Genomic DNA, 72,089 nt, shown 5'->3' on the forward strand with positions numbered 1-72,089 from the left:
CAAGGACCAATCACAATACCAGTAGATTGCCAGTATTACTGCTGCACAGGTTAAGACAACACTGTCCAAGGCCAAGAATACAGCATCTATGTGACCTGACAATATCTCTGGTTGTGTTTTACATGAACTACAGAGTGAACTGGCACCTCACCTGTGTGCCCTGTTCAGTCACAGCCTCACCTCAGGTTTTGTTCCTAGCAAATGGCACACTGCTACAGTCAATCCTCTCCACAAAGGAGGAGAGACTACAGACCCTGGGAACTATTGCCCCATTAGACTGATGAGTCTGATATGCAAAGCTATGGATGCATCATCATGGACATAATTAACAAGGATATAGGGAATCTCCAAACTCTGGATCCCACACAGTTTGGTTTTGTGAAGGTTAGATCATGCCTGCTCAACTTGTTCGACTTCTTTAAGTCAGTCACCAGAGCTGTGGATGAAGGCAAGGTGGTTCATACAGCCTACCTTGATCTGGCCAAATCTTTTGATACCATTCTCCACTCAGGAATCATAAAAAAACTCACTAAGCTAGGCATCAACCCTTATATCACTAGGTGGGTTTCAAACTGGCTCACAGACAGAACCCACAGTGTGAAAATAGCTGACTCCAAGTTAGACTGCTGACTAGTCATGAGAGCAATCCCACAGGGTTCGATCCTGGGTCCTCTCCTGTTTGGTATCTACTTCTCTGAAGTCCAGGCCAACACGAAGGGACTTTGGCTGACAAATTTTGCAGACGATTGCAAGTTGGGATCTATTATTAACTCCCCAAGTGATGTTGACATCCTACAGAATGGCCTCACTGAGAACAATGACTGGTGTCAGAACCATGGCCTTAAGCTCAATGCCAAAAAATGTGTCGTCATCCCCTTTGAGAAAAACCCGGTTCCCATGAATTACCACATTGATGGTAGTCCACTGAACACAGAAGGCATTTTAAGAGATCTGGAAACACAGGTTGATAGCAACCTCTCTTCTGATCACCACATTGCCACTGTGGTCAGAAAGTCCTTCTATGTGGCACATCTCATTACTAAGGGTTTTGCATCCAGAAAGAAAGAGATCATTGTCTCTCTCTACTCTTCTCTCATTAGGCCAGTCATTGAGTACAATGCCCCATGTGGCATGTACCTCTCTAGACACCTGCAACAACTGGAGAGGCTAATAAAATACCTCACAAAGAGGATCCTAGGCCTTAAACACTTGCCTTATATGGACAGACTCAAAAAAATCCAACTATTATCGGTTTCATATCGCCTACTTAGAGGCGATCTCTGCTTGACTTACAAAGCCATGTCTGACCCAGCTCTGTTAGAAATGCTACATCTAAAGAAATCTCAGTCCCTTTGCACCACATACTACAGAGACCTCAGCCTCATTACTACTATTAACAGAAGATGCTGGAGGGACAGGTTCATAACCCAGAGACTGCCCATGCTATGGAATAGACTTCCCATACATGTCAAGCAGAGCACCTCACTGACCCTCTTCAAGAGAAGTCTTGAGTGGATGGTAAACAGAAAATTCACCCCAGGGATAACTCCAGCAGCTCTATTCAACAGAGGTACTGGGAACTAAGGTTGGGTGGCACTATGCCAGGGTAATCCTATGGCTAGGCTTAGGTTTGTAAAGGCTCCAGGGCCATTAGCCTAGTACACACCTAATGAACCTATGATCCCCTCCCTCCACCATGTTTTATTTATGTACTGGTTTAGATTTAGGCCATTCGTTATAGTGCTGGTGGAGATATTGGACTTGAAGAGAGTCATAAGGTCCAGGACCATCAGGTCTGTAATGGAACAGTGATGGCACGGTAACTGAGATCTTTACTCAAAAGTCTGTAGGATACTGAACAGACAAATATAGTTTCCAGCCTCTCTTGGTAGCTCATGCACTTTAAGCATGTGGTTTGGTTAGAAACCACTGGGGTCTTTTAAATGTTTGATACATTTAATGAAATGCATCACACAGGGGGTACCGTCCTCAATAACTGGCCTGCTCAATGCTGAGTATAAGGAAAAAATTACCTCTTTAGATCATGGTATTCTTTTGGAAATTAGCTGGTCTAAATAAAAGCATTTCCTGACAACCTTTGTCATATTATGACCAAAACAGAGAGAAACATTCTACCCAAGTAACTAGGTCTCTACATTACCTCCCCAGGTATGCTTTAATCAACAGCCATGGCTATTTTGTATCCTCCTTAGAGATTTCCCTTTGTAACTGAAAGAATAGGAGAGAAGAAAAGTGAAATATCTCATCTTCAGCCCACTCATTTATTATGTTTCTTCATCATACTGTGGTAATCATCCATGCTGCAAATTCATAAAATCTGTCTTTTTTTTCATTTGTGTTTGTTATGTTCTAATAAGGTTACAATATCTATAAGGTAGTTCCCCATACTTATTATTAAGTGCAATTCTGACAGTTGTTCAAATCAGTTAGAGTTCCATTTCTGCATGTACACATTGCAGTTAAATTGTTTCTTTAGTCAAATATGTTTTGCCAGCAAGCCCTGATGAGCTTACTGAAAAGCAATGGTCACCACCTCACCAGAGCATAAAGGAGGCACTACACCTACTCCACATTAAGACAGTTTGAACTCTGGAAATAATATATTAGTCATATTGCACTGTATGGCATTACAGACAGCAGTACAAATGAACTGAAAGTTTGGACTTTTAACATTTTGCACATTATTCTAAACATGTTTGTCACCTCCATTTACATTACTTTCTATGGCCTGGTATTGCAAAGAGTAGTAGGCAAAATGGGACTATCCAAACTACCCATAGATATTCATACAGCGTGTGTGAGTGAGAATGGGCATTCTGTTACCCACTGGTATCTTTTCCAGAATGGGTTTCCATGCCTTTCACCTATTGGTTGCTAGGGTAGGCTCAGGTGCCCCATTCACCATGTAAATGATAAGGCAAGTCATTGGGAAATAGATTGATGGATATTCTTTGGAAGAGTATAGCTGGTCAGTTCCTCACAGTAGAGATTCTTCTGGACAGTCAACATGCCTTTTAATAGGACATTTCTGATGGGTACCTGAAAGAATGCAGTCTCAGCCTCAATTTGTGTTCCAGAAGGAAGTTACTTCTTTATCAGCTCTCCACATTTCACATTGCTGAGTGCATACAGTGACTCATAGTTGTACTATAGTTTCCAAATACCAATGAAAGCAAAGGAAGAAATTACAAAACAATAGTCATTGAACTCTTATGCTTAGTGAACAGTGGCAGAGAAGAAGTCCATTTTGTAGTCCTAAAGGAGCTGTCAAGGATAGGCTGTAAAAGAGGGACTGTAATGAGAAACAAGGCAGAGTAGTCCATGGCTGAATTCTGCTAAATTATAATATGATGAGGAAACTGTTTTATTTTTGTATTTATTTTTTCTTGGCCCCCCTCAGACCTCATCTGTACTGGCCCAGTCCCGCATGTCCATGCAAGCTTGCCCAGCAATCCTCTTAAAACAGCAGTATTGCTGAGGCCAGTTGTTGATTCTATGGACACCATGGGGTTCATCTCATCTGTGCTTCTATCCAAGTTTTTTTTTTGTGCCCCACCCACTCCCTTCCCCTACCTGTAGTATGTGTGTGGTACCTTTAAGAAGTATTTCTAAGGACTATACTTGCATATAAACACCATGCATGTGCTAATCTCAGTGCTATTTTGAGAGTGCAGCCAGAGAGTGAGCATCAATGAGAAATAGCCTGTTTGTAAGTCTTATTTTAGTTAAAGTTATTTACTTCATTTCCTGATGTGTTTGTATACAATAAAGCTGCTTTAACATAACCCACAGTAGTTTGTCTATTCCATTCTGACAAGACAAGTGAGATGAATGACATGGTGTCAGAAATGAGATACCAGAGATGGATTTTCAGAGATATGAGGTGCAGAAGCAATGATAAAGGCAGAGTAAGAGAAACAAGAGCATAAAAAGGCCTGAAATAAGTTAAAGGTAATGAAAACTTGCACAAATGCTTATTTTGTTAAGAGGTAAAATACAAGGGCACAAAACGGATTACTAAGCAAGTGAATAGCACAGAAATGTTTAATAAGCAAACAAAAAGCATAAAAAGTTTGTCATCTAATCGAAATGTTCAAAGTTAAGATGTTTGCTAAAAAGATTGCCAGAAAAGTACATAAGAGGTTCAGAGTTACCCTCGGAATTGCTAAACAGGCATGTTTAGAGCAAAATGAGTAAAAGAAAAGATATTGCATGGGCAAAATGAATATAATAAAGGCATATTAAGCATAAAGCAAGGAAACTGCATTTTTTTTTGCAAATTACAGTTTTGTGGCATAAACAGTTGTTTCTTATTAACTAAAGCGTTACATGGCATAACTAGAATTTTCTTAGCATTGCAAAGTGTGTAAAAGTGCTTACAGTGTGTCTTTATTACTATGTATTTATTCCAAAGAGTTTATTGTATGCAACTATTTCATGAGGTACAGTCAATATACAGGTCTATATTATAATCTCTAAGGTTTAAAACTTCGAATCACTAAAAATCGAATTTTAGTGATCAAAGTCTTAAACCATCGAAACCAAAAAAAAAAAAAAAAAAATACTAAATTAAAAAAAAAAACTAAATAGTGTGTAGGCAGGGGGGCATGCTCCCCTGCACCCCCACATCCCCCTACTTAAATATACCAACTCTGAGAAAGCACTACATTGAAGTAAACAGAAATCTCTCCCTACGGAGATTTTCCATTTAAACATTCGATGTAGTGCGCTTTCGGTATTCTCGTGTCGACAATATCGTATTTGATATTGTCAGTCTTCAAGATTTTAATATAGACCCCAATATACAGCCATTTCAAAAGAGTTTCTTGTGCTGAGTGTCTACTTACAAAGGGCCCGCCATTACAGTGTTTCTTGCACTGTAAAGAATTACTTAGCAAAATGCAGCCATTTTTGAAGTGTTTTCAGTGTGCTGTGTATTTATTTGCAATGTGCAGTTACTTCAAAATGTTCTCACTCTGAAATTGTTCTGCTGCCCAGTTTACTCACTATGTGTAGTTACTTTAAAATGTTTCTTAAATTGATGATAAATGACTTTACAGTACAATCATTTTGAGAGTATTACAGTGGCAGAGAAAGTTATTTCTCAAAAGTATTTCGCAGAATTCCATTACTCAAAAGTATTTCAAAGAGTTCAAGTACTCAAAAGGCTTATTGTGCTATTGGGCATAGTTACAAGTACTGGCATAAGGTTCTGGCACACACACATATATATATATATATATATATATATATATATATATATATATATATATATATATATATATATATATATATATATATATATATATATATATATATACGTGTGTGTGTGTGTGTTCATACAGTTACAAGTGGACTTGGATTGCATTGTGTTACTGGCATGGCAGACAGATTTCAAAAACCCTTACCACTTGTACTTGATCAGAATATTGCAGAGAACTGGAGAATATTTGAGCAAGTGTACAATAGTTTTATATAAGCAGGTTACTCAGAGAAAGATATATGCACAAAGGCATTCATTTTGCTAAACCTAGTCAGGTCAGAGGCAATTGATAAAGAGAGTTCATTTGTGTATGCACCAGCAGTCATACCTCTTAACCTGGAAATATCAAAAATCTGGACAAGGCCCATGAAAAATGGGTACAAATCTGTATGCTGATAAACATTAAATTTGCATACAGAATTATGTAGCCCCACTCACTCCAATAGAATTGTGGGATACCAACTTTCAAATGCAAACTGAAGAACAGAAAAACAAAATATGGCAACAGAGTCCCCCCACACCCATTCCACTGTCCCATTATCTGGTTATTTTGCCCCATTTATCATAAACACTAATGTGTGCATACTTCTTTGCTTCTACAATGATTGTTTGGATTTTATTTTTACATTTTATTGCACAATACACAAACACTAATAGACATCTGCTAAACAAAGCAATGCTGTCTCACAATGAAAATAGGGTTAGCATTAAAACTTATCTTCCCTTGAAACTCACATTCATTGAAACAGCAATGAAACCCACACTACATCCAAAGAAAATGCATCTGGCCAGTGATGGATAAAGATTACGTTTGGGCTGTTTTCAAATCATAGGCCCCTTGCACACAAAACAAGAAACATTGATACACCTTCCTGACTTTATTAAATTATATTCCTTGTATAATGCAGCATACTTGTTAGACTTAGAATGCATTTTAAATTTATTGTTTGAACATTTTTCCAGTAGGCAATGAAACAAAATGCATGAACCAATAATGACAAAACTGCCCAGTTCAGAACATTTCCATCATAAAAGTCTACTTCCACACACAATGTATATATATATATATATATATATATATATATATATATATAGAGAGAGAGAGAGAGAATTACAGTAGAGTAAGTCATAGGCAGCTTGCACAGCTTCTCGCACTTATTTTTAATTTCATTTTTTTGGGGGGGGGACAAAAGGCCAAAAAACAGTGACACATTTTAAATATTGCTTATATAATTTTGAAACGTTGCTTAAATAAAATGTCATGTTACCACCATGCATTTCACTGCCAAGTCTTGAACCCATGACTCTGTGAATTACAGTCAGAGCAACATACCACTATGCCAAATTAGCAGTTTCCTGAAAGATAGAAAGACTGAAACATAAGTGGCTATCATTTAGTGAATTCAGTTCTCACTTCTCACCATAGCTCTTAATGTCTTAGCATAAAAACCTGGACAAAGCCAATAATGGGGTAATACAGCCCCAAAATAGGAACACGTTTCAAATAATAATCTTATAAATTTAGAAAATTGCTAAAATAAAAGATTTTGTGTTACCATTTATTTTCTGATGAATATGAAGTCTGAAATTCAAATGCCTGCCATTATTTAGAGAATTCAATCCTTCAGTGATTTTCCACAAAAATCCTTAAAACCACAGATTTTTATGAGGAACAGAACAAAAATATGAGACATACATTCACAAGTGGTGGTGGCCAGGGATTTTAGGCTCCTTTTACCTGTACCCAAGGTACAGGGTTTGAGCCTGACTGAGTACCTCTCTAGCCACCTGGGGAATTTTCACACACACACACACACACACACACACACACACACACACACACACACACACACACACACACACACCACCCATTCAAGCTCTGCAGACTGCTGTACCCACAATCTCGCTTGCTAGTATCCACCATAAGCACCTCTGCAGAGTTCTCTTTCATCAGTCCCCACTCGCTATCCACCATAACATGCAAAAGCAGCCAGCATAAAATAATTTGAATTCCATTTCCAGCAGTCCTTCCCACTTGCAACAAAAAGTAGCCAGCATAAAATAAATGTCCTGCAGTCCTTCCCACTCACAACAAAAAGCAGCTAGCATAAAATAAATGTTTCCAGCTTCCTGCTTGCTAGTAATAGCCATAAATGTGCGCACATGAGTCCTTGAGCTCAATTCCGACAGGCTGACGAAGCTGATGTCATCACGCACATGATGATGTCAGCTCAAAAAGCAAAAAAAAAACTTATAGAAAGCTGGGAAAAATTCGGAAATGAAGGGGTGCCATACAAGAATTGTGGCACCCCATTATTTGGATCCCAAAACTTGGTGAAAACCTAGTAATTCGGTATGGTTGGGAGGTATTCCAGCAGTGTATGAATGTGAAGGTGAAAATCATCATATTGTTACTCAGGCTGAATCAAGGGAAGAGAAATGTGTTATCGCCAGACCAATGTTACATTAGAGAGGCATTTGTTTTACACAAGAGATCAAAGGCCAGGAGAGACAGTTGCAGCTTACATTACTGCCTTGAGAAACAAGGCTAAAACTTGCATGTTTGGAGATCTAAAAGATGAGATAATAAAGGACAGGCTTGTATGTGGTATCAGTAATGCTGCTGTGAGAAAGATTTTGCTTCAGGACAGAGACTTAACATTGAACAAAGCTATTGAGATTTGTCAAATCCATGAAGTTACAGAAAGGCACACCTGTATGCTTGCAACTGATAAAAACATTGTTTCAACAAGCTCCAGAGCAAATATGGACAGTATGCAATATGTGGCAAGCAGAAACAGGCCTAGACACATGACACCTGCTACCCCTGCAGGCTCCCCAAGGGAAACCCAAGGTTTTCTAGCAAGTTCGAAGACAAGTTCAGTTAAATGAACATTCTCAGTGCAGAGCAAGCACTGCTCAGTACAGCACAAGGGTGAATTAGCAAAACCAAAATCAAGCTTTATTAACTGTCGCAATAGTGGTGCCAACCATGAATCTAGAAGAGAAAAGTGTTTTTGGTCAGCAATGTCACAAGTGTAGAAAATAGAATAATTTTCAAAGGTTTTGCAAGTCAAGTACACCTCTCAGTTGTAAGAAAAGATCACTCAGAAAAGCAAATTGATTAAGTAGGGTTACAGTCAGCTTTCTACGTAGTTGGTCTATCAGTAATTGGGGAAAGATTAATGCAGTTGATTTATTGGCCAAGGGCGAAGTATTTTGTACTGTATGAATCCGTGGCAAACCCATTGAGCTCAAAGTGGATACTGGTTCAAAGTGTAATATGACGTCAGCAGAAACATTTGCTAAAGTAAGAGCTGGTGGACATCTTAATGTGGCTAGTTGTGTGAGACTTGTTGCATATGGAGGTGAAGAAATTCAGACCGAAGGCTCAGTGTTGCTTTCATGTTATTTGGCAAGGGACAGTTACAAGTTGTAGTTTTACATAGTTTGAAGACCTGTGAAGTCATTGTTAGGTCTCAGAGACAGTTTAATAATGGACTTGCTTTTGTTTACTAAAGAAGTTCATCATATAAGCACATGTCCTAGTTCCAGTTTCAGTGAAGCTATTTTCTCAGAATATGCTGATGTTTTCAATGACAACCTAGGCAAGATTCCAGTTGTATATTCTGTGAAATTAGACCCAAATGTCAGTCCAGCAGTCAGACCAGTAAGACAAATTCCAATAGCAATACAGAAGAAAGTTAAAGCCCAATTGGATAAAAATGGTGCAATAAGGTGTAATTTGTCCAGTTACAGAACCAACTGAATGGGTATCGTCTATGGTAGCAACTCACAAAAAATAGGCTCAGATGAAATCAGAATATGCATCAATTGAAGAGACTCGAATAAGGCATTGATAAGACCTCATCATCCCATGTGAACAGTGGAAGAAGCCACAGCTCTAATACCGAATGCCATTGTATTTTCCGTCTTGGATGCAAAGAGTTCATTTTAGCAAGTAATGCTTGAGTGTATATCTTCACTACTGACTACATTCAATACCCCATTTGGAAGATACAGATTTCTCAGGATGTCATTTGGAATAAATTCTGCAAGTGAAGTCTTCCAACATGCAATGGAACAGATCTTTCCAGGTTATCCCTGTGCCGTAATAGTAGATCATTTATTGGTTGGAGGCAGTGGTGAAGTAGAGCATGACAGAAACCTCAAGAAGGTTTTGGATAGAGCACATGAAGTCAATTTAAAGCTCAATCCTCTAAAGTACAAATTCAGACTACCAGAAGTCACATATGTAGGTCATTTGTTTACCAGTACTGGGTTACGACCAGATCCATCTAAGCAAGCAGCTATTCTTGATATGCCTTTTCCAGATAATGTTCAAGCTCTACAGCCTTTTTTGGTATGGTTAACTATTTTGGCAAGTTCAGACCAGATTTCAGTGAATTAACAGACCCTTTGAGAGAGCTAACATGCAAGAATGTTGTAAAGTCATGGCTACAACAGCACCAGAGAGCATTTGATGGTAAGCAGAAAATTGCCAAACCACCTACACTAAGATACTATGATGTCAATAGACCAGTTACTCATTCCTGTGATACCTCAAAGATTGGTCTAAGTGCAGTTCTTCAAGGACTCTTACTAAACTGAAATGCAATATGCTCAGATTGAGAAGGAATTTTTGGCAATTGTGTTTGCATATTCCAAGTTTCGAGATTATATTTATGGTCGAGATATTCAGATTGAAACTGATCATCAACCTCTAGTTACTATCTTAAAGAAGCCTATGCATTCTGCTCAAGCAAGATTGCAAAGAATGATGCTTAAATTACAAAAGAACAACTTCAAAATGTTCTTTACAAAAGGCACGCTTCTTTATCTGGCTGATACCTTATCCAGAGTGCCCAGAAATACAACAGAACAGCTTGATGTAGAAAATTTTGACTTCAGTGTCACGGAAGCACATCATTTTTTGACCACAAGACTTGATGAGCTGAGAGATCATACAAAGACTGATCCTGTGTTGCAAAAGCTCAACCACTACATCCAGGTATGTTGGCTGTCAAAACAATCTAGTGTACCACCTGAGGTGCAACCTTATTTTCCTTACAGAGATGAGTTGTGTTTGGAAGATGACATTATTTTCAAAGGTCCTAAAGTTGTTGTTCCTGCTTCTTTACAATGTGAATATATCCAGATTTTGCATCTTGGTCATCCAGGGTCTGAATCTACTAAAAGAAGGGCCAGAGGACTAGTATTTTGCCCTTCCCTAGCAAAATACATTGACAAAGTACTTTCTACTTGTTCAGTATGCAAAAGTACTAGACCGCATTTGCAAAACGAGCCACTTCAGCTGAGTCAGGTTCCTGAACTTCCTTGGTCAACCTGGCTCTTTACCTACATAACTCATGGATAATAAATGCCATGTGTTTACTTTCTCCTGCACGTTCCAAACACAGTATCCCTAGTTTATTGCTCCAAAATCTCCTCCTTCTCCTCTACCTCTCCCTCTTCTTCTTTCCTTTCTTAACTCTTTCTGTCGCACCACTTAATACTAATTCTCCATTCCCTCCTGTTTCTCTCCTTCTACCAAGTTACATACGTTTCATAACTTTGTACATGATGCTACTGTTATTTAATGATACTCTGTTTAAATGGTGTCTACTTGCTGATTACTTCCATGCCTCTGCTTACTCTGTTCTTTGTGTAAAATAGTTTTTTCTGGAGTTTTTCTCTCCAGGCCTCCAATAAAAAGGGGAAGCCTTCTGCCCAGTCAGACTATCCCAAAAATCAAATGCAGTAAATAAATAAAATAAAATAAAATAAAATAAAATGCCTTGGTGAGACACAGAAAAAAAACTCTGCAACTGTCCACATGGAGTGCACTTGACATGATGATGATGTTACTTGCTCATTAGTCATTGTGAAGGTACGCAATATTTCAGTATTTCTACTTCTATGTTTATATTAAACCTGCCAAAACCAAGTGACTTAAAATTATTTATTATATAGTGTTAACTTGATGGAAAGGCTATGCATCGATTGCTATTGATCTGCACAAAGAAGAGTTTTAAAAAAAACTCCATTTTCACCTTCTCAATAGTATGCACTCTTTACAAGATATTTAAGAGTTCTACTTTCACCTTGATTTTTCTAGTGAAGATTCAGTAATCTGAGGATTTGTTTAGCTTTCAGGAGTAATAAAGAACCACAGCACATCAACTAAGAATTATGCAGAAAAGAAAGAGACCAAGTCTCACAATCTACTCCAAGGGTATTTATTAGGGCTTTCATCACATAAATAGTGCCTTCTTCAGAGAAACACTACTAAAATAGAAACAAATGCACTTTACCCAACAGTCTTATATATACCACCCCTGACACAACACAATTAACCTCTTAAAGTTGTAGGCACAATTATGAACAAAAAGATACATACATTTCCCACCAATAAATACTAAAAATTATACAAAAAACATTAAAAAAACATTATTCTAATGTATAATAAAATCAGCCCTAAGTCTTAAAGTGGAGCTGATAGATATAAAATAATTTTATTCTGGATATACTATTGCTTGTGACCTAAGCTGCCATCTCAATTCTTTTACTTCTAAAAAGTCATTCAAAAATCCCCCTCTTTCACCTATTACAACCTGGTCTATAATCACAAACTTGAAAGAATGTCTACCATTTTCTATAATGTGTTTTGCCAAGGCGTTGTTGATGTTCTTTTTTGAAATATTATAATAGTGTTGGTATATACAGGTCCTAAGGGAATTGATAGTTTTTCCTATAGAGAACCCTGGACATTCTGTGCATAGGGCTAAACAAACAACCCCCTTACTATTACAGTTGTATTTCTTATCTAATACGTGTTTACCATAATTAGGAATGGTAACCTCATTGGTTTCTAACACATATTTACATTGTGCACAATATCCACACATATTCATTCTACCCTCAGTTCTTGTATAATTAAGTTTCTCTAACATATTTTTGATGTTAACATCTTTTTTGTAAGTAATCCAAGGGCATGTATCTACAATATTTGAGTATTCAGACTCAGTCATAAAACCCCCCAGTGCCTTTTTACAATTTCACCTATTTCTACAAACTGTTTATTATAAGTCAACACCGTATTCTTGCTAAAGTCAAAGGTATTACTATTCCACCTGTATATTATTGCCCATTATATTACTTGTTGTTCCCAACAGGGGCAAAAATGTCCACTAATCTGCTTCCTTATTACTTTTCCCGGTATACCACTAAGAAATGATTCTGGGTACCCCCTCCTCCCAAACATGTCCCTCAAGATGTTAGTCTGGACCAAAACTTCATCTAAGTCACTGACCATTCTTGCAATTCGAACACCTTGCCCTTTCACCACGGCCTTCTTTTGTTGAACTGGGTGCCAACTATTGAAGTGCAATAGAGGGTTAGAATAGGTTGGCTTTCTAAAAATAGTTGAATTAAAGCACCCCCTCATCCTGTCCTTCTTGATTGTAATATCTAAATAATTGACATAAGTTTCTCCGACATTACTAGTAAATTCCAAAAATAGAGTAGTACTATTCATATATATCAGGAACTTGTCCAATAACTTCCTGCTACCTTTCCAAAATATTATAATGTCATCCAAATAACAACCATAGAATGACCAGTACCGACAATAAGGGGAGTGCAATATATATTCATTCTCCCAATATGCAAGTACCATGTTTGCAAAAATAGGGGAACATGTGGCACCCATGACCACCCCTTTACATTGTTTGAAAAGTTGGTGTTCAAAAGTTATGAAATTATTTTCCAGTACTAACTCCATAAGTGTTCTAATAGTTAATATTATGTCATGGCTTAACTGTGTATATTGACATAAATAGGAGTAGAACCATTCAATGCCAATATCATATGGTACGACAGAGTACAAGTTTCTAATATTAATCGTAACAAATAGTAAATCTTCCTCATATAAATCATTGTTAATTCTCCCCAAAAAATCGCATGGATCCTTGAGCACTCAGATATGGTGTTTTAATACTTCTTTAAGATGTTGATCTATAAATGTTGCTAATAAATAGGTTTTTGAGGCTCTAGCATCCACTATGAGTCTTAAAGGGGGGTCCCCTAAGTTCTTATGTATCTTGGGGACTCCAAAAATAGTGGTGGTTCTAGGATATTTTACTACTAAGTAGTTGTATTCATCCATAGTAATTTGGTCATTAAGTACTGGCCCTTCCAGTGTTAAATCCACTTTTTGATAGGCAATATTTGTCTCATTTATTTCTGTATAGGTGTCTGTAAAAAGCATGGTAAATGTTTTATTATTATAATCATTAATATTCATAATAACAAGGCCTCCGCCTTTATCTGGCTTCATCACCCTTAATTTTTTATTATTACAAATACTAACTAACAACTTTTGCCCATCTTTAGTTAAATTAGACATGTTGCCACTTCTATGCTTTTTCTTTGATAACATTTTTCAGATGTCATGTTCACATAGTTTCTCAAAAATCTGTATAACCGGGTGTAGCATAGTGTTAAATGTATTTGTCTTTTTACATAGCTTACTATTTTCTACTTCCTCAGTGGAGTCTTTGAAATAAAAAACAAAATTAAATTTTCATGTAAACAATTTTAAGTTTATAAGTACCTCATCAATCAATGCATTTCTAGCAGGCACATAGGATAAGCCTTTTTCAAATAAATCTGCAAATGCATTTTCTAATTATAAATGTTGAAGTTCCCACCATTATTTGTAAGGACCACATATGTAGAGGTATCAACTTTTTCTACTGGTAGTGGTTGTTGGTATTGTAATTGTGGTTGCGATTCTTGCCTTGTCCCCTCTCCATCCCTCTCCCTCTGTATGTTGCTTGATAGGTGTACTGATTGTAGTAGGCTTCCCCTCTCTGGTTCCTCAGCCTCTCAGACCTCCTCAGAGGGGGATATTCTAAAGAGTCTTCCCCATCGTTCACCCTTTCCTGTATACTACTTTCATCAAAATATACTCGTGGTGCTTCCACTGTGTGGGCCCTTTGTTGTCTTGGGGGGGTGGAGAGTATGCTTTACCTGATTCATAGTCTTTTTTATCCCGGTTTAATTTTTTATTTTTCTTGTTTTTAAGTTCCATAATGCTGTAATCAATTTTACAAATAATGTTAAAGTAATCTTGTTTTTTCACTTCAAATAGCAAGTCAGACTGAATACTACAATCTAATCTATGAATGGATTCAAGTAAACCATGCATTTATCTACTATTGTCTTTTATCAAACACTCCAGTAATTCACACCCATGTCTATTAAACAGTTGTATCAGTTCACTATGTAAAGCAGAGTCTCTTACCAACCCTGTTGGATATCAACACATTCTCAGTCCTTTGGGAATCTGCTCAGTCCTGATAGATTCCTTCAGATAGCTATTTTCTAATTGTAATTTCTGATAACAGAATAACAAATTCTCTAGTTGTGAAAGTTGTTCATTAACAGTTCTCCCCTCATTAACCGATACTGCCAGCTCTCTCTGCCATTCAGTTTCTCCCTCAAGCCACGATTCAAACAAATTATTGCCATTGTAGGAAGTTCCACCTCCACAATTCATCTGATTGACCCACTGGCCTGAATTCGGAGTGTTCCATTGGGTACTGGTGGAAGCAAGCTGTCTCTGTGCTGGTGTAATACCACTGTAGATATTGTCCTGCTCCTGGTTGTTTAAAAAAGTGTTTTGACTATTGTAACACCATTATTTCTTGATTGTAGACACTGTTGGGTTAGTTGCTTGACTAGCAACATCAGGTTCCCTACCGAACATTCTAAATTCTCAACATTGCTAAAGTCTGTAAAGTGGGTGAATCATTCACCTCGGCTCCTTCCATACCCACAAAAACTGGTAATGAAGAACCACAGTTCACCAACTAAGAATTATGCACAAAAGAAAGAGACCAAGTCTCACGATCCACTCCAAGAGTATTTACTAGTGCTTTTGTTACATAAATAGAGACTGCTTCAGATAAACACTACAAAAACAGAAAGAAATGCACTTTACCCAACAGTCTTATATATACCACCCCTAACACAACACAATTAGCCTCTTAAAGTTGTAGGCACAATTATGTACAAAGAGATACATATATTTCCCATCAATAAATACTAAAAATGATACAAAAAACATTATTCTAATGTATAATAAAATCAGCTCTAAGCCTTAAAATGGAGCTGATAGATATAAAATCATTTAATCCTGGATATACTGTTGCTTGTGACCTATGCTGCCATCTCAATTCTTTTGCTTCTAAAAAGTAATTCAAAAATCCCCCTCTTTCACCTATTACAACCTGGTCTATAATCACAAACTTGAAAGAACGTGTACCATTTTCCATAATGTGTTTTGCCAAGGCATTGTTGATGTTCTTTTTTGAAATATCATAATAGTGTTGGATTCTGTTTTTGTAGTGTTTATCTGAAGAAGTCTCTATTTATGTGACAAAAGCACTAATAAATACCCTTGGAGTAGATTGTGAGACTTGGTCTCTTTCTTTTGTGCATAGCTTTCAGGAGTGTGACTTTCTTCAGCTGCTAAGTGTGAATGAATGTAATCCTTTCTTGTGACTAGATACTGCTGCAATCATTTTACGATCTAACAAGAATTTATTCACTTTGAGGAAAATTACTAAACAACAGTAATAGCCTTTCTTTCTTCAACCTTCATTAAAAATATTTTTGGAATGTCATCTGCTCCCACATACTTGGACAAGTGCCAGTTCATCGTGCATATTGCCTATAGTAATGCGTGTTGTCCTTCTTATCTAGGCATAATGTAAAAATGTTACTTGAACTCTCTTGAAACGACTTCTAGTATATGTTATATCTGGGAATGCTTATCTGTTTCTGGTTAGGATGTTACTGGCCTGCATTTTATTTATTTATTCATTCATTCATTAATTGACTTATTCATTCATTCATTCATCCACCAATTTATGTTATGTATGCATGTATTGTTTTACTTCGTTCAGCAGTTCTGCACTGTAACTGCCTGATTTTTACCTTTTGGACTGAGTTGCCACTTATTTGATAACAGGAAAAAGGTGAACACCAGGTCTGTAATAAAACACTGAACAAATCCAACAGATATATACAGACACTGGAAACGCTCAATGAAGTAGAATCTTAATATTCCACAATATTCACAAAGCTTTCAGGTATGGCTACCCTTCTTCAATGTGATCACTGAAGAAGGGTAGCCATACCCAAAACCTTTGTGAATATTGTGGACTATTAAATGTTTCTACTTCATTGAGTGTTTCCAGTGTCTGTATGCATCCGTTGGATTTGTTGCCACTTATTTGATCATGGTCATGAATTGTTGAATAATATAACTTCCCTGCAGCATTTCTAAAACCAAATAAGAGCTAATGGAATTAAACACATTTTTTTCTTGGGCTTACCAGGAGCTTTTGATTTATGAAGAGGCCTGCTCACAGTTACAATATGCATGTGGAAGTTTGCACAGGCAAGCCTCTTTAGCAGTTTATACTCAACTTACTACTCTGTAGTCCTAGCTAGATTACACTCCTTGCAGGAGTGTTTTACATTTGCAAAAATAAATCAGTTTGAATGAAAAAGGACAGAATATTTCAAACAATCTTATTTCAATTAAGTTTATTGACCCGGGTAGGGACCAATCCAAAGTGGACCCATTTCAGTCACAGCCAGAGAATTACAAAATATAACAGAAAGGAAGTACAATAACTTATAAAATCGAAACAAAAATAATAAAGTATAGGTTACAACTGTAAGTACTTCATAGCACAGAATATGACTTTTTCCCATATATACATAGTACAGTAAAGAATGATTCAAAATAAACATACTTATGTACAAAATGTCAAGGTAAGGTTAGCAGAAGGTCGTTAGCTATTACGGACGGAATGTTAGTGCTGGATGGTTACTTGAATTAAGTTAAGGTATGAGAGAGTGACAGAAGGACTGCTGGGTGGTCCTGTATTAGTTGAGGATGGGAAGGCTGGATAAAGTAATGGAGTCTCCAAAGCCATGATAGTAGTGAGTAAGTAAGGCAAATGCATATTAGTAGAATGAAGGGGATTTTGCTTAGCTTATGTTATTGGGTGATTAATGAACCATTTGCAGGTGGCTACCTATATCAGAAGCATAGCAAGGAGGGAGCAAAGAGTGCAACTGCCCAGGGTGCAAAGTGTTAGGAAGTGTGATTGGCAGAAGAACAATTGGTGTTCAGTGGAATCAATACCAATAAATGTAGTAAGCAGTTTGCTACAGTTTATAAAGAGAGAAAGAAGAGATTGTTTTTATGGTTCTCAGCTTACAAGTTGAGAGGGGTACTAGATCAGCTATCTACACATCTGCTCTGTATTAGGTGGTTGAGGAATTCTTTTTTGAATGTTGTATATGTGTCTGTCTTAAAAAGGTAAAGAGGTTGTGATATTAATAGTTCTGGTTAACTACATACTTTACTTTATTCCTCTCTTATCACTATTACTTGAATATGTCTAAACTTAGATGCATTTCTTAGGTACATGGAGTACAAATTGCCACATCTGAAATCTGCTGTAGTAAACACTGGGCAGATTATTATTTATTTTTAACTTTGGTACTGACCCCTAACCGGGAAAAGCCGAAAGACACAGACAGACTGATTAAGATGAGAGACAAAATATATAAGAAATGGAAGAGAGGTCGAACTACAACTTTGAAAACTGAAATAAACAAGCTGGATAAACAGATTAAAGGAAAGGGGAGTAAGACAAACCCAGAGTCATATAGACCCTTAACCTGCTTTCATGTTGTGTAAAAATAATGGAGACAGTAATATTAAATAAGTTATTGTCAGAACCGGATAGGTTGGGACCTGACACCATATAGCAGCATGCATATGTTGTAAACAGATCTATTACCACCTATAACATTATGTTCTATAACAATATCAAAACAGCTATGAATGAAAAATTGCATTGTGATGTAATTTATATAGATTGAAGTTCAGCATTTGACAGGGTCATATACAAAACACCGATCAATACATTAGTACAACTAGGTATTGATGTACTCTTGATAAGATGGATAGCTGCATGGCTTACAAATAAAACATGACAAGTATCATACAGCAACTGGACAGGTGAATTCCTTGATTACAATCAGGGTGTCCCACAGGGCTCTGTCCCAAGCCCTTACTTGTTTAGATTGTATCTTTCAGACCTTACTTTTTCATCTGAGATGTTCTACTGTCTATATGTAGATGACCTGAAATTGGGTAAACTGATTACATGTGTTACAGATAAGGCATGCCTGCAAAATTGTGTGTGTCTTTCGGCTTTTCCCGGTTAGGGGTCGCCACAGCGGAATTTCGGTCCGCTAATGATTGGCAGTAGAGTTTTACGTGCTGGCTTGCCAGGCCTAATGCACAACCTTCAATGAAGAAACGCCCGTTCATGCATGTCGCCACACAGAAGACGTTCTAACTGAGAATCGAACAGGCAATGTCTAACTGTGAGGCGACAACGCTACCGCAGCACTACCACCGCAGTTTAAAGCATGCCTGCAAAATAACTTGACTAAATTGACCATTTGGGCACAGGAGAATAATATGCTGATAAATACATCAAAAACTGTATGTGAGATTTGGGAGACATAAATCGAAATGTGAATATTTAATACAGCACGCAGTGACTGAAACTGTAGACTGATTTAAGGACCTGGGTATATGGGTAGATTCAGTTATGGGTTTTACTAATCATATCAACCAATTGGTTAATGATAGCTATAGAACTATAGGTTGTATAAAAAGATTTATTAAGTCTAGGAAATCAAAAATGAAGTAATTTTTATTAGTTACATTAGAACCACACTTGAGTATGGAATAACAATATGGAAACCTTATAAGAAAACAAGCATGAATAAACTGGAAAGAGTACAGTGGAAATATAACAAGGGCATTGATGGATGTGAAAATTTAAGTTATTATGAAAGACTAAAATATCTGAATTTGTACAATGTCTCTGACAGATATCTATGAGATCTTATTCAAGTATATAGGGCATTGAGAGACTACCAATGGGACTGCTTTCAAGTTTACACTAATACAAGTCTGTGAGAGATGTTTTGGATATATTTATAAGGAGAACACCCAAGAATATAGCAATGCATTCATAGAATAGTAATATACCCTGTGCCACTGCTAGTGTGACTGCTGTGAATTTTGTATTGGCACATAATATCTTCATTTAAATGAGATGGATAAGACACTGATATTAGAAATAGACAAACAGCAGTTTTGTCATTTTGGCTTTCCATTTATATTTTGTGTTTATTATTATTTTAATTTAAATTATATTTCAAATTTGTTGCACACCTTAATGACATTAAATGCAGGGGGTCATTTTAGAGACAATTAAATGTATCAAATAGTTCCTTGAATGCATCTGGTGACATCTCTTCATGAAACAAAGCTAAAGTAGAACAACCTAATATGCTGTATTATCGTATTACTTAAATGCAGAACGAGTAATAATCTTAATGCTATTACAAGGATAATGAAGAGGATGATGATGATTATGGTGGTGATGATGGTAATAATAATGATAATAATAACTACAGCAGGCAGCAAACCAAGAACTCAAAATTTAATTGCATTTTCCCCTCAGATTCCCAAATCACAGTGCAGTGAAAGCTGTTCTCCTGGGTATAGAAAAGCAATTCGGTCAGGACAGCCATTCTGCTGTTTTGACTGCATCCTGTGCTCAGAAGGAGAAATTGCAAATCACACTGGTAAGTGAAATATTTGCAGAAAATATATGCTATTGATAAAGTTATGCATTTGCTCTTTATCAGCTTAAGCAATTCTACACATCATGGTACTTGCTCATTTGTGGTAAATATACTGATATTTTACAGCCAATAAATGTATAGCCAATAAATATTGAAGAAAGCATTATTTCACTGTACTGGCTTCTTGTACGCAGAAAATATTTATCAAAGTGTTGTAGATTCATAGGTTACTAATAGGCAATAGACCAATTAAGCAATCTGAAGTCTAGTCAATGCAATCTCACTGGTACATCCTAGTCACTCTCCCTGCTCACAAGTGATAGGGGAGCTATGCACAGAGTTGTAGCAGGGTGGGGTGAAAGGGACATCTGTTTTGGGCACAAGGTGCAAAAGGGCACATTTTTTTTGTCCTCAAGTCTAAGTGGAGGTTTTTCTCTCTTTTGGGCCTTTTCTTTCTTTTTTCAGTCTTCAACCTCAAATTGAATGGCACCAAATCAAGAAACTGCACAGGGCACAGGATACCCTAACATTTCTGGCTAGGTCTGATGTAAATATATAGTTTTCTCATCCATTCATTTAGCATAGACTTGAAGAAAGTAAGGGATGCGTTCTGATTTACAGAAAGAGTAAGTTTATTACAGATGTGAAGAATTCTTTGGGGTGCATACTTGCCATGCCAACAAATCTTATTTACTTTGAAACACAGATTTAAATCCTATGATGTTGTATTATGTTATTACTAATATTGTGGATGTGTAATAGATTAAATAAGATTGGTCATAGACAGCTTTGTAGGCCAGTCATAGCAAAGGCAGGAAGAGAGATATAGAATAAGGTTTACTATCATATCACTGTAATGAACAACAATGAATTGTGGTAATGTCGAACCTAAATCACGAAATTTAAAATACTGAATGCAAAAAAACTCAAATTGTAGGGACTGCAAATGTCGAATTCTACATTTTCGAACAGTCACCACACTTCCGGTAACAGCAATACCGTCCATTGCACAGTAAAGAATGTTTTTGCTGCTGCGGCCCCCACCCCCCCCACTTATATATACAAACTCCGAGATCCCACTACAGTGAGGGAAAGGGTACATTTCCCGATCCCCAGTATAGTGTGATCTGCACCATAATGTCGAACCTTACAACAACGAATGCTGTATTGCATTTGCTATTGCAAGGTTCGACATTGTGGCATTCGTGTTTACTTAGTGCGAATCGGCACTTTCGCACAAATGTAAATCGCAAAAGTTGCAATTGAAAAAATTATGTACAACCATAGACTAACATATGTGTTGCACCTTTAAGAAGCATTTCTAAGACCTGAACATGCATATATAAATAGTGGCATGTGGTAGCTTCAGTGCCATTTTGAGAGTACAGCCAGAATGTGAACATCTATGCATGCGACAACTAGTTTGTATACAAGTTTATGACTGTATATAATAAAGTTGCTTGAACAGAACCCACAATGTTTGTCTACTTCATCATGACTAGACGAGCAAAAAAAGGCAAGGCTGTTACATATTCTGCCTAACACTGGGAGCTCATACTCAAGATATTCTTGGTGGAGAACCACTGGGGTTTTTCAAACTGAGTTTCATATTTATACAATTAAGTATTGAAGGATATATTGTATACTAGTATGAAATAAGGGATGATTAGGGGACTATGATGACCTCTTTTGACCAAGAAAAAATGCCTTTAGTAAGGAGTGGTGTGAGGTAGACGGTTTCATATTGATAGGAGATTAATGGTTCAAAGGTAAGTTTGTTATGCATCAGGGTGCCTAGATATCTAATAACACTATCTAATTTAAGGGGTAGGTGTGCAAGAGTTCTTATTAACCAAACGGTACAATTCCACATTTTGGCCTTCAACTTTAGACCACGATCCTTGTATGAGTTAAGCTTTTTTTGGGTATCTCATTGCTTCAGTGGAGTTAATAATGGCTCCAAACTTGCAGTCTTGTGAGAACTTTGTCAGTCAGAGGCTTTTAATATCAGGTTTCAGGTCTGACATCAGAAAAGTGGTCTCAGTACAGAACCCTGTGCTACTTTACATGTGACAAGTATTTTGGGGGATAGTGTGTCACTGACTTTAATAGACTTGTGTCTGTCTGTTTGTCATTTGGCAAGCTAGTGGGTTATATATGAGCTTATAATGAATTTGACCAATATTTTTGATTATACCGATGTGATATTGAGTCAAAAAAGTTAAATTAAGATAAGATGTATGCAGAGATATCCTCATCAAGTACTTCAGTGACTCTTTTAAATAAGCAAGTAAGGGTTATCAAATACAATGCTCTCCTTTGGTATATACATATTATTCAACTGTAAAGATCCAAAGATTTGGACCCAAGATTATTAAAGGCTTTAAATTTGTCAACTATCCCAACAGATTAGTATGACTCTCGTTATACTTAGCAGCCTAATGCCAAATCTAAGATGACCACAGTCTCACTTTTCAAGAAATGAAAAAATTCAGTCTTATTTGACTTCCTATTTCTTTGCAAAATGTACTTATTTATTTATTTTACATTAGTTAACTGGGATAGTCCGACTGGACACAGGTCCATTTTCAGCGGAGGCCCGGGGAGAAAAGCTCCAGATGTGGATAGTTACATAAGAGTTAAACAGTAGCAGTTTTATACAGTGACATATAGATACCAGTGCAAAATTATAGGATTATATGCATACTTGGAATACATGCATACTTAAACTTAACATTGTAGTTTTCTTGTTCGAACTTAGACATTTTTAGTGGTACAAGGCTGAAAAAGGTAGCATGTCATTCAGTAGTACAATACATATGAGAATGAGACTAAGTCTGAAACATTGACTATTTTACAGATAGCCAGGTAGTGAAGAGAGATTCAGTAGTACAATACATATGAGAATGAGACTAAGTCTGAAACACTGACTATTTTACAGACAGCCAGGTAGTGTAGAGAGATTCAGTAGTACAATACATATGAGAATGAGACTAAGTCTGAAACACTGACTATTTTACAGATAGCCAGGTAGTGAAGAGAGATTCAGTAGTACAATACATATGAGAATGAGACTAAGTCTGAAACACTGACTATTTTACAGATAGCCAGGTAGTGAAGAGAGTGGTAAGCTGGTTAGTCAGGGTTGGTACAGGGGCACAGCTAGTGACTTTTTTAGGATTTTTTTGAGAGATGTTTTAAATTGGTTAATAGTCTGGTTTGCTGTAAGTTTGGCAGGGAGCCGATTCCAAATTGTTCCAATAGAGTTGCAAAACAATGAGTCACCTGCTGAGTTTATAGATTTAACAGTTTGTGCCAGTATTTTGTCAGAAGGCCAGAGAGTTTTTAGGTTACTGTAAGGGGTAATTATATTTTTGAGTATGGGTGTGCTTTCAGGCTGATGGAGGACTTTGTGGGCTATTATTAATTGATTATACTGGATTTGAGAGGGAAACTCTAGCCAGCCTAGAGATTGTAAGTTAATACTGTGGTGGGTTCTATATGCTGAGCCTGTGGCAAATCTGGCTATGGTGTTGTAGCAGCTATTGAGTTTATTGAGGTCAGATTTACTCAGGTTTGTATAGATTGGGGAGGCATAAAGAAGGGTTGAAAGTAAATGTGTTCGGGCAATAACTGTCGTAGCAGTTGGGGTTAGAAATGTCTTAATTCTATATAGAGATCCTAGATTTTTGTTGACTGTTTTAATGGTTTTGTCAATGTGAGCGTCAAACCTAAGGTTATTGTCAACAATTACACCTAATAGTTTTGTATTACTTTCTGGGGAAATTATTGTGCCATTATTAGATGTTATGGTAAATGATGAGAGTGTGGCTTTCCGGGTGGGAGTGAAGAGTAGCAGTTTTGTTTTATTTGGATTCAGTAGAAGACACCTGTCAGTAAGCAAGTTTTCTACTACATTGAAAGTGTTTTGGGTTAAGGTCTGCAGGTCTAATGGGGAGGTGGCAGAACAGATTAGGGTAGAGTCATCTGCATATTGAGTGCAGGTTACTTTGGGGATGACTGTATGAAGATCATTAATGAAGATGGAAAATAGGAGAGGTCCTAGTATAGACCCTTGAGGAACTCCAACGGTGACTGGCAGTAGGAAAGAAAGGCTATCCTTCCAAAGCACAGCTTGTTGTCTGCCACTTAGGTAGGACTGAAACCAGTGTATTGCTAGGCTGTCTATGGCAAGAGGTTTTAGTGTTTGAATGAGTAGCTGGTGGTTTACCATATCAATTGCCTTAGATAGGTCAAGAAAGACAGCAGAGGAGGGCATATTATTACAGATTTGATTTATTGTCTGAGAGAAGGATAGAAGGGCTGTGGTGGTACTATGGTGGGGTCTAAATACATACTGGGAGGGAGCTAGGAGATTGTGCAAACTGAGGTAATGAAGGACTGCTTGTGGATACATTTTTCCATAATTTTAGCCAGAGGGGACAGAATGGCGTTGGGCCAGTAATTTGATAGATCAGGGGAGTTACCCCCTTTATGGAGAGGAATTACACAGGAAATTTTCCAGATGGAGTGGATATATGCTTCAGAGATGGTTCTGTTAATTAATATTGAGATGGAATACACTATTGCATTTGCAGTCTTTTGAAGATATTCAGCCGGGACTAGGTCTGCTGAAAGGGTGGTGGGTTTCAGTATCTTGATTAAGGATCAGATAAATGCTGTTGGTACAGGTTGAAAGTTAAAGGATGGGTGGGTATTAGATATGGGGTTAATAGGGTCTAGGTTGTTGGGGTCTAGTTGGTTGGCAAGGGATTGTATAGTTTCCGTAAAGAAGGTGTTGAAGGTGTTGGCAATATTTTCTGGAGGTTTTTGGAGGACAGAAGCAGGGGTAGGGGTAGTAGTATTAGCTGGATGGAGAAGATTGTTTAAGCTGGACCAACATTTTTGCGGTTGATTTTGATGTTTATGTTGCAGGTTACAGTAATAGTCTTTTTTGTCTAACATTATAGACTTCTTAGTATCATTTCTTAGCTGTTTATATACTAGTTGATCCGTAGGGTTTTTATTGGTTTTCCAAGATGACCGGGCTTTATTTCTATACATGATTTTTTTGTCTAGTTTCTTTGGACAGCCACAGTGCTACTTTTCTCTTTGTTCTTATGGTCCGGGTGGGTGCATGATTGTTAAGGATTGTTAAGAAATGTGGAGTTAAAGTGTGATACTGCCTCATCTAGTGGGAGTAATTTTAGTCTATTACAGTTACATGTTTGAAGTTCAAATTGGAATTTGGTGTGATTGAAGCTCTTACTGTTCCTGATAGTTCTGAAGCTAGGTATTTGAGGGATATCATTTTTTGTCTGAGTATATATGTTAGGAGGTGATCACTTATTTCCTCAGGTTGGGTGCCTGCCTTATACATTTGGGGAGGGTTATTAATGAGAATCTAGTCTAGTATGCTTTGTTATTGGGCTTACAAGTTCTGGTGGTGGAGGTTATGACTTGGGAGAAACCATATAGAGTTATGTGGGTAGTAGGGAAGTCTGAGGAGCAGGTGTTCCAGTCTATATTAAAGTCACCTAAAACAATAGTTTCCTGTGGGGAGTTTATGGACAGCCACTGTAGAATATCTTCAAGGATATTGGTGTTGTTGCCAGGTGAGATATAAATGCAGCCGATGTTTATAGATTTATGCTGGTTAATTTGTAGTTTTGTAAAGAGTATTTCAGCTTTATCAGCTTGAGGAACTTGTGGAGAGTTGGAAATAGTTACATTAATTGAAGATTTATATAAGACAGCTACCCCACCTCCCTTCTTTGAGGTGCAGTCCAGACGTATTATACTGTAACCTGGAGGAGTAACTTCATTGTCAATTGTGGATGGCTTAAGCCAGGTTTCTGTAAGACATAGTATATTTGGGGAGTGTACTGCTAAGAGGGCATGCAGGTAGTTGATTTTATTATTTAGTCTTCTGATGTTTAGGTGGCAGATGAGGAGCGAGGTAGAGGAGATGTTTACGTTTTGCAAGCTAGAGAGGATATTATATATTGAGTTGGATGCTTCTGATGGGGTTAGTCCTGGGATGGGGTGGATGTTCCCATCTATTGTAAGGTTAATCTGAGAATAGATTATTAGTTTTTGAAGTTTGAATAATAGTTTGTAGTAGTGTTTAGTTCTAGGGTTAACATAACTGACTTGAATGAGCTGTTGAGTTATTGTAATATGGGAGTTGGAAGGGAGGGGGAGTAGTGGCTGATTAAAGTTATGTGAAAGAGCATGAGTATTGGTCTGTGATCTGGGGTAATTATCAGCATGGGTAAAAAGTAGGAGGGCTTTGAATTGAAAGGTGGGGTTGAGGCTTGTAGAGGAATTGAAGAGGTTTTGCAACTTACAATTGTTTAAGAATGGGGGTGGGAGGGTAGTAGATGAAGGTAGAGTAGAGAAATAGGGAGGGTGCTGTGGTTTTGGTGGGTCTAACAATTGCTGAGTGGTTCTATAATTAAGAAAGTGGCAGTTGTAGCTATAAATTTAGCACATCTAGGGGCGGGAGGGATTTGGAGGCAGGGTGGGGCACGGAGCGAGGGCGAGTGTAGCGGGGCTAATGCAAAGAAACCAGCTAGCAGTGGAAAACTATCAACACATTAAGTACAATGAGGCTTTTTTTATTTGTTTGTTTTAAATACTTTCTTACCCTTGTTTTTGTCTTCCATATACAATTTTTACGTAGTATACTGTTAGTAATCACTTTTTGCAGCCTTTGCTCACATTAAGCTTTCTTCTGCCAATTGTCTGCCATTTTTGTACAGAGCTCGAGAGTTTAAACCCCTGCTTCAGGTTTATGCTAGGTAATTTCTAGTTTTATATGTTTTATGCAGGGAACTCAACTGTTTTTCCTTAGTTAGTATGATTAAGCTCAGTTTCTGAGTGCTAAAATCTAAGGCAGACAGCTGGGCTACAGAGCCTACAGTAAAAAGGAGCTTTGTTCTGAGTGTCTGAATTCATTTATGCTAGTAATATACCTAGAAACTTAGATATGTTCATTAGGTAATCCTTAGATATAGGAGTAACCCATTTTAGTATTTTATAGGTTCATAGGTAGGTACTTGGCTATCAACCCTGGGGCCTATACAAGCCCAGCCAAAAAGGTACCCTGGCTTTTGCCACCCAAGAAAATTATTTTCCTGTGCCAATGTCGAGCAGAGCCACAGAGGTGATCCCTGGGGTGAATTTCCTATTTCCCATCCAATCATCAAGATTTTTCTTGAAGAGTGCTAATGAGGAGCTTTGTTTGATATAGACAGGTAGTTTATTCCAGAGTATTGGAAGTCTCTGGGACAGGAATCTATCCATCCGGCATGTTCTGTTTATTGTGGTGACAAGGTTTAGGTCTCTAGAGCGTGTAGCTCGGAGGGATTGGGATTACTTTAAGTGGAGCATGTCCAACAGTTCTGGGTTTGACATAGCTTTGTATGTTAGGCAGACATCACCTCTGAGTAGGCGATATGTAACAGAGTAAAGTTGGAGTATTTTGAGACGGTCTGCATAGGGCATCTGTTTGAGGCCGGTAATCCACTTTGTGAGGTATTTTTGCGGCCATTCCAGTTGTTGTAGATGTCTTGTGAGGTACATACCAAAAGAGGCATTGTACTGTATAATGGGTCTAATGAGTGATGAGTAGAGGGGAACAATGACCTCTTTTTTTCTGGATGAGAAAACTTTTGTGATGAGGTGTGCCACATAGAAGGATTTCCTGACTACTGTGGCGATGTGATTATCAAAGGCGAGACTACTGTCCACCTGCGTCCCAAGGTTTCTTATCACACTTTTGGTGTATACTACCACCAATGTTGTAGTTCATGGGTACAGAGCTTTTACCAAAGGGGATGACAATGCACTTTTTGGCATTGAGCTTGAGGCCATGGCTTTGACACCAGACATCTGTCTCAGTGAGGCCCTTTTGTAGGATGTCCACATCGCTAGGAGTTTCGATTATGGCTCCTAGTTTGCAGTCATCTATGAACTTCATTAGCCAAAGACCTTCTGTGTTAGCCTGTACTTCAGAGAAGTAGATACCAAACAGGAGAGGACCCAGGACTGAATGCTGCGGTACGCCATTTGTCACTGGTCTGAAGTCGGATTTGGAGTCTGCTACTTTCACAGTGTGGGTTCTGTCAGTGAGCCAGGGTTGATTGTGGAGCTTTGAGGGATTACTGGTTGTGCTGTAGGCCCAGTATGGCTAATCAATATAGTACCTGCAGACAGGATAAGATAATATTAACCTTGGCAGATCTTTTCAGAGTTGAGAGACAGTGCAGGAAAGTTTCCAGTTAGGTTTCAGCAGGGGAGGTGTCCTTCTGGAGTTCAAGCCTTTCAGGGATCTAGCAGATAGAGGGGGATAGAACCTTGGCAGATCTTTTCAGAGTCAAGGGACAGTGCAGGAAAGCTTCCAGTTAGGTTTCAGTAGAGGAGGTGTCCTTCTGGCATTCAAGCCTTTCAGGGATCTAGCAGATAGAGGGGGATAGAACCCTGGCAGATCTTTTCAGAGTCAAGGGACAGTGCAGGAAAGTTTCCAGTTAGGTTTCAGCAGGGGAGGTGTCCTTCTGCCATTCAAGCCTTTCAGGGATCTAGCAGATGGGGGGATAGAACCTTGGCAGACCTTTTTAGTCATAGGACAGTGCAGGAAAGTTTCCAGTTAGGTTTCACCAGGGGAGGTGTCCTTCTGGCATTCAAGCCTTTCAGGGATCTAGCAGATAGAGGGGGATAAAACCTTGGCAGATCTTTTCAGAGTTGAGGGACAGTGCAGGAAAGTTTCCAGTTAGGTTTCAGCAGGGGAGGTGTCCTTCTGGCATTCAAGCCTTTCAGGGATCTAGCAGATAGAGGGGGATAGAACCCTGGCAGATCTTTTCAGAGTCGTGGGACAGTGCAGGAAAGTTTCCAGTTTGGTTTCAGCAGGGGAGGTGTCCTTCTGGTGTTCAAGCCTTTCAGGGATCTAGCAGATAGAGGGGGATAGAACCAGTGAGCAGAATTCAACTGCTGTTGAGCACTTGTGTCCTGATGGGAGCCTAGTAATTTAAAGTAAAAAACAATGGCTCTACAAACAGTAGGGACCAAAATGAAATCAAACAAATAAACAAGACTCATTGGAGTGAGAGGTTCCATAATTCAATGTATTCTGAGAATATGGAATAAGTTACCACTAGAGGTCAAACAAAGTACTACTTTGTCTACCTTTAAAGATGGGTAGATACAGATTTAAAGGATTATCATGTACAGCCATGCATAGTTTCAGAAGATGGTAAGAACTTCTCAGTGTGTGTAGTTAAAGTTGCATATGGTTAGGTATATTATGGCCCCTGTGATCACTTGATTAGCACTGTTCCTAAATTCTTATGTTCATAATAATATGGTTATTGAACCAATAACATGGAAGTTTAAGCTACTTATTATAAATGGATTGGCAGTGATGGGGGTCTGAATCCCACAATTGTCAAACAAAAGTTCACAGACAGTACTGCTGCCACCAATTTTACAGGGCATCTGCAAACTAGTGTGTCAGCTGGGTATGTCAGGGGTAGGGCTACAATCCTGGGATCTGCGTTATCATCCCAGAAAGGTCTGATGGCCACCAGAGGGATGGTCTGTTGAGTCAAGCACCTGGTATCCAACAAGTTAAAGTAGAGGAAAGTCACAATTTTTACTTAATAACTAATTCACCTAATGCAATGTGGACCCAGGAATATAAAGAAATATTACTGCTGTGTGTGGTATGGGCTTCCATTATCCACATCCAGACTAGAACTGCACTTACAGAGCTAAATGTTTGGCCTATCACCCTACCCTCATTCTCACCACAAAATCCTTGAATCACAGTGCCTTTTTGTGCCCGTTACACTTTGTAATACACACACACACACACACACACACACACACACACACACACACACACACACACACACACACACACACACACACACACATTTCTCAGAGAAGTCTGGTAGAATTGTTCAGTTCCCCACACCTTTCTTCCTGGCATGGCAGTGCTGCCATAACTGTTGCTATGGCCTGAGATCACCACAGTAGCTACCTGATCACTAATGAATTAGCTAAATATAAATTATTAAAATGATCTCATTGCTAATAGCCTCAAGCAATCTGCATAATTGGAAGTGGAAGCTGTATCTTTATCAACTGGTAACTGTTTGAATTGCTGAGACACATAATGCTGAGTTCCAAAATGTGAAGGGTAAATGAAATAAAATCCAAACTTAAATTAAGTATATGATTGCCATTTTTTGAATATTCTCTTTTTTCCAAGTTATGGTAATCTCAAAGTTGATAAGTTCAGGGGCTGGGCCTTCTGTCCTTCAAAAAGCACATTTAAAGGAAAAAAGGGATATTTTTATGCATTTTGTGACTTGCCATTGTGAGTCCTGATATTTCAACAGGGACGTTTTATAACATTTTCAACCTATAGTAGTAAATAATGAAAACTCTCTTATTAGGTAATAAATTACTATAACAGACATATAGGTAGTAAATATAAGCCACAGCATCTAGAAGTGAATAAATAGTTTCACAATAAATAAAATAGTACTTGTACAGGTTATATATGAATAATGAAAGAAAAATAACTGTACAGGCAGGAATATTTAACGAAAAATCTAACTAAAGGAAACAGTGCTGATAAAGATTAAATAAGCAGAGTCAAACCAATGCACAAAGAAAGTAAAATAACAGTCTGTTATACCAACAGGAAGATGTATTTAAAAAAGAACACAAAGATGGAGGGAGAACTGCAGCCAACAATCTTACAGAGGTGTTGTCACCTCAGCATATTCAATAAGACTAGACTGTTCCTTGGTTTTAGTTCCAAATATGAATACATTTTGCTTGCCCCTCCTATTCCGTCCCACACTAATGTATTTTCACAGTAAGGTCTACTTTCTCAGCTCTGCTCTTCTGCCTCTTTTGATGTACTTGGTATTTATCCTTTTTTAGCACCCTTCTCCAAACCCTTGTGTGACTTCATTATATGCAAGCAATTGTCCTTCCTGAGAAACTGCACAAAGTTTGATTTTGTAATTGAAATACAAGTTTTATTTTCTTTTTTCATCAATACAGAGAAAACAGCAACAAGATTAGCATTTTTTGGGCCAGGAAGCATGCGTATTGCATTAAAATGAGTTAGCAATCTGAAATCAGAGAGAGAAAATACATCAAATCTTTAAATCACTTTTCTCTATGCTCTTTATAGAACCATGTGTATAGAAAATGCAGATTGCAATTTTCTTTCAGTGATATTGAATACTGTGCTGTGGACCATTTATCATTATGTTTGTTTAGTTAAGGAGATACTCATCTTAATTCATTTTTCCTCCGTATTTTCATTCTCAAAAACAGATTGTAATTGTATTGCTATACTTATGAGCCTGTTATTTCATTTTAAGGCAATGCCAGTATTTTCTACTACAGGTGACATTTTAAAAGCAAAATAACTGAAAATGTTTAATCCCATTTCGAAATCCTGATACCAGCCTTAGGATTCCTCTAAAGAACAGAAACTTTCTGGTAAATGAACTATTCACTTGCAAAGGCATAACCGAATTTGCAAGAATAAATTCTTATTTTCACTTGGAGAGAGCTGGATACTAACTACAAGACAAATGTACCATTGGATGTATTAATTGTGCATTAATGCTGTTTAAGTCACTTTACTGCAGTCTGAGTTTAATAGGAGGATTATGATATATGTTTATAACTAGACACATTCAGATAAGCATGACTTACTTATATTTTCACAGTTTAGTTTACATCATTTTCTTAGTATAATTGAAATGTTGCAGTTATTGCGTACTTCTCAGAATATATGGCCATTATATGTATATTTTATAAAATAACTAATTTTGTGTTCTGTGTTGTGTGTATTGACCTCTCGCTACTGTCAGATACTATGATTGCCTCCACTATATCGCTTTCTGCATAGTACAACTCATTTTTCTCATTGTATTGCACAGTAGCTGATAAATGTATTTCACCAGGTGACATGTCATTGGTGTCTTTGCTAATATCAGTTATTCTACCACTGTCACAGGTGTCACTGTTAATTTTGCACCTGAATGGCTTACCTCAATGTCATCTCCATGCTCTTATCCCTGCCATTTATAAAGAATGCCCTACATGTTCTGTCATGTATTTCTCTTCCACCGTCCATTCCAGCTCCTCTATCTCTGCTACTCACACCTGGCATACCATGGGCATGCATGTCATAAGCTGTTGGTTAACATTCTGTGGTGTCTGTCCTTTGTTATGGTAAGTTATTGCCATCAGATGTCTGGGTCCCTTGTGTGTTACTTTTTGACACCTGTGGCTATCTTTCCATGGCATGCTGTCTATAGTGCCGCGCTGGCCACTGCCTGGTAGACCCCATGGTAACTTCCTACAGGTTCGGCACTTCAGCTCCTGAGGTTGTTCAGCCCAGCTTCTCTGTCCTTTCTGACTACTGTGGTGCTTATGTAATGTCCATGCAATTTGCTTGTGGTCCTCCAGAGGTGTTTGTGGCCCTGCTCTACTGTCAGGTGGAACACTAAGCCTAGCCTCAGAGGTACCAACACACCTCTCACCCACTAGCTATTCCTAAGTGCAACCTCTTTTCCTGACCATATACATTTACCTAACAATATGGACAGACAATTTCCCACTGTTTTTCCAGCCAGCTTGGCTGAAATGGGCATCCTGAGGCAGTGTAGCAACTGCCTCATGTTCACAGACAACCAGGTCTCTGTGACTGCACAAATGTCTGCATCTTACAAAATGAGGACTGCTTCCACTGAGTACAGATTCATGTTAAGATTCCTAGCATTTAGCAGCATAACCTTGAGGTTGTTTTTAGATGGCAAGTCAGATTACTCACTCAAAAGACCTTAACCTGGTATGTGATATTAATAGTACCTGCTGGAGTGGACAGATTTGTCTACCAGAGGTTACCACACCTTTGTAACAGACTCCCATTTCATGTCAAAAAGAGCACCTCATTGGCCCTCTTCAAATGCAATCTGGACGATTGGAAGAGTGACTATAAATTCACCCCAGGGGTTCCATCTGTGTCTCTCTTGGACAGGGGAAATAAGTGCTGATCATGGAAATAAGCATAGAACTTGGCTAGGATTGTAAGTGCCCTAGAGCCATTAGCCTAGTAACTTCCTATGATCCTATGTTTAACAGCAGTGTGCAAATTGTTAATAAGTATGTTAACCATGAGGGGACCAAGTATTGATCCTTTGGGTACACCAACAGATACTGGTAGGAAGGTGGAGTAACTTGACTGCCATTTAACAGCTTGTTGTTTATCAGACAGGTAACTTTAGAACAGGGAGTGGGTGGGTTGGAATAGGTCTAATGATGCTAGCTGAAACAGAAACTTGTCATGGAAGACTGAATCAGAGCACTTCAATAAGTCTAAAAGTAGTGCGGATAAAATATTGTTTGCATTTTATTTTTGATTGATATTATTTATGAAATTGAGTAATGCAGTATTAGGGCTGTTTGGTCTAAAACTGTGTTTAGTAGGCAAGAAGAAATTTTTGTCAAGGATAGTTTTATGTTGTTGAACGTGGTTGTATTTCTCCAAGATTTTAGGCAAAGATGAAATAATGGCTATCATCCTATAGTTGGAGAGATCAGTGATGTTACATCCTTTGTGAAGAGGCAGGATATAAAAATCTACCCAAACAGCAGAGACCTCCAAAGCAGAAAAAGCACTTGGCCACCACAACACAACACTAATCATGTGACACATAACTCTCCAAAACAGTGTGCCACTCAACCAAAGCCCCTAAGGCAAACCAGCATGCCCAACATACTAGTGACGTCAGTAGTGGTGACTCGATAGTGAGGCAAACTGATGTCCCACTCACTAGGTTGAATAAGAAGAAAGTAACAGTCAGGTGCCTGTCAGGTGCCAGGATTCATCACATAATGCATGCACTCAGGTCCCTCAACAACAGGTACAAATATGACTCTGTCATTGTATATGTGGGTGTAAATGATCTAAGATGTACCTCCCTGGACTACATGAAAAGAGACATGGAGGAGTTTTCAGATTATGTAGCCCAGGTGGATATGACCCTAGCCCTGAGAAGCATCCTACCATCACCCAGAATGATACCACACTACAAGCAGAAAATGATTGATTTCAACAATTGGCTAAGCTTCTGGTGTTATTCTAAGGGGATCCAGTATCTATTCTGCCTGGGATGACATGATTGACAAACCTCGATGCTTTGCCAGAGATGGCCTGCGTCTTTCACCCTTGGGCTTTTGCATACTGGCCAAGGCTCTTGCCACCCCTATAGTGCCTTTTTAGGTGGTGTTCCAAAGACCAAATTACCACCATAACAGCTACAAACAAATGCAATCTGCAGGTCATGCTGCTCAAAGCTAGAAGTCTAAATCTCAAAATGCACTCACTCGAAGCACTCCTTAAAATGGAGAACATTGACATTTGTGCTGTAACAGAGACCTGGTTCAAGGCAGCAGAAAGTACCCCTACACTACCAGGCTATAATTTATTCCACACCTTTCGGCCCAAGAACTTGGACCGAAGCTCCAAAGGTGGTGGTGTTTCCATATTCATAAAGGATGCACACACCTCCAGACTGGTAGCCCAACAGGACACATCAGATACTTCTGGTGCAGCTAACATTGGATAAGACAGCGATTCAGGATGTAGCCTGCTATAGGTCCCCAATCATGTCCCAAGGCTCACACTCCATGTTCCTAAGCACCTTGGAGAATATTAGGGTCCAACCTAACACTCTCATACTGGGCGACATCAACTACCCCTCCATTAACTTGGAAAACTACTCATGTACCAATACACTTGCCCAACTTTTCCCTGGAATTCATTAATTCCAATGTCCTGGACCAGCTCATTTTTACCCCCACTAGAGGTAGTAACATCCTTGACCTGGTCATTACTAAAATGGGCAACCATTGCACTACACAAATAGTCAACTCCTCCCTGGTTAGATCCGACCACAAACTAATCAACTTGGAAATCCACATCCCTCCTACTCCCCTGCCCCTGCAAAGATAACCACCATGAAAAACTTCTCAAAGCTAACTTTTGGCTCCTAAAAACAGAGGTGGCTAACTTCACTGCACCCATGCAAATGAAGAACAGTTGCATGACAGCCGAATCATACACCAATGCACTGTACGAAGACATACACAAATACATGGATCTCACCATACCCAATAGAACCAAAATTCTCTCCTCCAAAAAAAGTAAGCCAATCTGGTGGACCCCTGCCATAAACAAACTCTACAACAGAAGGAGGAAACTGATGCAGAATAAGATGAATTCCCAAGATTGGAAAAATTCCCTTATCAGCCTCAACAAAAAGTTGAGATCCCTCATCAAATCCTCTAAAGCTAGCTATGAAAAAAGATTTGCAGCCACAAAGCCCCCCCCCCCCCAGAGGACCAATCACAATACTAGTAGATATCCAGGCACCCAGTTTTGCTGGTGCAAAGGTTAAAACAGCACTGTCCAAGGCCAAGAATACAGCTTCTATGGGACCTGACAATATCCCTAGCTGTGTTCTACATGAACTACATAGTAACTGGCACCTCACCTGTGTGTCCTCTTCAATCACAGCCTCACCTCAGGATTTGTCCCTACTGAATGATGCACTGCTGCAGTCATCCCTTTCCACAAAGGAAGAATGATTACAGACCCTGGGAACTATTGCCCCATTAGCCTGACGACTCTGATATGCAAAGCTATGGAACGCATCATCATGGATCTAATAAACAAGGATATAGGGAATCTGAAAACTCTGGATTCCACACAGTTTGGTTTTGTGAAGGGTATATCATGCCTGCTCAACTTGGTTGACTTCTTTGAGTCAGTCACCAGAGCTGTGGATGAAGGCAGGTGGTTTATACAGCTTTCCTTGAGCTGGACAAGGCCTTTGATATCATTCTCCACTCAGGAATCATAGAAAACCTCACTAGGCATCAACTCCTATATCACTAGGTGGATTACAAACTGGCTCACAGATAGAAAGTAGCTGACTCCAGGTCAGACTGCCGACCAGTCATGAGTGGAGTCCCACAGGGATCGATCCTAGGTCCTCTCCTGTTTGGTATCTACTTCTATGAAGTCTAGACCAATACAAAGGGACTCTGGCTGACAAAGTTCACAGGCGATTGCAAGTTGGGAGCTATTATTAACTCCCCAAATGATGCTGACATCCTACAGAAAGGCTTCACTGAGACCAACAAATGGTGTCAGACCATGGCCTTAAGCTCAATGCCAAAAAATGCATCATCATCCCCTTTGGGGAAAAACCCACTTCCCATGAATTACCACATAAATAGTAGTCTACTGAACACAGAAGGCGTTATAAGAGATCTGGGAACACAGGTTGACAGCAACATCTCTTTTGACCACCACATTGCCACTGTGATCAGAAAGTCCTTCTATGTGTCACATCTCATTACTAAGGGTTTTGCATCCAAGAAGAAAGAGGTCATTGTCTCCCTCTACTCTTCCCTCATTAGGCCAATTATTGAGTACAATGCCCCATTTGGCATGTACCTCACTAGACAACTGCAACCACTGGAGAGGCCACAAAAGTACTTCACAAAGAGGATCCTAGGCCTTAAACACTTGTACTATATGGACAGACTCAAAAAACTCCAACTATTCTCTGCCTCATATTGCCTACTTAGAGGCGATCTCTGCTTGACTTACAAAGCCATGTCTGACCCAGCTGTGTTAGAAATGCTACATCTAAAGAAATCCCAATCCCTGTGCACCACATGCTCCAGAGACCTCAACCTCATTACCACAATCAACAGAATGTGCTGGAGGGACAGGTTCATAACCCATATACTTCCCATACATGTCAAACAGAGCACCTCACTGGCCCTCTTCAAGAGAAATCTTAATGAGTGGATGGGAAATAGAAAATTCACCCCAGGGATCACTCCAGAGGCTCTACTCGACAGAGGCACTAGGAACTAATGTCGGGTGGCACGATGCCAGGGTAATCTGGTGGGATAGGCTTGTAAAGGCTCCAAGGCCATTAGCCTAGTACACACCTATGAACCTATGAACCTATAATATTTCTTCTGGGGGGAGGGGCATAGGAATTTTGGATAGATCTATTTGTGAGAATAGTGACAACATAGGCTATAGCTTCAGCAGCAATTTTGCATTGATTGTCTGGTAAATTAAGAATAGCTGAAGTAGTAGGTTTACATTTGAGAAAATACTTCTTTATGGTACAGGTAGGGATAGAGCTGAGGAAGATGGCATTGGAATTGTTGATGGGTTGAGAGGTATTCTGTAGACTGTTATTTTTATTTTTATTGCGTAATGAATTTATGGTGTTTATGCAGTGGGAGTTGAATAGAGTGGCAGTACTCACTGGATCCACAGCAGGGCAGGGATTGGGCACTTGACATCTACCTGAGGTTAATTGTTTTTTGATGGAGCTCCAGAACTCTTTTGGGTTTTTATGCTAAGTGCTTTGTGAGTTGAAGCAGTAATGTACTTTATCTTGCTTGCCTTTTTTGGTAAGATTGTGGAGGTGTCTGAAGTTTAGGGTCTTGTGGAGTTTGATTTTGTAGTCAGCTTTTCCAGCCCTTATCCCAACTCCCAATTATGCATGATTGTTTAGGTGGCAGAGTACATCTGGGGGGGCAGTGTTACGATTGACTCTTTTTCTTCTTGTTGGAGCCTGATTATTTAGTCCATTAAGGAAAGTTGTATTAAAGAGAAGAACAGTATAATCTGCAGGAATTTCTGAGTATATTACAAATTATTTATTTTAGAGTGGCTATCAATGTGTTGGGATTAAAGTTGGTTAGATTACGTGCTTCAATAAAGTGGTGTTTTTTGGGTACATGGGTAGATAGTATTTCTAATTACAAAGGTGGGGACGTGATTACTAACAATGTCTGGAAAGGTTCCTTAGGATGATATTTTGTTTGGACTGGTAGTCAATATGCAATCTAGAAGGAATTGTTTATTACTGGGCTTTTTGAACCTAGATGGGGATTGCATAATTAGAGTGAAGCCAGATATATTTACTGATGTGGCTGGGGAGTCAGTAGTGAGGAAGAGACAATCTATGTTTGATTAATTAAGTAGTCTGTAACAAATATCCAGTTATAACTTCTACTCCACATATATATTCTGACAGCTGGAGAGCCTTGATTGTTGCCTCTGAAAAATAGACCTATTGTCCTCCGTCTCATCAGGCGCTGAAAAACAGAAAATAGAAAGATGTCCATAACCCCAAAATCCTATATATATATACTCAGTATGGAACATCGTTATCTGTGCAGTGACAGAAACCTGGTTCAAGGCTCCAGAGAGCACCACAGCACTACCAGGTTATACCTCATATCATGCTTTTCGGCCCCAAAACCCACATCGAACCACAAAAGGAGGGGGAGTTTCCATATTTAATAAGGATATCCACACCTCCATTTTAGTGGCATTGCATGAAGTATCGGAGACCATCCATGTGCAACTAACAGTGGGCAAAACTGCTTTTCAGTTTATAGCATCCTACAGACCACTCTCTCAAAGTCAGGAATCCCACTCGGCTTTCCTGAAAACATTGGAGAACATGAAGATCTCTCCGAACACCATTATATTGGGTGACTTCAACTACCCAAACATAGACTGGGAGCACTACTCAAGCCCCAGCACCTTAGCCCAAAGGTTCCTAGAAATTATAAACTCAAATGCTATGGAACAACTAGTCACCACTCCCACAAGAGGGGATAACATACTAGACCTGATCATTACCAACATGGGGACTCTATGCTCCATACCAAAAGTATATCCTTCATTGGTAAGATCAGACCATAAATTAATTTCACTGGATATCCACACCCCGACCCCACCCCCAGCCCAGAAAACCACAGTGAAAAACTTCTCAAAAGTGAACTTCTCACTTCTCAAAACCGAAGTGAAATCTTTCAAGGCCCCAGGGCCAGTGGAAACTACGGGCCAAACTGCAGAATCCTATATAAACGCATTCTACGGACATCTCCAGGAATGCATGGATCAAGCTATCTCAAACAAAACCAAGACCCAATCATCCAAAGGCAGGCATCCAGTCTGGTGGACCCCAGCCATAAATAGACTGTACAACAGAAGGAGGAAGATACTACATGCTAGAGTAAAATCCCTAATAGGGAAGGCATCTCTGATCAGTACTAGCAAAAAATTACGATCCCTCATAAAATCCTCCGAGGCCAGCTTTGAGAGAAAAATTTCACAGGACACTAAAGACAATCATAAGGCTTTTTTCAGTTATGTTAGGAACCTGGGATGCACCTCCCAGACTTGTTCTGAGTTGATTCTAAATGACAAAAAATACACTGAACCCACAGACATCGCCAATATCCTGGCAGACAGGTTCAGTGCAAACTTCTCCACCCCCTCCCCCCCCAAAGAGCAAGTGTCTATCCCGGCAGGGGCTGCCTCCCAAACATCTCTGATGCTCAGGTGAAGGCTGCCCTCTCCAAAGCAAAAAACACTGCTTCCATGGGACCAGATGGCGTCCCGGGTTGCGTCCTACATGAACTCCAAGAAGAACTAATCCCTCAAATAAAACAGCTGTACAATCTCAGCCTCACTACAGGATATGTGCCCACAGAATGGCGTACAGCAACAGTGGTCCCACTCCACAAAGGTGGAGCCTCCACGGACCCTGGAAACTATTGCCCCATAAGCCTGACTAGCTTAGTCTGCAAGGCTATGGAGAGGATCATCATGGAGCTCATAAACAAAGACATCGGGGACCTACAGACACTAGATCCTACCCAATTCGGCTTCGTCAAGGGCAGATCCTGCCTTTTGAACCTGGTTGACTTCTTTGAAACAGTCACCAAAGCCATAGATGAAGAGAAGATAGTCCACACAGCCTATCTAGACCTAGCAAAGGCATTTGACACAATACCCCACGCGGGCATCATAGATAAGCTATCCAGCTTAAATATAAACCCCTATGTCACAAAATGGGTTGCAAACTGGCTCAAAGACAGAACCCACAGAGTGAGAGTTGCTGGAGCCATGTCAGACTCGAAACTAGTCACAAGTGGTGTCCCACAAGGTTCTGTCCTGGGACCGCTCTTGTTCGGTATATACTTTTCCGAGGTACAGGCCAACGTGGGAGGACTATGGCTCACCAAGTTCGCAGATGACTGCAAACTGGGCGCCATAATTGACTCTTCAGCTGACACAAACATCCTTCAAAAAGGTCTCACAGAGGTGGATAACTGGTGCCAAAGCCATGGTCTAAAGCTAAATGCCAAAAAGTGTATAGTCATACCCTTTGGCAAAAACAATGTGCCCACAAACTACCACATAGGCGGTAAACCATTAAGTACAAAGAAAGTAATTAGGGATCTGTAGACCCAAGTTGATAGCAATCTCTCCTTTGACAACCACATTGCCAAAGTGGTTAGAAAGACCTCCTACATGGCCCACCTCATCATGAAAGGATTCACATCTAGATCAAGAGAGGTAATCGTGCCCCTTTATTCATCCCTCATCAGGCCCATCATAGAATACAATGCCCCTTTTGGAATGTACCTTACCCGACACCTGCAGCAATTAGAAAGACCCTGAAAGTACCTCACCAAGAGGATCAAGGGACTCAAACAGATGCCATATGCTGCTCGGTTAAAAAAACTCCAGCTCTACTCAGTTGCATACCGCCTACTTCGAGACAATCTATGCCTGACATATAAAGCTATGTCCAATCCAGAATTAATGGACATGCTCCACCTCAGTAAATCTAAATCCCTTAGAGCCACACACACGAGGGACTTGAACCTCAGCACAGAAATAAATAGGACTTGCTGGAGGGACAGATTCATAACCCAGAGGCTCCCTTCACTCTGGAATAGAATTCCAATTCATGTTAGGCAGAGCACCTCATTGAATCTCTTCAAGAAGAATCTTGATGAGTGGATGGGGGAATCGTAGGTTTGTTCCGGGGATTACTTCCGTGTCACTATTAGACAGAGGCACAGTAAACTAAACCATAAAAAGGGCACAGTATACTCAAATCAAGGGGTGGTGTAAGCCAAACAAAATTGGGCTAGGCTTATAATTGCCCCAGGGCAGATGGCCTAGTATGAACCTATGAACCTATGGACCTATGAACCTATATATACCTGAACAATTATGCCTAAGTACAAGTCCCCACCTATCAGTGATAGTTACAGTAGAACTCTGGATCCCTGTCTGATACTGCCTTTTCCTCTTGGCTGACAAAGTCACTGTAGTGCCTGTTTAGTGCACAGTATCAGGGCTGTCATTGTTTACCAGATGGGCTGATGTCCTTGTCATCATTCATTATCATGGCAAAGTGATGCTAGGCATCTGTTATTCACTGTGAACCCTCATAGGAGTCATGCAACAGATGCTCCAAGTGGTCCCTGTGCAGGAGCTACAGAAAGATTTCCATTTCTTTCCTGAACAACAAAGGATCCCTCCCACACTCAGCAACCTTATTGCCATGGCCATTTCGCCTGTTGGTATGTAGAGGAATATGGTAGTAGAGTTGTGGTGATGCATAATTAATGGTATGCAGGCCACAGGCATATGGGGAGAATGATAGACTAACTGTAAGAATGATGGACGACTGAGAAACAGGCTGGCATGCAGGTAGCAGTAGCCCATCAAGGTACTGGCTGTGTGGTAGTGTGAGGTGCACAGTTAATACCCATTTGTTAAACAGGCAGGTCCACTGGGCACACAAACCCTTTTCAGGGGCAATGTGGGGGAACAATGTCTGGATAAGTAGGGAAATGAAAGCTGTGAAATCAAGCCCTCTACCAAAGGAACTACAGCTCACAGTCTTAAACCTCTGTGTCAACTGCTAAGACCATTTGCAGGTAGCTCAGACTGAGAGGAGTGTGTTGCAATGCACAATATCTGTGATCAGGTATGGAATATAGTGAACAAGGTGAGGTGGAATTTCACACAGGATAACAGATACCAGGTGGTGGTGATTATGTGGAGTGAGCAAGTAACACCCTGCTTTATTGGGCAAAGGTATGCTTATGCTGCTGAATGAGTTATTGCCACAACACAGGCCATCCACACACACTTTTATTGGATTGCTGTGGGGAACTGTGATGTGGTATTGAGTTATGGTAGGCATGGCTCATTATGATAGCACAGCTGATGCTGGGTATGTGAATACTACAGCTGTTGCTGTGCATATGATGTGTTGGTTAATTGACCAGAGCTGTATGCACACATTTACAAGTTGAAATGTAGTGCCTAAGAAGAGAAAGTGCCTAGATAAATTCTCTCTGGCACTGATGAAAGTACTACTGTGAACCGAGATGATGGATACTGAACATGGATAAGAGTGACAGGCACTTCTGTGACCATGTGTGGCATGAGCAGGGGCTGGACATGAATGTAGTCAGTGGCCACAGCAGGGCTTCTCATTAAGTCTATTGCAGGGTTACCTACATGATTCTGTATGCCTGCCAGAAATCCCATACCACTGCATAGAAGAGGATGACCACATATGGGGGAGGTCCATCATTGCAAACCACCCTAATTGCCATAGAGACCTTGCTGCTTTCCCTGGTTGAGAGACAGAAAGGATCCTGGTATGTGCTTGAGGCTTGGACTGAGAGTTGAACTGGATGCACCGTTTTGCATTTATTTTGGGAGTCCCTGATTTTTTTCTGAATTTGTCTGATTCTATTGAAATGTGTCCCTGGCTGGTTGAGAGCTATGGTTGGGACTGCATCATGTTGGTATTACCTTACAACAGTAACACAGTGTAAGAGTTTCACTTGTTCTGTAAGCTCAGGGATGGTCAGTGCTATGGTATCTTCATAACAGGATCATCTGGGAAGCAGGCACAAAGGCATACCACCCAATGTACATTTGTTTACATTCTTTGTATAGCTGTTACCTCTAACACTGGAACATCAAAAACTGGAAGGATTGTCACATATTAGTAATGTTATAAGGAGGTGTTAGTCTGTCTCCATTCATACGATGTCTTTTATAGGGTCCTCTATCATGGAATAGAGCACATCTGATGCTGGTGCAGCACTGGACACATATATTGATGTTGGTCTTATGGGAGCACAGTCTGAAGACATATGACCAATGTCAGCAGTGATGACTGTGGAGGGTGCACTACCACCCACATACAATGAAACAGATCTGTTATCTGTGGAACCCACAGAAAGGATCCTGGTATGTGCTTGAGGCTTGGACTGAGAGTTGAACTGGATGCACCGTTTTGCATTTATTTTGGGAGTCCCTGATTTTTTTCTGAATTTGTCTGATTCTATTGAATGACAGGTCATAGCCAGTACCTCTACTCTGGGAGCACCCTCTTCCTCAACCCTGCACCTGCACTGAATGATTAGCCCTCTTCAATGTATAGAGGCAGGGTGTGGAAGTGACAGGCAAGTAGCTGCACTGTCGTGCCTCACAGTCATTACCTGACATGGATACAACAATAGGCATTACGCAATGGATATACAGAATAGTCATCATGGCACAGGCAGATCCAGCCACCAATTTAGTAGACATGATTGGTGCAATGGTCCATCTGTGTGACTACTTTCATGACAGATTACAACTTCCGGACCATATGACTGGTACTATGGATAGGCACTTAGGAGCTATCTCTGCATCCCTGGATCCATCTACCTTCATGTGTCGGGATCAACACCATTCCTGTGGCACCTTACTGGACAATTAGGTCACATTCACCTGCATCTAAAACCTCTGCACCTCACACAGGTGATGTGACAGGTAAAGCATGATGTGGCTTCATGTGCAGATGTGGAGTATGTAGCAGTCAGATAAATGGCACAATCAGGTGGTGGTCACCTCACATTACCTGTCATCCTTGCCAGTGAGTGTTCAATGACTCATCAACTGACAATCCCCTTTTCCAGCTGCCTGTGTACAACTATGTTGCACAGAATTACATACACAGCAAATATCTTGTTGCATAGCTCAGAGTAGCATACCACAACATGCTACAAATGGAACCTAGGCTAGGGAAGTGGGCCTTCACCAGTGTGAACACACACTTGACAAAGCTGTGGGTCTGCAAAAATATAGTACTGTATTACATCTCAGCAATGCTCTTTAGTTTATGCACTGGTGTCATGTGCCATGGGCCAAAGGCCAAAGGTATGAGTGCAGTCATGTAACATTAGGGAATAAACACTGAGCTGCCAAGCATTTCACCCAGCACCTTGGGAACTACAGTTACAGGAACACAACACTACACCAAATCAGCTCTGGGGAATTGCTGATGCATTTTCAAATATATCACGCACTACAGGGATGTAACTGTAGGGACAAACTGACATCAGTGAGAAATTGACTACCCAGAACCATTTGCACTACAGTCAAAGCAACATACCAGTAAGCCAATTGACATCTACAGTATAACGACTATTGTATCAAACATATCCCGATTGCCAGTCACACACTACTCCTAAATATACTGCCCCAAATCACAGTGCACTTGGAATCCTGAGGTTTTAAGGGACGTTTCAGTCTGCCCCTACAAACATATACAGCTGATAGACTACCAGCAACTGTAGCAGCATGCACAGTCAGCTAGAAAAGGATCTATGGCGCTCACATCTGTCCCTCTCCCTACTCAGCCCAACAAACATTTACACACTACACTGCTATACAATCTTGAAAGTTTGTTAACAATGGCCAGACATATATAACTCTCAACTGTACAGATTTGCAAAGAATGTCCATGCACAGTCAGCTAGAAAGTGATCTATGACACTCACATCTGTCCCTCCCCCTACTCAGCCCAACAAACATTTACACACTACACTGCTATACAATCTTGAAAGTTTGCTAACAATGGCCAGCCATATATAACTCTCAACTGTACAGATTTCCACAGAATGTCCAGATCCTTGCCTCATATCTTTGGTCCATTTTCTCATACACCTGTGCTTTTCTGGCAAATAATTGCCAAATCATTGTGGGTTGATGTCAAAAAATAATGACAGACATAATGAGTTGCAGACATCATACCTTTCAGACGATCTATGCTAATGCAGAATCTGTTATTCTATCACCTTTATACGTTCGTAGGAGCAATATTTGAAAAGTGTCCCTATTATGTGGTCTTTCTCACCCCATTATTTATGGCTTTGTAAACATTTTTTACTCTAAGAGCTTGGGAGGCATGGGTACAGATAGTGGCCATACCTCTAACATTTGCATATGTCTGCAGATTATCTTGATGTCTGACACATAATTTATTTCCATCTGTCATAAACTTGTGGTTTTCTGGCCAACGTTTTGGAAAATCATGACAGTCTGATATTGTAGATTAATGACGGATATTGTCATGTAACAACACATACCCTTTGGAAGGTGCATTCAAATGCAGGACCTGTTCTGCTATCTATTTCCCATGTGTGTCACAGCAATATGTGAAGGGCGTGGTCAAGGTTTGCTGTTTGTCCCAGCTTCCCATATGGCTTTAACCAGATGTCTTTCTGTGAGTGGTTAAGTAGGTATGCTGGTACATACATACATGCACACACACACACACACACACACACACACACACACACACACACACACACACACACGCGTGCGCACACACACACACACACACACACACACACACACACACACACACACACACACACACACACACAGATTCATGACCTGCCCCTGCTGATAGCTGAAACTCTACCTGCCCAGTTTTACAAACTATACTGCTAGATAAAAAACAGTAACACCACAGAGGTAATGTAGTGTTGTAGTGTCTGCCACTACTATTCAAGTGGTTGACAATTGCATGGGGCTGTTAGGATTGCCAATGGTGGGTTCCGAGGCCTTTGACATGGTACAGTCAACTGAAACACACACACACTGCTGCATGGGGACATGCATTGAAACACCCATGCACACAGAGTTGACACTTCTCATATTATATTACCCACCTATCTATTTATGTACAATACACAATGATATGACTACTGCATGCACCACAGTGCCTTTTTGTTAGAAACTGTGTAACTGTGCTTGTAAGGTGGATCATATATGTAGTGGCTGCAACTAGGCTGGCAATGGGGTAGTTAACAGGGTAGAAAAGGCACACAAAATAGTATAACCATCGTATACACATAGTAAAGACAGACACAGGAGATATGCATACAGAAACACATGCACAGTTGCCAATAGATTAGTAACCCTATGCATCCACTTGTATGTACTATAGTGCTACATACATATTACATGCACCACAGAGACTATATGCTGGGGAAATAAGTTACTAGCTCTTACAACAAGTAATCTTGGGAATGCCTTCTTGGATGGTGGGATAAAACACCCAAAATAGCATCTGGTCTCATATATTGCTCTTACATACCTGGACAAGTGATAGAGTAACACACTTTGTATCATCATGATGTTTCAGACAGGTACAAAGTCTGATGTTTACATGTCTGTCACTATGTTAACTGTGACATATATGGCAATGATCACTCATTAATGCCCATTGTTAGGGGACACAGACCACATATAGGTTGCAAACATCTGGATATTCCATATACATCTGTAGAGATGACTGGTATGGCTTGTAGGGTCTATATTAGAACATCGAAGTTTTAAAACTTTGAATGTTCTAATATCAACCCCTATTCAGCAAATGCTGAAAATAGCAAAGCTACAGAAAACTGAATTTTTTTCCTAGGGAAAGAATTCAGTTGTTCATTTCTGTCGCTTCACTATTTTCAGTGCTGTGGTAGACAGTTACGGGTTGGGTTCAGGTAAGTGTGCGATTGGGCATGGGATATGTGAGTTAGGATTAGGGCATGGGTTAGGTATGTGTGCAATTGTGTGGACATGAGGGTTAGTGCAGGTTAGGTGAGTCAGGGTTAGGGTGCGGGTGAGGTGAGTGTGTGATAGTGAAGGACCTTAAGGTTAGGATTTGGGTTAAGGTAAGTGGATAGTTAGTGGTGTATGTACAGTTTATTGTAGGGTTAGATGTAAGATTTTAGGTGTATGTGTGTGGATTGCTGTTTGTTTGGTGTGCTTGTGTTGTGTGTATGTGTTTTGGAACAGCAATTTTTTCCCTAGGAAATAATTTGCTGTTCTGCATGTTCAATGTTGTAAGTGTTCGCTGACTAGGGGTCGATATTAGAACATAAAAAGTTTTGAAACTTCGATGTTCTAATATAGACCAGGCCTGTATAGTTTAACATGGTGCATGTAAGGCAGATGCCATTAACTGCCTCCTTAAACTAATATCATGGGGAGGGAGTCAACAGGCCTTAAAATGGTATAACTAAAACACACAAAAGCCACAGGGGATATGTTTCAATCACAAACACACAGAGTATTATAGTTGCTATCATTGAGATTAGAACCCCTACCTATCTAATTATTTGTATTATAGCATGACACAGTTATTACATGCACCACAGAGCTTATAGGGCTGAAGAGTATATACAGGTACTTCTAAGGTGGGTGACATCAGTGGGTCTTGTAAAGTAGGGCAACTGGAACTGTACTGGGTAGAACACACCTCAAAATGTTATAACCCACACCCCAGGAATATGGTTCACACACAAACACACACACACACATACACACACACACACACACACACACACACACACACACACACACACACACACACACACACACACTCACACACACACACACACACTTACATTTTGCAGGACTGAGATTAGAACCTCTACCTATCTAGTTATTTGTACTACAGTGTTACTCAGTTATCACATGTGCCAGAGAGCTTATAGTGCGAAAGATTGTCCAGAGGTGCTTCTAAGGTGAACGACATTGGCAACCCTTGTAAAGTATGTCAATGGGAAGTGTACTGGGTGGCAAACTCATCAAAATACTTTAACCTATAAATGTACACACTTGCACACATACACACACACACACACACACACACACACACACACACACACACACACACACACACACACACACACACACACACACATTTGCCAGAACTGAGAGTAGAGTCCCTGCCTATCTAGTTATTTATACTATACTGTTATGTAGGCATTGCATGTGCCACAGAGCTTATAGGGCTAACGGCTTTCCAAAGGTACTTCTAAGGTGAATGACATCAGCGGGCCTTGTAAAGTAGGGCAATGGGAAGTGTACTGGGTGGCAAAGGCCTCAAAATACTTTAACCTACTAACTAACAAACTCTTAAACATACACATTTGCCAGAATTGAGATTGAAATCCCTGCCTAGTTATTTATTTATTTGTACTATACTTTTATGCAGGTATCGCATGCACCACAGAGCTTATAGGGCTGGTGGCTGTCCAAAGGTACTTCTAGGGTGAATGACATCAGTGGGCCTTGTAAAGTATGGCAATGGGAGGTGTAATTGGTGGAATATGCCTCAAAACGGTATAACTCACACCCACAGAGGATATGGTTCTCATCAAAACACACACCCAGAGGATATGGTTCTCACACACAGTATCACAGGTGCCAGTATTGAGTTTAGAACCTCTACCTATCTAGTTATTTGTACTACAGTGTTACACAGTTATCGCATATGCCACAGATCTTATAGGGCTGACAACTATACAAAGGTACTTCTAAGGTGAATGACATCAGCAGATCTTGTAAAGTAGGGCAATGGGAAGTGTAGTGAGTGAGAAAAGCCTCATAATACTTTAACTTACAAACATGCACACGCACACACACACACACACACACACACACACACACACACACACACACACACACGCACACAAAGGCAAGTGATGTGATATTACAACCTCTACCTCAGTACTATTACACAATGGAGCTCACCTTCATGCTGACACATGTGACTGGTTGCAACTGGTATGCAACTGTCTGCAGCAGAACATCACTGTCCATGACTCACTCTCTGTGTCTCCCTGTCTCTCTCTCTCTCTCTATTACTGTCTGTCTCTCTCTTCCCCACATCTATGTGTGTGTATGCTTGAAATATTGTTATATGTTGCCCATATATATGTCTGTGTATCACACGCAACAGATGCAGATATATCACATATGGGCTACCTAGAGCTAGCTGAGGGTAATCCTGTCTGATGGGTGTGGGTAGATTCATTTAAGGTGTACATAACTGTCTGTATGCAAAGACATCTATGCACAATACAGTTATATAGTCTGATGTGGGCTTAGACATGGGCTGTATTTCTTTAAGTGTAGGAGCATACCCAGTATGACCTTCTATAGTAAGAGTGGGACTCCATTGCAAAGATAGTTGTACTCCAGTCGGGGTTCTGTGTGCTACAGCCATAATTCTCAACCTGTTAGTGCAAGGAATCTGGAGATAGCCTTCCAAAATAGGGGGACAATGTCTCAAACATAGGGAGATACTGTAAATATTGCTCTTATTAATGTGGAAAATTGATAGTATAACAGGGTTTGTTTTAGCAGACATTTTCTGACATACATGATGTCTGACACTGAAATGTATTATGTCATTATTTACTGACAGAAGTCCTCAGATCATCACAGTGATTTACCTGAGACATACAAGATGTATGATGCACAGACCGAAATTATGAGCTAAACTATAGACATTCTTGCCCAATCTGGCCAGTTGAGAGGTGTGGCTATAGCCAATTGGGTGATGAAGCTGGGTAAACAGTCCAGCACCTCAGTGATATACTGGCTGGGGATCACCTGCTTGTGTGTTATTTTTCTTAACTGAAAAATCATATCCTGGTGTGACTCATACCTCCCAACTGTACATTTTCTTGCAGAATGTCCAGATGTTTGCCTCATAATTTTGGTCCATTTTTCATAAAATTGTGGCTTTCTGACAAGTTAGTGGGCAAATAATTACAAACAGAAGTTAGAAAATAATGACAGAACATTTGAGTTTCAGATTTCATAACCTTCAGAAAATTCATGCTAATGCAAAACCTGTTATTTCACCAACTTTCTAACTTTGTGAGAGCAATATTTAAATATTGTCCCTATTTTTGGGCCTTTGCCCCACTTTTATTTATGACCTTGTCCAGATTTCTTGCTGTAAGAGGTTGAGAGGTATTAGGGTGGGTAAAGAGTGCATTTTACTGAGCAGAGATGTCCATTATTATATGTGGTTCCATATAGCACTGTGATTTCCAGGTATGTCAGTGGCAGAGCAGTATAGAGTAATGTGATGAACAAGTGACATACATTTGTTTATAGGTTGATAGGCTGATATGAGGTTACTAGGCTGTTGGCCATGAAGCCCTTATAACCCTCACAGATGAGAGTGTAGCCCATTCTTAAGACATGTCAGCACCCAGAGCCCCTGACCAACAAGGACACAGATGGAATCACAGGACTGTATTTTCTGTTTCCCATGCACTTATACAGGAAGCACTTCACAAGGGGTATTGAGGCATTCAGCTTGATGTGAACAGGGAGTATATTCCACAGATGCGAGTGTCTGTGGGACATGTATCTGTCACACCAACAAGCCCTATTGATATCACAGACTAGGTTGATACTGCGCCTACAGATTGATCAAGTGGGCCCTGACTTCCAGATGTGCAACAGTCCCATCAAGGCAGGGTCTGGATTGCTTTGTATGCCAGAGAGACTTCACATCTGAGTGGTCTATATGGAACTGAGTAGATGAACAGTGCTGTTAGCCTACCTGTGTAGGGTAGGTGTTTAAGGTCCTGGATTCTCCCAGTGAGGAACCTCTGTGGTCTGTTCAGCTGCTGCATGTGCTTTGAGGGGTACGTGCCAAAGGAGGCATTGTACAAAATAATTGGCATTATAAAGTTATAATACATGGATCTTATGACCTCTTTGTCCCTGAATGAGATTCCCTTACTTTTGTGTTGGCCCATCTGTGAAGCTTTCTGTACAATGGTAACAACATGGTGCTCAGACATCAGGTTGCTATCAATCTGGGTGGCCAAATGCCTCACTACTGATTGTGTGTGTAGGACATTGTTGTTAATTTGATAATATGTGGGGATGTCAATCTCCCCAAATGGGATGATGCTGCATCTGCAGGCATTCAGCTTGAGGCTATGTTTCTAGCAGCAGTCATTTGTTTTGCTGAGACCCTGTTGTAGGATGTCCACATCACTTTGGGTATTGATGACTGTTCCCAGCTTGCAGTCATCTGTGAACTTCATCAGCCATGGGCCAATGTTTTTGGCCTGCACTTCAGGGAAGTATATCTGGTAGACCAGAGGCCCCCAGAACAATCCCTGGGATATGACACTCATTACGGGTGTACTGCTTGACTTGGCTACCCCTATTATGATTATGTGGGTCCTATCAATGAACCTGTTTGCTACCCATCTGGTAACATATGGATTTCTGCCTAGTTGATAGAGTTTATGTACTGTGGCCAAGTGGGGAATAGTGTGTAAGGCTTTAGCCGAGTCAATGTGGCCAGACTGCACCATCTTTCCCTCATTCATGCCTTTGGTGGCTGTCTCAAGGAAGTCATCCAGAGTTCACTGACATACCTCCTCTTGAGAAAGGCAGACTGTGTGGGGTCAAGCATTTGGAGTTTGCTAATGTTCCTGTTAATGAGGTCCAGGATAATCAATGATGATCCATAATGATAATACCTCAGACGGTTTGTGTTGTTATGTTATTATGAGGCTACATGTTGGCCCTAGCTGTCAACCTGTCGCAGAGTGACATCTGTACAGGTACATATATGACAGTCAGACACAGGCCCACACATGGGGACAAGGTGTTAATACTGCTCTGCCAAACGTAGACAGCTGGGAGACCGGTCTGGTATTTGCTTGCTTTTTCTTATGGGTATGACATCTGCTTCTCCATTGTCTGCCATTGATGTTTTGACATGAACCTTTCTTGTTTGGCACATAGTTTGACAGGTGACTGCAATGTCAGGACAAGCAGAAGAGATATACAAGGCATACCTGTGGTCCTTCTGTGACAGCGTGTCATTCCAGGGGTATGGATGGTGTCCAGTGACTTGTCAGTACTGACACAGTAAGGTGTCAGCCATTTAACACCTGGGAGTACACTGACTTTCAGGTACCTGCTTTCTTACTAGGCACTATGTAACTTACTCCAAGCAGTGTACTGTCCATATGTGTGTCCCCCTGTCCCTGACTTGTCCAGCTTTTCTTGCAGTGACAGATATTGACTTCAGGACAGTGTGTACAGCTCCTACCATAGGTGTAGCAGCATGCAAAATAGTTGGTACAGAAAGTCTTGGAATATGTACCCTGCCAACCACAGTACTGTACTTAGGCCACTAAGCCACAACAGCCAAGAGTAAGTGCTGCACACTTCCTGACAGTATTAACCACACATATACATAGCTCATTGACCCCTGCATATTGTGGACATTCAACAAGTTATCAAGTTGATTAGGACAACCCTGGGAATGTGTGCTCTGCTGCTAGTACCCTATAAACATACATGTAACAGCATTTCTATAAGGACACTGGTTGGTGTGTTGGGCATACCTGTCAACTGTACAGATTTGCACAGATTTTGCAGATGTTGGCTTTACTTTTTGGTTCCATTTAGCATAGTGTTGTGCTTGTCTTGGAGAATACTGGCATATCACTAAAGACCGAAGGTTAGAATGTAATGGCAGACATTTCAGTTTCAGACTTCCTACCCTTCAGAGACTTCATGCAACACCTGTTGTGATATCACTGTGTAAGTCTGTAAGAGGACTATTTCATCAGTGTCCCTATTTGTCGGCCTTTGATAGACATTTCTTTATGGTTTTCTATGGTTGACTTGCTGGGAGACGCTGAGGGGTGAGTATGGGACCCCAACATTGACATGCATGCATGTGACCTATAACCCTCTAGTTTATTAGTCCCCCACATATACTGCAGTGAGTTTTGTCACCTAGGGGACTATGACATACTCTGGAGAAGCCAGTATTGTGCTGACATTTCCTGTTGTCCCATATAGCTGTCAGTTGTCTGCTACTATCCTGGTAGGCCACCCCATTCTCTTGCATACATGCAGTGATACCTTAGATATGCTACCAAAATGTACTACTCCATTCATCCATTGTTAAGAGTGACTTACCTTGTGCATGCAGCAGTTGTGAGGACATTGCTTGAGGGCTAACTCTGTCGGATGCACACAGTACACAGCCTATACATGGTAAGGTACAGGTAGTGTGATGTGTGTGGCATCCATTTTACTGAGTGTGCAAGTCAGAGAGAGGTGTCAGTCCCTGGGTCCCTAGGGTGTCAGTGTATGTGCTATGCGTTGCCTCTTTGCCAAAGGCAGGGCATCCTAGGCACACCTACATCTGCCTACAGGGGCCGGCTCAGGAGGTTCCTCCTCCAAGTCTCCTTGTGCCTGTGGAGACCTTGGCAATGGTGGGGGCTGTGTGCCTCTTTACTGTGATGTTCCTGTTGCAGCTGTTTCCACAGGATCATATTGTGTAGCATGACACATACTATGAAAATGTGCGCACAGGTGGCTGGAGAGTACTCCAGAGCTCCACCAGATATGTCAATGCAGCAGAGCCGTGACTTGAGCAGCCCAAACACATGCTCTATAATGTTTCTACTTTGTGCGTGCACCTCATTACAACATTCTTCAGTGGGTGTTTATGCATTTCTGATGGGTGTCATCATTCACGGTTCCATTGCATAGCCAGCATGCTCCATGAGATGGCCATACGGGGTGCCAACCCTGGAAAACACCTATTACAGCTGTGAGGCATGCCAGATGTGGGAGCCGTGATAGATGTCAGGGCTGCCAGCACACACATTCATGATAATGCCCTGGGCATTGCACATGATCTGGCAGTTAATACAGTGATAGCCCTTGCAGTTGAAATACACTCTACCGTCTTCACCAGGTGGTGCTTTCATGTGGATGTGAGTGTGTTCTATGGCACCCAGTACTTCTTGGTAGTCTGCTACATGGTGGAAGAGATGCTAATTGCTGGTCCTCTCCTCAGGGGTGCTGGGGAAATAAATGTGCTCACTGGCATGTGGTAGCATGGCATCCAGGAACTGATGGCATACCCTGAATGCAGATGCCTGTGAGGCCCCCATGATGTCCCCAATAGGTCTTTGGAAAGTACCTGTAGCTAGTATTCTTAAGGCTGCACATACCTTTGTTTCAACTAGGATGAGTTCCCCACTGTTGGATCTGGGTCTGAGGTGAGGCCTGCAGAGCTCGGTGAGATGCTGAAGTATGTTCATGTCCACCCTGTACTGCTCTAGTATCTCCAGATCATGTAACCCCTGGATGATTACCCTGAGTCTGAACACTCTTCTCCTCCTCAGTCTGGGCCAGTTGTCAACATTATCCTAATCACCACCCTCAGTCTGTAGCACATACAGATATAGTAAAGCAGCAACAGCCCCTATCATTTTGTCAGTTAAAATTCCCAAGTGTGTGTACACCAATAGTGCAGATTTTGTGAGAAAAAAAACAGACTGAAAGGTGTTTACATAGGTTATACTGGTGTGCTGCAAATGCTGCCTGTGTGATTGGCTGACTATGATACATTCCACCTGTCAGCTATATTATTGAGGGGTTTGAATGGGCCACTGTGAGTGGCAGTGTCTGTATTAGTGATTTATAGTTGTTGTCTTTATTCTGCTATTTCCTTTTTTTTCTATTTCTGCTGTGTTTAAGCCCTGCGGCACGCCACACAAACTGTTTCAGCTAGTGTAAACATTGTTGAGCAGAAAGGGCTCTCCCCTGGATATGAACATGCTCATCATTTCTTGAACCAGCTAAGCACAGCTAAGCAGCCTCAGACACACCCCCTTGCTTAGCTGCACTTAGCTGAGCACAAATAGAATCTGCGGAGCTCCAATGTGCTTACACCCTTTTCATGTCAGTTGCTTCTTCTGCTTACACCACCACATTATATCTCCTACATGGTTAGGTACCCATGGAAACGGTCTCCCATTTTGCTATTCATTAAATTTAGCTCATTTACATACCCCTAATGGCTTATAGCCTAGTTACACCACTACATCAGAGCCTATGTCCTTAACAACCACTGTTACCTATCATTGTTATAAGTCTGCATGCTGCCCACTGTAATGGCAAATTACTGTTTCACATTTAATTGCCTTTTTACTATTTTTTTTATATTTTCTGCAGAATCGCGTTCGTGCACTGCTGCACTCCACTTAAACGTCCGAAATCTGCCAAAAAAGAAACCTTTTGATTTTTGTAATTTTGCAACACTTTGCATGCCAATGGCCATAGCTTTGGCCATTGGCATGCCTAATGAACATAATACATGCTTTAATTTAAGCTGTCATGCCCCCATTTTTATTTTTGAAGAAGTGTACACTGTTACTAACTGCATACATTTCTCCTGCAGACACGGCTCCAACACAGATGCCTGTCTGCTCCCTGGATTGCAAATTCACTTCATTTGCATAGTTTTCACCAGAAAAGAGCTTATTTGCATTATTCCATTGTGTCTGTGCCAGAATAGTTCTAGGAGGCTCATGCACATACCCCAGCCTTGTTTACTGGATCGCACAGTCTCTGAACTCCATGTTCGAGCAGTGGCACTATCCTTACATGGAGATTATCTCCATGTAAGCTTTACTGAATTACACCCTGTGATCCCACAATGGCCAAAAGATTAGACGTCATCATAGTATAATACCCAGATGTAGAAGAAGTGTTTTCATTGCTCTGAAACTTTGTCTGTTTACCTAAACATATATTAATGTGTTCAAGTTGCAAGGAGCTTCAAGTTCAGACATTTTTGTTTAGACTCTTGACTCTGAGAAGAGCCACATTATTGTGTTTCAAATTAAAATTTACTAGGGTGGAATGCCATCAGATGGATTCTGATAAAATTGATCACAATGCAAAAACCTTATTAAGAGAGGTAAAGACCATCCCAGGCAAAGCAAGAAGGCTTGGCTGCCATCTCATCCTAAGTTAGGACATACTGGATCCCATAGAATGACACCAGCTACACAGCCAATTTTAAATCCAATTATCTCTGAATCCTTCTGGGTGATGACTGAATACTACTCAAGACCAGTGACTTTCCTGCCTCAGACACATGCGTAGCAAGCTCAGTCATATTCCTCTGTATTTCTGTCTAGGTAGCATGCCTAAGGTTATTCCCATGCACATAGACTTCTATCAGGCTTTGACTGTATTTGTCAGTATGGAAGGATCTAAGAGACCTGTTATATCTCAGTTTCTTCTTCCAGAAAGACAGTTGACTGTGGAGCATGTAGTCTCTTTGAAGGCAGTTCCATCGAATGGAAATAAAATGAAAGCAATTCACTGAAACCACTTTTGACAATAGTGGAGATTACTTTTTTTTTCACTGTTGTTCGACCTTGGAGTTGGTACACATAATTCTGGGGTGTGTGTGAGAGGGTGAAAGGTAGATTACCTCCTGCAAAAAAAAAAAAAATTCTTTAAATGTTCTCTGAAGGTGGTTTCAGCTAACTGCTTTAATTTTATTTGCATTAGTCAAATTTGCCTTTCGACTAATCAACATGAATCCATTAACTGCCACATATTCTTATCCATCCTGATGAGGGTGGTATCCATATGCCCAACAATAGTGTAACCTATTACTAAAATAATACCATGGTTAGATGCAGTCTATGTTGGCCATAAAGACTTGGACTATGCACCCTTTTGACTTAGAGGTATACGTACTTGCTGTGAATGTGAAAGGTTAAAGTGTGTATGTTTGAAGTCTCTTAATCTTGGGCCTGGGAAGTTTAGGCTGTGTTCTGTTAGCAACCTCAGCATAAGATTGTTTACTAGGAGTGTTCTCTTCTGTGTGTGTATGTATGCTATGTTTAACAAATGTATTTTCAATTGGTAAGATAGCCTACAAGTTGACTAAATGCTTGTATATCTCACATGTTGAATCACTGAGAGCTATCAATAAGGAGATTTCTTTGAAAGCAAGAGGAAGTTAATACACTGACTCAAATATACATACATTTAATTTTCTTTTCTCTATATGGTATAGAAGATAAAATGTGACACAGCTAGATTATCCATCGAAACTCCACATGTGAAGCATAAATAATTCACCTGTTGTTTATTTATGTTTTCTTCTCCTAGTACTATAATGTACAATGCATGTATTGCAATAACACAAATTATAAACAGTGAGTAACAGCTTCACGGAACAAGGCAGTAAAATGCCATATACAGGAGGAAGTCAATAGGCTAGATGTACAACCAGAAAGACTGTCAGACAAACATGCAATTTATTTACATTCCTTTTTGATTTATAATCTTATTTTCTGTTTCTTTTCTAGATTCAGAAGAGTGCTTGAAATGCCCTTATGAGTACTGGCCCAATAATATGCAGGACAGCTGTATACCAAAAGTTATTGAATATTTAGCTTTGGAAGACCCTTTGGGCACAATACTGGCTACAGTAGCCATTTTATATGCAGTACTTACTGGAGTAATTCTTCTTGTCTTTGTAAAGAACCACAACACACCTGTTGTTAGAGCTAATAACCGTGTACTCAGTTATCTTTTACTTATATCACTTGTTCTTTGTTTCCTGTGCTGCTTAATATTTATTGGGCATCCTGTTAAACTAACATGTGTTCTTCGCCAGACAGCTTTTGGATTAATATTTGCTGTTTGTGTGTCCTGTGTGCTAGCAAAAACAGTGATGGTCACTATAGCATTCAGTGCCACAAATCCAAGTAGCAGCCTAAGGAAGTGGGTTGGGCCAACACTCCCGAATACCATTGTTACAGTGTGTACACTTGCTCAAGGAGTTTTATGTACTACTTGGATAATAAGTTCTCCTCCATTTCCAGAAGTGAACATGAAGTCACAGATTGGAAAAATCATCCTAGAGTGTAATGAAGGATCTGTCACTGCTTTCTGGTGCATGCTGGGATATATGGGTCTACTAGCAGTTGTGAGTTTCATAATGGCATTTGTATCAAGAAAACTACCAGAAAGTTTTAATGAAGCCAAATATATCACTTTTAGTTTGATTGTGTTTGTTAGTGTATGGCTGTGTTTTATTCCTGCATATATTGGCACAAAAGGGAAATATATGGTTGCAGTGGAGATTTTTGCCATTCTATCCTCTAGTGCTGGTTTGTTGCTGTGCATTTTTATCCCTAAATGCTATATTATTCTGCTGAGGCCTGAAATAAATACAAAAGACTTTTTGTTAGGAAAAGGAGTGTATGATAGTAAAAAGGTTAAATGAAAAAGATTGGAGTTGGCCAGCTGCTGACATTTTAATGGAAGAAGGCTTCTCTTTTTTTATATTATCAGAATTTACATTAACACATTGCTATAGGTATTGCAAGGCATATGTTATACTGCATTTAGTTATTTATCAGCAGTGTACCTCTTATATATAAATCTACATTTTCATATCTTCTGAGTAATTGTAGAAATTCCCTAATATGGCATAATCAGAGAAGATTTGCAGAGAGACTGTAGCTTATATTCTGAGGTCTTATTTTCCTGGCCACATGAGTTTAGCAGAAAAATATTAAAATAAGTAGAGTGATTACTGGTATTTTTGCCATTGTGTTTGTCTATGTGCATGTTAGAACTAATCACCACTTATGACTCTGTAATATAAGTGGTATAATGCCTCATAAACCATCACTTTGTTGTTGGATACTAGGCTGTACAGTGCTGAGCGTCAGTTTGTCCCAGCACGCCATTGTAATATCATGTAGCAAAGTAAGATGGCGACTCAAGCCAGCACATTCTGCTTTCAAAGTAACAATCACCAAAACCTCTTGTGGTGACACTCATTGCTACACATTATTCCATCAATCATCTGTCATTATCTGTACTGGTACTTCTGCACAGAGTGACATCCTGAGATGGGGAGTGGGGTACTAAATACATATAAGTCAAAAGCCCAAAGCATATCTAAAGTGTAGAGTGTCAATGTGGTGCTCATGGACATGCATGTACTGATTAATTTCAGACATAGTGTACATGTATGAAAATTGGATTTGCATGTGATGAAATAGGTTAATCCAGTAGCTTGTGCTCAGAATTTAATGATATGATTTACAATACAACATCTTTCCTAAAGTGTTTCCAGGCGACATTTTAATCTTGGAAGAATTTTTACTGTGAGGTATAGGTATAAATGCAATTATTTTCAAAATACACTCTGTCAGTTAACTTTGCAAGTGGCTTTTCAAAACAATTTAGAATAAATCACTACATTTTTGGTAGTGGCTTTATTTATACTGATGTGTCTTGTAAAAGGCATATGCATAACATGACATATAGTTAACATAATCAAAACAATGTAAGCTCTGACTAGGAAAGATGTCCAGATGGATTAAACCCAAGTCATGAGTGCACAAACACCTTTTTATTTATTTAGTTTATTTTATGGGGTAGTACATTGATCCCAATAGACCATTTCCAGGCACAGCTTGGGTGAAGAAATTCTCAAAAAGTAGAACTTTTCCAGAAACATGGAGTAATCTGTAAGGTAGAGAGTCCCACAGATAAATTATACAATGAGCAAATATTATTAACAGAGAAGGAAAAACAAATGTTGATCAGTTTTAGCAACAAATATGAAAGGTAATATAAAGTCCCAGTAAAGCCAGCAAAATCACTCCCAAGAACAATGTAGAAATCCAAAATTAAAACAAGAGAGTGACACCAAAACGAGAGCTTTATTAAAACAAATAAAACAAAATAAAATCAAGACGAGCGCTTTCGGCTTGAAGCCTACTTCAGATCTGATCTCATCCAAGCAATTCATCATTTAATATGATGAGTGCCCAATCAGGTTCATCTCCTGAGACAACGCCTTCTCAACACTGGTTTTAATGGAAGTAACTCATTCAAGCCCGGATCTTTATCAGCCCTTAAGTTGGCTATCCATTTAGTTTCTTCATATTCTGTTATTTCTTTGATATTACCTCTTCTTGAGCTGGAATATATTATGTGTAGGGCCATGAATCGAAAAGTATGTCCTGGGTTGTTCATTAGATGTTTACTTCGGGTATTTGTATAAACTTTGTTCTTAATGTCTCTCAAATGTGCTTGCATTCAAACTCTAAGTTGACAACTTGTCTTGCCAACATAAAAACATTGACATTGTGCACATGTAGCTACATAAACAATGGCGCTCATCTTGATTTTATTTTGTTTTATTTGTTTTAATAAGGCTCTCATTGTGGTATCCCTCTCTTGTTTTAATTTTAAATATGAAAGATAAGCAGCAGGTGAGAACAGATGTTCAAAGTAGAAATTATGTATGTGAAGAGGGAGTTAGGGTAATGGTTCTAGTGGAAAAGTACTTGTGGTTAGATTTGTGATGAATGTGTCTTTTGAGTGGTGGTCTGAAAGTGGGGAAAGAAGAAATTTCTTTTAGGTGAGTGGGGAGTGATTGCCATAGTTTGGTTGCAGGAATGGAGAAGCATCTCTTACGCTTTTACATGAGCACAAAATCCATTTGAGAGGGATTATCTCACAAGGAACATATAAGATGTGCTTGTCATTGTATAATAAGTATGTGGGAGGCCATCTTTAGCACTTAGTCAATGCAAATTGACAAACAAATTGAAAGCTCCATCTGTTATATAAAAAAATTAGAACTGACTTCGGTTGATCAGCAATTACATTGTCAGAACATACAAAACTGCATTACTATAAGGTGCTATCTTGTATGCTTTTTAACTTGCTTTTAATTTCTTCTCAATGGTCTCTAAACGCATATACCATGTCAAGTGCAGAGCACTCCCACATATGCACCATACTTGACTAGAGTGCAATGAAGTCCTTGTCAAGATCATGCTCCTAATGCTTCTCCTATGTGGATGAACATGCATGTTTCTGCCGGTGGCATTCCTGGAGCATGACATATCACTCATTTCTCCACAAACAGCTCCTCCAACATCATACAAGTAATCTGAGCTCATGTAACTGAGATATACTCAGGAAACTGTCCTTCTACATTACATTGTGAGCACTGAGCTTTCGCCATTATATGGTTTCCCCCCCTCTGCCTATGGTATCCTGCAAGCTGCTTATAACTACTTCAGAAACAATGTGACCATCCACTCACACAATGGATTAGACAGATCAGTATAATTACTATAATTTCCATATTTTATTAAAGGACATTTCTAAATCAGGTACTAGGTTAAATCTCTCCTGATTTATCAGTAAAATGATAAGATCGTCCACTTCTACATTAGGGAGATAGAAAATGGCTGTTATCAAGAATGATGTCAGCAATTTCTACATAACTGGCTGCACTGTTAGCAAGCTGGCTCAGATGGCAAAAAAGAACATCCACAAATGTATACTATGTGGATGAATTCACATAGTTTTATTAGAATTTAAGAGCATCTTTGACTGTGATTTATTTGTATAGTAGTGTTGCTAGATTAAATATATTTATATGATTAATTACATCAAGTCTTTATATATAATAAATGTTAACAATACACCTAATAATAAATATCATGCTTTTATATTCCACAGCAGGGAATACCTCAGATTCTTCATGTATACATGGATTATATTAGTCTCACTTTGATAGATCTAGTCCTGAAATAGGTTCATAGTTATATACTAGGCTAATGACCACAGGGCCTTTATAAGCCTAAACATGCAATCCAATCTAATTGTGTCCCCATGTATCATGGGTATTTATTAGAAGGGAGAAGTTAGGAAGATTCTAGATGTTGTGTGTGTGTGTGTGTGTGTGTGTGTGTGTGTGTGTGTGTGTGTGTGTGTGTGTGTGTGTGTGTGTGTGTGTGTGTGTGTGTGTGTGTGTGTGTGTGTGTGACATGGGAGCAAGACCCGAGGAGAATTTCCAATCTCCCATCTATTGGTCAAAGTTAAGCTTAAATACAGTTAGGGATGGACTCTGCTTCACATGAATGGGGAACCTCTTGCAGAGTATGGGGATCCTCTGAGACACATATCTGTCTCACCAACATGTCATATTTATGTCACAAGCAAAATTTAAATTTTTGAATTCTTGGATGTAATGGTTCTGATGCTATTCATTTTGCAGATGTGCAAAAGGTCCATCAGAGCTCTGTATAAGGATGGCTTGTGTCAGTCAAAGATTGGCTCTCAGTAACCTGTAGGAGACAGAGTACAGAGATAGGGCTTTAAGGAGATCCATATAGGACAGTGTGTTTATACCCTGGACTCTCCTGGTGAACATTCCAACTGTTGCATATGTCTGGTCTGGTACATACCGAAGGGGGCATTATACTCAATGATAGGTCTGATAAGGGCTAAATAAAATGGTACTATAACTTCCTTGGACCTGGATGCCATGCGCTTACTTATAACTTGGGCAACATGGAATGACATTTTTACCACCTTGCCCATGTTTTGGTCAAAGGCCAGATTACTATCTACATATGTTCCCAGATCACTTGACTACTGGGTCAATTCTTAAGGGTGTCTTATCGATGGAAATTATATGTAAACTGGATTTAAACCCTGCACCAGTTGTCCACTTTCTCTAAGATCACTTCACTTAGACCTTGTGCCACAGAAAAAAGTTAAAATACAACATACTCAGAAGTATAGCACCACCCACAGCCTTCTGCACCAAAGACAAGTGTGCTACCTGTTGTGTCACTGACACTGACTGCAGGGGTCCTCCAGCCAAGGACACTGACTGCAGGGGTACTCCAGCCAAAGACACTGACTGCAATGGTCCTCCATTTTTATGTACTATGTATTGCTCAGATGCTGATGTGTTTTTTCATTGAAGTTGTTACCTGTGTTTTTAAAAGCTATAACCATTAAATTAGGTTCTGTAATTCTTAGAGTTACTTAAATAACAACAAATACAACAATTGCGAAGTAGTAAAACTTGTTGAATGCCATTTATCAGCTATAATAGTTTTATTATCATTATATGTTGTACTATCAGTTGAAAAAGAATATACAAGTCTGAGAATTGTATTTCTGTACATAGGAGCATTTATAATGCATTTTGTTTCTGTCTCACCTCCTTTGCTTTATATTGCATTGATATTTGTACCTTTATATTTACTTTTATGTTATTGCAATAAATAAATTCTAGACAATGTCCATCTTAATTTTTTTGATGAATGCAAAACGTAGGCAACTTGTCATGAACAACAAATGCTTTCTCTAAATGAAGCCAGAAGTAAAACAAAACTGAATAAACAGGATTTGTAAATGGAGCAATATTTGTGGCAATGTGCAATGTTTTACTAAATTTTATAAGTACTTAAGATCAGGGCTATTCAACTGTTTTTTTTTTTTTTTTTGACAAGGGAGATAGACCAATTTTGGTGAGGCTTGGAGGGAACATTAATACTATTCAAAGTGTATCTACTTTTATGTATTTTAAGTGAAACTACTGTAATACCTCACAGAAAATGAGCAAGGGAGAACAACAGCAAAAATAGATTGAATCAATTCTATGAGCCTCGTGCAAGGAGTCACATTAACTGATCACACACAGCAATTGAAGTGACAGACTGATTTTGGTGAGAAATCCAAGTTTTACAGTATTCTTGCCATGACCACACAGATCCAATTGAAAATGTTTTGCATCTAGCTTAAAACTATTTCAGGCCTAATTTGAATTCATGGAATAGTACTTCCTCAAATCCAGTACTAAGCAAGCAGAAGACAGTCTATGAAAATTTGCACCAGGTGCAGTCCAATGTATCATTACACAGCCTTATTTCTGAAGAAAAAGGGATATCTGGAACTTTTTTATTAGAAAAAACTAAGAAGCACAACAAACTGCAGAACTGTAATCCAAGCCAGATGGCTAAAAAGAAGAAACCAGCAGAACTTTTAAAGATTTATTTCGTTAGCGTTTTCATTCATAAAATATGTGAACTTCTTCAGACAAAGAATACTTGTTTCATTAAAATTTAAATAAAACTAGTACAATGACATCACATCCTTTCCTCTGAGCCTTCATAAGTTTTAAAGGTATATATGCCAATAAAACATTCCTGTTCCTCTAACTTCAACGACCAAGGGCCACTCCTTAGATCCTTCTTTACTTGCTCAATGATCAAAAAGGTATGCCCTGGGTTTGTGACAGTGTGCCTGACTAGTGCATTGTTTCAATTTGACATCGCTATTTCATACTGGTGTTCGTAAATGCACTACCTTCCAATTATGTTGCAGTTTCTACACAGGAAAAACTGAGAAATGCTTGAGGCAGCTCATTTACTTGTGGCAGCTGAAACTCAATGCATGTGTTCATGGGTGCTGGAACCATAGAGCCATTTTACATCCGCAAGACCTCTCAAGAAAAATTAATGAAGTGTAGTTTTCACGCTAGCATGGATTCATACGTGAAAGTTAAACTTACTAAACAAGCTGTTCTTGTTCTCTTATTGCTCTGTGTTACAGGAATTGTGCTGCTGCTGTTCTGTTGGTGCTGCCAGATCCAGAGTCATGCCAGTAAGGAGAGTTTTGTTCTTTTATTTGAAGGAGTTATGCTGCTCCTGTGTGTGTGTGTGTGTGTGTGTGTGTGTGTGTGTGTGTGTGTGTGTGTGTGTGTGTGTTTAAAATGCCCCAGTTAGGTATACCTGGTGGTTGGTCTTACTCAGGCTCAAACAAGAGCCTGAATTCTACACACATACCACCACTTGTGATTCAGGGAGTTGAGTCCATAGCTCTCAACTGTCCAGATTTTCACAGAATGTTTGGCTCATACTTTTGGTCTGTTCCTCTTAAAATTTGTGGTTTTCTGGCAAATCAGTGAGAACTGAATTCATTAAAGAATGATAGCCCTTTAAGTTTCAGTCTTCCTATCTTTCAGGAAACAAATGGTAACACATAAGACTTTATTTTAGCAACTTTCTAAAATGTGTCCCTGGTTTGGGGCCTTTGCCACCCCCCAAATAAATTTTGGCTTTTTCCAGATTTCTTGTGCTGCGAAGTTGAGAGATTTAGTTAAGTTTCAAGTAGATTTTACAAGGAGCTGAGAGCTTCAGGGGAAGAGAAGTTTAGTGCTACTTATGCTATGCTATTTGCATTGTTAGTAGCACAACGGGTAGTATACTTGCTTTTGATGCAGAAGGCTGTGGGTTCTGCTCTCACAGGATGCAAATGGATCAATGATATGCTGTACTTTAAAGGGAGTGTATGCTGCAGTCCTATGAATGTCCTCCTTTGGAGCAGTTACCTACTAACTAGGTTTCTGTTATCAATTTGCCATCCATTCCCCATTGCAAAATTATTAGCTTATCATTTTTTTAATGTAGCATAGGTAATTTATTCTTCAAGGGCAACAGGCACTTTATTTGTAGATGAAACAATGAAATATAAAATTGTTTGCGGCAACCTCATTAGTTACAGATCCCTTTAATGTGGAATTATTTAGATGACTTACTTCTGCAGAGATTTTGCATATTTACTGATATTGGTGGATTGTAATGACAGAAGTTTGTGTGGCCTTTTATGGTTGAAATTTTCTGAAATGGGTAGTTTTGTCTTTATTGGTTCATATATTTTGTTTCATTGCTTTCCAGAAGACTGTTCCAAACTACAAATTTAAAACACATTCTAACAAGTGGTGCTGTATTTATACAAGGAGTATAATTTAATACAATCAAGAAGGTGAATCAAAAAATTCATACATGTATGCTTTCTCACAGGATGCAGGCGATCAAAAGAGGGGAAGAGACCAGTCACCAATGGAGTCTCCCAGGGTTCGGTGCTGAGACTTTTTCTGTTTGGCATATGCATCTCAAAAGTAAAAGGAAATACCTAAGGGCTTTGGCCAACTAAGTTTGAGATGACTGCAAGTTAGGAATCCCCAAATGACTTAACCATCATGCAGGAAGGTTTGTCCCAAACAATAACTGGTGCCAGAATCATGAATTGAAACTAAACTCCAAGAAATACATTATCATATCCTTTGGGAAGTCATCTACTCCAGGGAAATGCCAAATTGACAATGCCCTCTGAGAACTGACCCAGTTGTTTGGCATTTGGGAACTTGTATGTACAGTGATATAACATTTGACCAATATGTGCCCAGAGTCATAAATTCTTTCCATATTGCACAGCTTATAAACAAATTGATTGTGACTAGATCTAGAGATGTTATTGTTCCCCTTTACAAAGCCCTCATTAGGTCAATCATTTTGTATAATGTCCACTTTGGCATGTATCTGTCCAGACCCATGGAACGATTGGAATAACCACAGAGATACCTTACTAAAAGGATACAAGTCCTAAGCAATAGGTTTTGCATAAACCACCTCAAAGATTTATCACTATACTCAGTGTCCTACAAAGTGCTTAGAGGTGACATGTCTGGCATACAAGGCATCCTCTGACCTAATACAGATGGACCTACTGAACATCATCAAGTCAAATGGCATCAGAAATACTCAGTCCATGCTACCACTGTTCCAGAAGAGACTATCCATTCAAGTAAAATAAAGCTCATCCCTGTCCATATTCAAATGCAACTTGGATCTAAGGATGGGTAATAGAAAATGTACTCCAGGATTGCCCCTCATTCCACTAATGGATAAAGGCAGTTCCTAAATCCTGCAACCCTTACATGGGTCCCATCAAATTATCTATAGTATGATCACATTTATTCTCATTAGGGCTAATATACAACTAACAGCCATGGGATAGGTAAGACCAATCAGGAAATGTTAATTCAAGCACCAAATGGGAAACTGGCTAAGCATAAAATGTCCTCCAAGTGAACCTATGTTGTGGTAGTAAATAGTTTTAGAAAATTGCCCATTTTAGATTACTAAGTACCCCTCTCACCCTCCACGTCCCTAGTCTTCAACAGCTTCCGGCGCCTCTGCTTGTGTTCATCTTGGTTTGAATGATCACATTAATTTAAAATGTATTTTAAAACTAAAATCACTTCATAGGTGATTTTTTTGTATATAATTAATTTTATGTACATCCATATACAGTTTGTTTTTCTTGCATACATATGCAGGTATGTTTTCTATTGTATATATATATATATATATATATATATATATATATATATATATATATATATATTTGTTTTTTAGACTCCCTTTGAAGGGTTTGTTTTTTACAGTTGATTGTGGCTATTTTTTATACATGGCTTTGTGTGGGTTTATATATTGGCATATATACCTTTAAAACTTATGTAAGCCTTATGTAAGCTCAGAGGAAAGGATGTGATGTCATTGTACTAGTTTTATTTAAATTTTAATGAAACAAGTATTCTTTGTCTGAAGAAGTTCACTTATTTTGTGAATGAAAGCGCTAACGAAATAAATCTTTAAAAGTTCTGCTAGCTTCTTCTTTTTAGTCATCTGGCTTGGATTACATTTCTGCAGTTTGTTGTGCTTCTTAGCTTTTTCTAATAAAAAAAGTTCCAGATCTCCCATTTTGTTCAGAGATAAGACTGTCTAATGGTACATAGGACTGCACCTGGTGCAAATTTTCATAGACTTTGAAGCAATTCTATATTTAGAATGGACTTCAGTTTCTCGTCATATAGTACTTTATAGGCCAAACAGTTTTCTTCTGAAATGCCTATAACAAAGGGAATACAGACCCAATGATTGGAGTTTGCCAAAATAGTCTAATTGTGTGCCCTTAAGAATGCTTATCATAAACTGTTTCTGATCCACTACATGAATGAATACCACCCCTCCCAACATAAGTACAGAAGAGTAAGGCACTTTTGTCAAGGCTAACATTTACTAATTGTCAGACATCCATACATTAACTCTACTAAGACAGTTGTTGAACATTTGATACCAGTCTTTTTAAATAATTAACATATTTTACCATCCAGAAGTTGTTAGACAGAGGAATTTAGGAAAAGACCATACTGAAATGGAGTTGCCTCAGCCCTGACCATTGTGAACCTGATAGGTGCCCAGTCTGATATATAGTTATTAATCTTAACTCTTTTATTTCTACCTGTAAGGAAAGTGGGACCCCATTTAGTGATTAAGGGATTCACAGGGATGTCAGTCATCAAGTGACAAGAAATGGTATGAAATACTTTATACAGATCAGAAAATATCACCCCTGCATTAGATAAGTATTGAAGACTTCATCATACATTGCATTCTGATTCACAGAGGAGGTATTTCATATAATTGATAGTAAATTGACTTTTGACTGCCATATTGCCACCATTGTAAGGAAAGCTTTCTACATGGCATAGTAAGGGTATCTCATCCAGGGACATGGTGGTCATAACATCCCTGCATTCTTCACTTATAAGACCCATTATTGAGTACAATGCCTCTTTCAGCATGTACCTCACAAAGCACATGTAGCAGCTGGAGAGGCCACAGAGGTTCCTCACCTAGAGAATCCAGGGCTTCAAACATCTACCCTACACAGATAGGCTAAATGCTCTGTCTCTCTACTCAGTCTCCTACAGACTCCTCAGAGTTGACCTCTGTCTGGCATACAAAGCAATCTCAGACCCCACCCTGATGGGACTGCTGCATATTCGCAAGTCAAGCTCCACTCGAGTAACCCGCATGCACAACCTCAACATGGTCTGTGACATCAATAGGACTTGTTGGCAGATCAGATTTGTGTTCCAGAGACTCCCCCATTTGATGAATAGACTCCCTCTCCATGTAAATCAGAGTACCTCTTAAACCTTTTTAAGTGCAATCTGGATAACTGGATGGGGAACAGAAAATACACCCTGGGATTCCACCTGTGTCCCTGCCTGACAGTGGCATAGGGTGCTGACTTGTTTAAACATGGGCTAAATTCTTGCCTAGGCTTGTAAGGACCTCAGGGTCAATAGCCTAGTAACTTACTATGATCCAGTGATCATTGTCTATATCACTGAATTATAGCTGTGATGTCACTGCTTCCTCCCAATCTTCTCACATTTCTTTTCTCCTACCTACTTATACCACTGTCTCCATGGATACAACAGCCCGCTCCTACCTGAAATCATTTTACAGTCCCAACATCCCATCTTAAAACCATGTGCAGCTTCCAATTTTACATCTCTACATTCAGTTCTGGTTCTGCCTCTTCCATTTCCTTGGCATTTCCCTTTTTGCCCATTCAGCGTTAGAATTTATTCCCATCCAGTCCTGTCAACCTCCCTTCTTTGCTATCAGCCATCCCAGAAAGGAAAAATTCCAGTGTCTTGCATACCTTTCTATTGCAGACGTTCTCCCACTCTGCACCAGACTTTCCTTTAATAATCATGCCGTGTCTACGTTTGCTTCACACTTGCTGGTAATCTGCTTCTTTTGTCCTCATGTCCAACACTCACTCCTCACCATACTATTCCTTTTGTTTTTAAGGTTTATTGAAGGAACTGTACCACCTATGCAGTAGCTGAATGTACAGCCATCCATTGTCTCCTCTGTCCTTAGTGACCTACAGTCCAGCCAAGCTTGTTCCTGCATCCAATCTACTTCCATACTTCAGTCTCTCTAATTCAGCTATTTTTTTAACATTTCATGACCTTTCCTTTCACTCCATTTGGCAGTATCCTTATAAATCACTCATACCTGCCACTTCCTTGGCCATAAATAAGTACATTAAGCTTAACATTATTTTCCACCAGGCTTGTACACATTGGTACAAAAACACAAAATGTAAAATTTCCAAAAATGATACTTTGTGAATCCTCCTCTTCAGCACACTGTTATTTTGAATTGTTATAAGCTCTAACTGCATGGGAACAGGGTACATACGAGGATCAGTTATAAATGGGAATCCAAAGTACTTACTCTAGTAATGGTATACTGGAAATGTTCACATTCCTCGATAAGCATTACTAGCAGTGTACAGCGTATTGCTATGCTCATTTTACAGTGGACCTAGTGCATAGGTTTGAGGCATGGATATATTTTGTTTGTGACTGAATGCTTCTGTAACATTTCCAGCGTTTGAATGAAGGCAACATGTTTGCACAGTTTGTGGACTAGCTGATTCCTTCTCTGCAGCTTGACATTTAAGTTTAATTGCAGTTTAGTGAGGGAATAAGAAATACCAGGTCACTTAGCTAAACACCATCATCTAAGAATGCTGCACCTTTGCCTTTGTTGCTCATTAGAATTTTATTTCCTTTTGCAATAAGCCTGATCTAATTAATGTGGCTGTGTAGCTAAGCCACATATGTTAGCTGAAGTAAATCAGATTAACATGCTCCACTCCCATTTCCTCCAAAAATGGTCCTAAAATGCCTGTGACTCAATCGTCAGTTTTATATAATTGTAATTTTCATTGACCTCTTCCATGACTTTTCTTCATTTCAAGAGCTTTGACATATTGTTTTATTTGATGAATTCTTGAATGACTGATCTGATCATTAACTTTGATCTCCCCAGTCAAGGAAGGGACATCCTTAACTGTGAAACCACATTTTTTCAACACTGATGTTAGTTTCTGAGAGGTGCTCTTTCTGCTTGTATTGCTCTTTACTTCATGAAAACCGAGTAGCAATTCCTCCTCCCTTTCTCTGTTACTAGAATTTTGATACAGATTTGCTATATTAAGGACTGTATTGTAGTTTCTGTGTTCCCTAGACCTTTCTGTGATAGAGGGAAGCCTTTCTGCTTATCAGTGGGAGTGGTAACCACTGGGTAGCCTATCTGCCACAAGGGTCTATGTCAATTATTCGAATGCTTAAAATGTCGAACATTACATGGTCGAGACCATATGTTTGACATTTTCAAGTGTTCGAAGGTTGACTTTTAACGATGCCGTACAGTGCAGAATGGGAGAATTTCCCTCTTCTGCACTGAAGTGCGGTCTCGGATTTGATATATTTAAGTAGGGGGTGTGGGGGGTACAGGGTGGCCTGCCCCCCTGCTCGCACTATTAGTGTATGTTTTTTTTTTTTATTAGATATTCGAACTTCCAAATATCGACCATATGGTCTCGACCATATGGTATTCGACATTTTGGAAGTTTGAATATTTGACATAGACCCTACCACAAGAGGAGTGGTTTCTAGCTCTGAAATTGTAGCTTATTGGCCATTTGGGCAGCTTTTCTATCCCTTTTTAACTTTCTGCCTTAAAAGCCCATGTTTGTGGATGTTTGTGCGTTGTGCAGCGCCGCTAAGCTAGGACAAACTATTACTGGTGCCAGAAAGTCTGCTCTTCAATTTTTCCTTTAGATCTTGCTAGTTCTCTTCCCTCTCACACTTAAACTAGCTTATTCATCTAGTACTTTACCAAACTTCTTGTAGCAATTATTGTAGCACACATAAGTGCTACAAGCACTAAACATTCTATAAGGAAAGAGATCCAGTACTTATTAATAATACCAACCCCTCCAGGCATGTCTAAAGGTCAGTTCCCTGCACTTTCCCCTATTAACCTGATGGACCCGGGCATTCTGAGGCAATGTAGCAACTGATTCATGTATACTGACAACCCACTCCTCTTACCGTCCAACACTCAGACTTGTGAGAGATGAACTTATATATCCAAACTGGAAGCAATGCACTCTCCAGCCAAGACTGGAATAGCTGGTCAACAGGAGAAGGTCAATGCTTGCACCACACCACATGGAACACATAGCCCTCCAGAACATACACCATCACAGCTCTCACATAAAAATACAAGCCACACACCCACCTTCGCTGAGGCTCTCAGTAGAAATCTACCCAAACAGCAGAGACCTCCAATGCAGGAATGCACTTGATCACCACAGCATGGCACAAATCACAAGACACATAGCTCACCTAAACAGTGTGCCACTCAACCCAAGCCCCTAAGGCAAAGCAGCTTGCCCAATACTCTAGTCATAGGTGTCTCAATAGTGAGGCACACAGTTATCCCACTCATTAAGTTGAATAAGGAGAAGTGTCGAGTGCCAAGATCCGTCACATAATGAATGCACTCAGGTCACTCAACAACAAGTACAAATATGACTCTGTCATTATCCATATTGGTGTGAATGACCCTAGATGTACCTCCCTGGACTACATGAAAAGCGACATGGAGGAGCTCTCGGATCATGTGGCCCAGGTGAGTATGACCCTAGCTCTAAGCAGCATCCCACCATCATCCAGAATGATACCACAGTACGAGCAGAGAATGATTAATTTCAAAAATCGGCTAAGTT

At 39.6% G+C, this 72,089-nt stretch overlaps 1 protein-coding gene across 1 annotated transcript; it reads left to right on the top strand.

The window, feature by feature from the left end:
* The first annotated feature begins 9,649 nt into the window (after positions 1 to 9,649).
* LOC122814893 (vomeronasal type-2 receptor 26-like) lies at positions 9,650 to 58,248 on the top strand. The gene is made up of 4 exons (XM_044087161.1): positions 9,650 to 9,770; positions 13,126 to 13,165; positions 19,911 to 20,044; positions 57,326 to 58,248. The coding sequence occupies exons 1-4, from the start codon at positions 9,650 to 9,652 to the stop codon at positions 58,246 to 58,248; spliced, it is 1,218 nt and encodes a 405-aa protein (XP_043943096.1).
* Positions 58,249 to 72,089: the final 13,841 nt, after the last annotated feature.

Source organism: Protopterus annectens, chromosome 1.part1 (assembly GCF_019279795.1).
Source record: "Protopterus annectens isolate FY-2018-M chromosome 1.part1, PAN1.0, whole genome shotgun sequence".
NCBI lineage: Eukaryota > Metazoa > Chordata > Ceratodontiformes > Protopteridae > Protopterus > Protopterus annectens.

Bases quoted from the DNA above. Each gene is read 5' to 3' on its own strand.
- LOC122814893 (XM_044087161.1), top strand. From the start codon at position 9,650: ATGGTTAACTATTTTGGCAAGTTCAGACCAGATTTCAGTGAATTAACA. The intron at 9,771-13,125 runs GTAAGCAGAAAA...TGACATAAATAG, and splicing joins GCACCAGAGAGCATTTGATG to GAGTAGAACCATTCAATGCC. The intron at 20,045-57,325 runs GTAAGTGAAATA...TTTCTTTTCTAG, and splicing joins AGAAATTGCAAATCACACTG to ATTCAGAAGAGTGCTTGAAA.